Raw genomic sequence first — 72,089 nt, forward strand, 5'->3', positions numbered from 1 at the left:
AACAAACCAATAAATACATTTACTCAAAAAAAATGTATTTTTCTAATTATCTTTAAAACAAATGTGTTTATACTGTCCCATACAATAATCTGTACTCTTTATGTTGTCCCCGCCCCCCAAAAAAAAAAAAGTATTATATTTTTGCTGACCACACTGTACCGACTTTTAATAACACTGGTGTACAGTTTGAAAAGATATTGACATTTTTAAGCTCAAGATTGATGGGTAAACTGCCTGGTTTTACTTCCTGCTTTGCTCCTATGGGTACACTCGCAATGGTCGCCTGTACAACCATTATGCCATCATTGAATTGAATGGGGATGCCCATTCTAGTCATTCTATTTCTATGCAACAAACCACACCTCCAAAACAACTCTGGTTTGGCATCAGTCAAGGCCACTATCATTTTTTAATGGGCAATCTTAAAAATGAGGCCAAATCAAAAAGTGCAGTCGCCCTTTAAGCCCTTAGCTCCTACAAGGAGCGTAGGCCATTGACAAATGTCCTCCATCTCACTCAGTTCGAGGGTAAGTTTTTCCAGGTCTTACCAGTTAAAGCCGCTCGCAGTCATTTCTGCCTGGACTTTTCTCCTCCAAGTGTTTTGGGTCTCTAGAAATTAGAAGGGAAAGGCCAAATCACAGAGGAGGCGAAGGTGGACATGGTTCTAAACTATAGGCTTGACATTCCACTGGTTACAATGACTGAGAAGAACCAGAGGAGGGCCCTCTCCCTCTGTCTGTCATCAGTTTGGAAACGGTCTCCATGGCAATCCAAACCAGTTGGGTCACTGAGAGCAACACCACTGTGTTATTGTCTAATGGAAATTATCAAATTTCTCTAGAACTTCGTCATGGACATGTTACTTTTTGCCTTTGTATTTTGACTGTGATATTTTGCTCATAATGAGGTAATCTGTGAAGTACAAGTATGTCTGCCCTCTGTAAAGTGCATTATCAAGTGTTTTGTTGAAAGTACAAATATCTTTATGATTCTCTTGCAACAACTGCCTTTAACAAATTGTTGATATAAATTGATCACCGCAAATGAAATTGTATTTGTCACATGCACCGAATACAACAGGTGTAGACTTTATTGTGAAGTGCTTACTTACGAGCCCTTTCCCAACAATTTAGAGTTAAAAAGTATGACAGATTTGATTAATAAAAAAATAACATAATAACACAATAAAATAACAGTAACGAGGCTATATACACAGAGTACCAGTACCGATTCAATGTGCAGGGGTACGAGGTAGTTGAGGTAATATGTACATTTAGGTAGGGGTAAAAGTGACTAGGCAATCAGGATAGATAATAAACAGAATAAAGCAGTGTATGTGAAGAGTTTGAAAATGTGTCTATGTGTGTGTGTGTGTGTGTGTGTGTGTGTGTGTGTGTGTGTGTGTGTGTGTATCAATATGCATGTGTGCGTGTGTGTTTTGTGTGTGCGAGCGAGTGTACAGTCGTGGCCAAAAGTTGAGAACGACACAAAAATTAATTTTCACAAAGTTTGCTGCTTCAGTGTCTTTAGATATTTTTGTCAGATGTTAGTATGGAATACTGAAGTACAATTAAAAGCATTTTATAAGTGTCAAAGGCTTTTATTGACAATTACATGAAGTTAATGCGGAGTCGATATTTGCTTTGTTGACCCTTCTTTTTCAAGACCTCTGCAATCCGCCCTGGCATACTGTTAATTAACTTCTGGGCCACATCCTGACTGATGGCAGCCCATTCTTGCATAATCAATGCTTGGAGTTTGTAGGTTTTTGTTTGTCCACCTGCCTCTTGAGGATTGACCACAAGTTCCCAATGGGATTAAGGTCTGGGAAGTTTCCTGGCCATGGACCCAAAATGTTGATGTTTTGTTCCCCGAGCCACTTAGTTATCACTTTTGCCTTATGGCAAGGTGCTCCATCATGCTGGAAAAGGCATTGTTCATCACCAAACTGTTCCTGGATGGTTGGGAGAAGTTGCTCTAAGAGGATGTGTTTTAACCATTATTTATTCATGGCTGTGTTCTTAGGCAAAATTGTGAGTGAGTCCACTTCCTTGGCTGAGAAGCAACCCCACACATTAATGGTCTCATGATGCTTTACTGTTGGCATGACACAGGATTGATGGTAGCACTCACCTCGTCTTCTCCGGACAAGATTTTTTCCAGATGCCCCAAACAATCAGAAAGGGGATTCATCAGAGAAAATGACTTTACCCCAGTCCTCAGCAGTCCAATCCCTGTACCTGGTGGTGCCCCGATCCCACAACTGAATGAACTTTAGGAGACGGTCCTGGCGTTTGTTGGACTTTCTTGGGCGCCCTGAAGCCTTCTTCACAACAATTAAACCGCTCTCCTTGAAGTTCTTGATGATCCGATAGTTGATTTAGGTGCATTCTTACTGGCAGCAATATCCTTGCCTGTTAAGCCCTTTTTGTGCAAAGCAATGATGACGGCACGTGTTTCCTTGTAGTTAACCATGATTGACAGAGGAAGAACAATTATTCCAAGCACCACCCTCCTTTTGAAGCTTCCAGTCTGTTATTTAAACTCAATCAGCATGACAGAGTGATCTCCAGCCTTGTCCTCGTCAACACTCATACCTGTGTTAGCGAGAGAATCACTGACATGATGTCAGCTGGTCCTTTTGTGGCAGGGCTGAAATGCAGTGGAAAAGTTTTTTGGGATTCAGTTCATTTGCATAGCAAAGAGGGTCTTTGCAATTATTTGCAATTCATCTGATCACTCTTCATAACATTATGGAGTATATGCAAATTGCCATCATACAAACTGAGGCAGCAAACTTTGTGAAAATTAATATTTGTGTCATTCTCAAAACTTTTGGCCATGACTGTATGTGTGAATGTAGTATTTGTGAATGTGTGGGTAGAGTGCAGTTAATGTGCATAGAAACAGTGCAAGAGAGTAAGTGCAAAAACAAAAAAAGGGGCACAATACAAATTGTCCAAGTAGCCATTTGATTAACTGGTCAAGTCTTATGGTTGGGGGTAGAAGCTGTTCGAGAGCATTTTGGTCCCAGACGTTGTTTTATCCCAGGGAAGAAATGTGTATTTTAAAATCTATTTATATATATATATATACAGTGGGGCAAAAAAGTATTTAGTCAGCCACCAATTGTGCAAGTTCTCCCACTTAAGAAGATGAGAGAGGCCTGTAATTTTCATCATAGGTACACTTCAACTATGACAGACAAAATGAGAAAGAAAAAATACAGAAAATCACATTGTAGGATTTTTAATGAATTTATTAGCAAATTGTGGTGGAAAATAAGTATTTGGTCACCTACAAACAAGCAAGATTTCTGGCTCTCACAGACCTGTAACTTCTTCTTTCAGAGGCTCCTCTTGTCCTCCACTCGTTACCTGTATTAATGGCACCTGTTTGAACTTGTTATCAGTATAAAAGACACCTGTCCACAACCTCAAACAGTCACACTCCAAACTCCATTATGGCCAAGACCAAAGAGCTGTCAAAGGACACCAGAAACAAAATTGTAGACCTGCACCAGGCTGGGAAGACTGAATCTGCAATAGGTAAGCAGCTTGGTTTGAAGAAATCAACTGTGGGAGGAATTATTAGGAAATGGAAGACATACAAGACCACTGATAATCTCCCTCGATCTGGGGCTCCATGCAAGATCTCACCCTGTGGGGTCAAAATGATCACAAGAACGGTGAGCAAAAATCCCAGAACCATACATTCCCTACTTAGTGAATGACCTGCAGAGAGCTGGGACCAAAGTAACAAAGCCTACCATCAGTAACACACTACGCCGCCAGGGACTCAAATCCTGCAGTGCCAGACGTGTCACCCTGCTTAAGCCAGTACATGTCCAGGCCCGTCTGAAGTTTGCTAGAGAGCATTTGGATGATCCAGAAGAAGATTGGGAGAATGTCATATGGTCAGATGAAACCAAAATATAACTTTTTGGTAAAAACTCAACTCGTCATGTTTGGAGGACAAAGAATGCTGAGTTGCATCCAAAGAACACCATACCTACTGTGAAGCATGGGGGTGGAAACATCATGCTTTGGGGCTGTTTTTCTGCAAAGGGACCAGGACGACTGATCCGTGTAAAGGAAAGAATGAATGGGGCCATGTATCGTGAGATTTTGAGTGAAAACCTCATTCCATCAGCAAGGGCATTGAAGATGAAACGTGGCTGGGTCTTTCAGCATGACAATGATCCCAAACACACCGCCCGGGCAACGAAAGAGTGGCTTCGTAAGAAGCATTTCAAGGTCCTGGAGTGAGTTGAAAGTCCGTGTTGCCCAGCAACAGCCCCAAAACATCACTGCTCTAGAGGAGATCTGCATGGAGGAATGGGCCAAAATACCAGCAACAGTGTGTGAAAACCTTGTGAAGACTTACAGAAAATGTTTGACCTCTGTCATTGCCAACAAACGGTATATAACAAAGTATTGAGATAAACTTTTGTTATTGACCGAATACTTATTTTCCACCATAATTTGCAAATAAATTCATTAAAAATCCTACAATGTGATTTTCTGGATTTTTTTCCCTCATTTTGTCTGTCATAGTTGAAGTGTACCTATGATGAAAATTACAGGCCTCTCATCTTTTTAAGTGGGAGAACTTGCACAATTGGTGGCTGACTAAATACTTTTTTGCCCCACTGTGTATATATATATATATATATTATAAATAAATAATATATATATAATATATATATAAATAAATAAACATATATACACACGTATATATATATATATATATTTATTTATCTACTTTTTTTTAATCTACTATTCCCCATTATCCCATTTTTTTTTTTTTTTTTTTTGCATATATGTGAGAAAACCTCTGTTGCCCCCTAAGGCTGTGTTTACACAGGTATCCCAATTCTGGTCTTTTGCCCAATTATTGGCAAAATAGTTGATCTGATTGGTCGAAAGATCAATTAGTAAAATAATATCAGAATTGGGCTGCTTGTGTAAACACAACTTAATACCATCTGTCACTAACAGATTAAGTTATCCATGTTAGTTTGAACATCTAAAAAGCTGGACCAACCAAGCCTGGCCCGATGAAATATACATGACCTGTTAGAGAACACGGAGTCTGAGATGCCTGCAGTGATTTGCATCACATTCCCCCCCATTCCTCTCAGTGTGTGCCCGTCTCAGACACTCAGATCATTGGCTAAATCTTACTCAATCAAATTCCCTACAAAATGAATGTTTATGGAAATGGGAAATTGGAGTAGGCAAGTGTTTTCCATCAGTAGCTCTTTGTGGTAATAGCACTGTCTTGAAATCAGCCCGGTGCTGTCTGAAGTAGAACAGCTGATGGACTTTTTCTTCTGAAGGAGGCCATGCAGAATAGAGGAGCCCCCATTTTCTATTTAAAATGTGTTGCTATTGCAGCTATTATCCTGGTGAAACACGTTATTATTATAACCCACAGATGCATTTCCATTCAGAATACCATTCAGAATAGAGATGAGAAGCACTATTATAATCATGGTATACGTTAGTTTTTTGTTCTCTGAAGAATATTAATGCTAAATATGTTCAAAATATATAGGACAACGTTTCTCAAACCTGAATGAAAAAGGACCAAATCAATTCAAATATTAAAGGAAATATTGCAAAATGCCTGACCTAGCCCACAAACCAAAGTTGAGAGTGGGTGCTCAATTACTAGACAAAATAAGGAATCCTCACATTGTGGATGTCCTACGGATATCTATCCATTCATAGACGGTATATTCATACGGTCTATTCACGAAGGGAGCACTGAAGCTATGTTTAAACGCAAATACTCGCGGCAAGCGATACAGTTTTGGAAACATATCAGCCATAATACAATTTCAATAAAAACAACAGGCTAAATTACTACACACCTTTTAAAGGGTTACGGTTTCCACAATGCCATATTACCATGTTACAGCGCTTGTTTAAAGAAGACAGACAGAAGATAGAGGAGACTACCTGTGCTAATTAGCTATCTGCGTCTCTGAACAAGTGCGTGTAACGGAAGAAAAGATGCCACAAACGTGTTGTTACGGAAAAGTACTGTTGCCTGCAATTGTGTTAAAACCGGTTAAGACGGGGTATAGCAGTGGTGTAAAGTAACTAAGTAAAAATATTAAGTTGTTTTGGGGGGGTATCAGTACCTTACTTTACTGTTTATATTTTTGACAACTTTTACTCCACTATATTCCTAAAGACAATATGCACTTTTTACTCCCATACATTTTCCATGACATCCGAAAGTACTCATTACATTTTGAAATGCTCAGGCAGGACAGCAAGAGTACCACAGTATGAGTCATAATATCCATAAAACCTAGCCATCAAACATGGAAATGGTTTCAATCGTTTCCCTTTTATGTTTATAAAACTCGATTTAAATGGTTATCAAAACGTCACGGGAACCTTTCCCCATTATAATCTTTCCCCAATGGGAACCACAGGGGCATTGTCATGCTGAAACAGGAAAGAGCCTTCCCCAAACTGTTACCACAACTATGCGGTAGCATTAAGATTTCCATTCACTGGAACTAACGGGCCCGAACCATGAAAAACAGCCTCGGATTATTATTCCTCCTCCACCAAACTTTATAGTTGGCACTATGTATTCTGGCAGGTAGCGTTCTCCTGGCATCCGCCAAACCCAGATTCGCCCGTCAGACTGCCAGATGGTGAAGAGTCCAATGGTCGAATTGGACCGATTTGCAAGATTTCTCTGAAAAATGTAGTTCATTTAATCTGATTGTCATAAAGTTCCACGATTTAGTCCACACAGGGCAACTGAACACACAAAATACAAATTGATGATTTTCATCAAATTTTGGGTGTTTTATTTAACTTTTGTACACCTGTGGTGTTCTAGGTCAAAAATGACTGGTCATTAGAAATTAATGGGTGAGACTAAAATGAGTGTATAAAATTGAGTTAAGGCACATGCCCATTCATCAGATGGACACACTTCCTCTCCCAGACCCCCACATGCATGTATGTTTGAGCACACACCTCACTCCCCTTCATGGCTTCCATGGCAAGCCCCTCAGGAACCTTTCCCCAATATAATCTTTCCCCAATGGGAACCACACCTGTTGGCATTCTCACAAACAATCACAACATTGTTTCAATAATACATAGAACTTTTCTCACAGTTCTGGTATATAAAGCTTTTTTGAGGCCTTGCTCACAATTCATTCTGTGGCAGCACAATGACCAAATGATATAGTGTATGTGAGGCTCATGATCATATCTTTGATCATGACACTGATGAGGAGGAGATAGTCCTTGTTAAACTTTGACACAAAGTAGTCAGTGATAAATAGCACAATATGTTTCATCTGAGTATTTGTTATAGTCAAAATAATCCATACATTATGCTTTTTGTACTAAAAAAATAGTTGTATGAGCTCAGGTCAGTGAGGCCTACAGGCAATGAATAGCAAATAGAAGTTCAAAACTTGTAATGTTCACAATAACTTCAGTTGATAAAAAGATTTAACACAACATAAGATGAAAATATATGTATTATTATGGATTTATAATCAGCAACAATGGTGTGGTCATTTTGGAGCAGGAACACAGAATTAATAAACATGAAACAAACACAACAGGAGGGTTAAACAGCAATGCAGTTGTAAGAAAATCCCCCCCAAAAAGTAAGAGATTAGAATAACAAATAATAAAAGAGCAGCAGTAAATAACAATAGTGGGTCTGGTCTATATGTGGGTCAATGTCTCAATGTGCGGGGGACCGAGTTAATTATGTACATGTAGGTAGAGTTATGAAAGTGGCTATGCATAGATAATAACAGACAGTAGCAGCAGCGTGTGTGTGTGTGTGTGTGGGGGGGGTAGAAGGAGTTGTTCAGGAGTCCTATGGCTTGGGGGTAGAAGCTGTTTAGGAGCCTCTTGGACCTAGACTTGGCACTCCGATACCGCTTGCCGTACAGTAGCAGAGAGAACAGTCTATGACTAGGGTGGCTGGAGTCTTTGACAATTTTTAAGGCCTTACTCTGACACCGCCTGGTATAGAGGTCCTGGATGGCAGGAAGCTTGGCCCCGGTGATGTACTGGGCTGTACGCACTACCCTCTGTAGTGACTTGCGGTCGGAGGCCGAGCAGTTGCCGTACCAGGCGGTGATAAAACCCATCAGGGTGCTCTCAATGGTGGAGCTGTAAGACCTTTTGAGGATCTGAGGACCTATGCCACATCTTTTCAGTCTCCTGAGGGGGAATAGGTTGTGTCGTGCCCTCTTCATGACTGTCTTGTGAGTGCACTGGTCGGTAATCATTTAGGTAGGTTACCTTAGTGGTCTTTGGCATGGGGACTACGGTGGTCTGCTTGAAACATGTTGGTATTACAGACTCAGACAGGGAGAGATTGAAAATGTCAGTGAAAACACTTGCCAGAGCGCAAGCTCAAAGTACACATCCTGGTAATCCGTTTGGCCCAGCAACCTTGTGAATCCTGACCTGTTTAAATGTCTTACTCACATTGGCTGCGGAGAATGTGATCACACAGTCGTCCGGAACAGCTGATGCTCTCACGCATGTTTCAGTGTTACTTGCCTCGAACTGAGCATAGAAGTCATTTAGCTTATCTGGAAGGCTCGTGTCACTGGGCAGCTCTCAGCTGTGCTTCCCTTTGTAGTCTGTAATAGTTTGCAAACCCTGCCACATCCGAATTCCTCAATGCACTTATTGATAAAGTCAGTGACTGATGTGTGGTACTCCTCAATGTCATCAGAAGAATCCCAGAACATATTCCAGTCTGTGATAGCAAAACAGTCCTGTAGCTTAGCATCTGTTTCATCTGAACACTTTTCTATAGACCGAGTCACTGGTGCTTCCTGCTTTAATTTTTGCTTGTAAGCAGGAATCAGGAGGATAGAGTTATGGTCATATTTGCCAAATGGAGGGAAAGGGAGAGCTTTGTACGTGTCTCTGTGTGTGGAGCAAATGTGGTCTAGCATTCTTTTCCCTCTGGTTGCATATTTAAAATGCTGATTGAAATGAGGTAAAAACGGATTTCAGTTTCCCTGCATTAAAGTCCCAAGCCACTAGGAGCGCCGTCTCTGGATGAGCATTTTCCTGTTTGCTTATGGCGGAATACAGCTCATTGAGTGCGGTTTTAGTGCCAGATCGGTCTATGGTGTTATGTAGACAGCTACAAAAATACAGATGAAAACTCTCTCAGTAGATAATGTGGTCTACAGCTTATCATGAGATACTCTACATCAGGCGAACAAAACCCTGAGACTTTCTTAGATATCGTGCACCAGCTATTGTTTACAAATATACATAGGCCCCGCCCCGTGTTTTACCAGAGGCTGCTGTCCTGTAGATAGAAGAGTGTTTACCCCGCCAGCTGTATGTTCTTAATGTCGTCGTTCAGCCACGACTCAGTGAAACATAAGATATTCCAGTTTTTAATGTCCCATTGGTAGGATATACATGCTTTCAGTTCGTCCCATTTATTTTCAGCAATTGAACGTTAGCTAGCAGATCTGAACCTGGTCGGGTGTCCGTAGTATATCCCTCGCGTCTGACTCATTGAAGAAGAACTCCTCGTCGAATTTGAGGTGAGTAATCCCAGTTCTGATGTCCAAAAGATCTTTTTGGTTGTAAGAGACGGTAGCAGCAACATTATGTACAAAACAAGTTACAAACAACGCAAAAAAAACAGTATGGTTGGTTAAGAGCCGATAAGACGGCAGCCCTACCCTCCGGCACCATCTACTTCAAAAGTACTTGAACACAATCATGTCGGACTTCCCAGTTTCTTATTTCCTTTTCCCCAATTTTACCAAGACAAATGATTATTCAGGTTCTGAATCATTCAGTGGGGCCTCTCGCTAACATTTAATTAAGAGTATATGCAAAAAGTCAGATTTCGTAACCTAACACGGAACCCAAACCGGCTGCGCGCGTGCGCTATCGTGCATAAATGTATTTTGCCCCCCCCACACCAAACGCGATCACGACACACAGGTTAAAATATCAAAAGAAACTCTGAACCAATTACATTAATTTGGGGACAGGTCGAAAAGCATTAAACATGTATGGCAATTTAGCTAGTTAGCTGGCACTTGCTAGCTAACGTTAATTTGTCCTATTTAGCTAACTTGCTGTTGCTAGCTAATTTGTCATGGGATATAAACATTGAGTTGTTATTTTACCTGAAATGCACAAGGACCTCTACTCCGACAATTAATCCACACATAAAACGGCCAACCGAATCGTTTCTAGTCATCTCTCCTCCTTCCAGGCTTTTTAATCGTTTAACTTATATGGTGATCACATCTAAACTTTCATTGTATTACCACGACTACCGGCAACACAGTTCATCTTTCAATCACCCACATGGGTATAACCAATGAGGAGATGGCACGTGGGTACCTGCTTCTATAAACAAATGAGGAGATGGGAGAGGCAGGACTTGCAGTGCGATCTGCGTCAGAAATAGGAATGAGTTCTATTTTAGCCCTTGGTAACGCAGACGCTCGTTGGCGCGCGTGAGCAGTATGGGTGCAATAATTGAATAACATGGATTTCTACATTTATTTTGCGACGCTCGCACACGCGACGTGTCCGGTCTGCATGTAATACATCCGATAATAAGCACCGAGCAATGTTGACTGAGAGGTACAGCTTTCTCACCCACAACTTTTGAGAATTTTACATTTTGTGGTGGTCGTCTTCGAAGTTGTTTCTGTGGGTTGCAAAAATAAAAATTAGCATGACAAGAAGTGAATTCAATGTAAAAGGTTTTGTCTCAGTCCATATCTATCTTACCTCTATATTGTTTTCTGTCCAGCGGATTCGACAAGAGGGGTTCAATGGGAAAGTGAGCCTGTCAGGCAGCCTTCATTCTCACACAACATCCAGTTTAGCTGACCGGATGCTGCACAATTTTCATTATTTTTGACCACTTATTTTCTCTGGCCTCCATTGAAATAAAAATATATTTTAACACCCTAATTTTGGCCATCCTACAAGGATAAAAACAACGTTTGATCGAATTATAAGAGGCCTGAGGTTTGGAATATTGGTTCTTAGAGGTTATTTAAACAATTAGCATTGTTTGACCCATTGGTCAAAAAAAGTTTTTGATTTGACAAATACGTTTTTGACAATTACAACCAAACTATGGATAATCAAGCTAACTAAAATCTTATTGGTTGAATAATTGTTCTGACTTTAAAAGTACTTGACCACAATCGTGTTGGACTTACCACTCCCAGTTTCCCATTTCCCACGAGCATCTGAAGCCAGCATGATAGATGAGTTTACCACTAGTAATTACCAGTTGGAGGGTCATCCAAGTGGATATTTCCCAATAATATGTTGTAAATAAATACTACCTTCTCACTTGGTTATGATCGCAGAATTGGAATGTTTCAGAATTGAATACCTCATCGGCCTTCTCGTTGTTTGAATTCGCGATGGGGCGCTGTTCGACTCCTGTCCTGCACACAATTGCTCCCGGAAGATGAAAACAGCATAACCCGGATATCAACCGTTGCCATGAGCTTATTTGTTAACGCGTAGCTAGCAAAACGGCTATTTCTACAGTCGTTTTTTTTTAAACTAAATAATTTTAAATCCATATAATAATTTATAGCTGTGTGTAGCGTATTGTAAAACTACGGGAGATGGGAGTCCCCGCATTTTTTCGTTGGTTGAGTCGGAAATATTCTACAATTGTTGTCCATTGTACTGAGGAGAGGGTACGTGTTTGTAGGCAGCTAACGTTAGCTAGTGTGTTGCGTATTTAAGACCGTGTAATAATTGTGCCCTTTATTTCATAGTACATCTAGCATGTACTAACCTTATTGCACTTTAGATATTAAAATAGTTAGTTTTCATAATGTTCTCTTTTCAACGACATAGCTAGCAGAGCATATTATATCATTTGTCGATTGAATGAACAACAATGTATGGGATGCACGCAGTTAGATAGCCAACGTTAGCTATGCTATTTGCAGTGATTGACACAGAAACTCGTGTGCAGAGCCTTTCTGCCTGTGTTGCGCAAGTGTGGAGTTGGTATTCCATTGGTTTGCGAACAAGCAGATGCGAGACAGCCCGCCAATGTTTTGACTTGGTGTGTTACGGAATCTAATGCATAACCAAGTAACGTTAAATCTCGCTAACCACCTTATTTATATTAGTTGCGTCATTGCAACAGTACATAAACAGACATGCATTTGATAATAGGAATAATGTTTAATTATTTTTCCCTTTTACTCCTAGTCCAAGGAATGTAATGGGGTACGAATTCCTGTTGATACCAGCAAACCGAATCCAAATGAAGTGGAGTTTGACAATTTGTACTTGGACATGAATGGGATCATTCACCCCTGTACACATCCTGAAGACAAGTTAGTCTTACTAACATAATTAAATAGAATGTGACTTTGTCCCAAATGACACCCTATTCCCTTTATAGTGCATTACTTTTGACCAGGGCTCATGGTATTGGTGGTACTCTTGTATATTACCATGAATTGTGATGATAATGTAGTATAAACCCTCAAACTCTACTTCACTTTCACAGGGCTGCACCCAAAAATGAAGATGAAATGATGGTTGCCATCTTTGAATACATGGATCGGCTCTTCAATATTGTGCGACCCAGAAGGGTTCTCTACATGGCTATTGATGGAGTGGTAAATTCTGCTGCTTTCTTTTCATGAGAGAATAACATTTTCTATGAATCCCTATTTAGATTTTCTACAGTTCTGTACAAAGCAATTTGTTATACATATGTCCTTGTTTATCTCTGAACAGGCCCCTCGCGCCAAAATGAACCAGCAGCGCTCCAGGCGATTCCGTGCTTCTAAGGAAGGAGTGGAACTGGTTGAGGAGAAATCACGCATCCGAGAGGAGATCCTCGGGAAAGGTGCATATATTTTCAGAGGTTTTCTTACCCTTCCAATAGTCTTTAGATGGGAGTCTTTGTTAAACACTTATTTAATTACAAATATTTTCCATAACAGAATTGCATACTAAATATATACAACTTTTTTTCTACCCATCTTCACATTTTAGGAGGGTATCTTCCACCGGTTGAAATCAAGGAGAGATTTGACAGCAACTGTATCACCCCAGTAAGTATGAGGCTTTTTTTAAGGCTGTATTTCTGTCACCAATATCTTAAAGTAACTGTTCAGTGAAAGTCTTACTTTTAAAAATGTAATAATTTATTCACTCCTACTCAGATAATGTTGTTGAGTCACTTGTATTTGTGGCCAAAGCATAAATTACAGAAACACTTTTAAAAAAATGCTTGCTTTCCTCATGGGGTGGCAGGGTAGCCTAGTGGTTAGAGCGTTGGACTAGGAACCGGAAGGCTGCAAGTTCAAACCCCCGAGCTGACATGGTAAAAATCTGTCGTTCTGCCCCTGAACAGGCAGTTAACCCACTGTTCCTAGGTCGTCATTGAAAATAAGAATTTGTTCTTAACTGACTTAACTAGTTTTAAAAAAATATTTAGAAAATAGAGGATCTTGGTCTTCTTGCACGAATATACGGTACACGCCCACACCATTCAGTTGTGGTATGCCCTAGAGGTCAACCGATTATGGTTTTTCTAAATCGATACCGATTATTGGAGGACCAAAAAAAACAGTAATGTTATATAATAATTATAGGGCAAGGGCAAAGAACAACCACTCCAAGTCTCAGAGCGAGTGACGTTTGAAACGCTATTAGCACGCTATTAGCTAGCCATTTCACATCGGTTACACCAGCCTAATCTCGGGAATTGATAGGCTTGAAGTCATAAACAGCGCTGTGCTTGCGAAGAGCTGCTGGCAAAATGCACAAAAGTGTTGTTTGAATGAATGCTTACAAGCCTGCTGGTGCCTACCATCGCTCAGTCAGCCTGCTCTATCAAATCATAGACTTCATTATAACATAATAACACACAGAAATACGAGCCTTTGGTCATTAATATGGTTGAATCTGGAAACTATCATTTCAAGAACAAAACATTTATTATTTCAGTGAAATACGGAACCGTTCGGTATTTTATCTAACGGGTGGCATCCCTAAATCTAAATATTCCTGTTACATTGTACAACCTTCAATGTTATGTCATAATTATGTAAAATTCTGGCAAATTAGTTTGCAATGAGCCAGGCTGCCCAAACTGTTGCATATACCCTGACTCTGCGTGCAATGAACGCAAGCGAAGTGACACAATTTCACCTGGTTAATATTGCCTGCTAACCTGGATTTCTTTTAGCTAAATATGCAGGTTTAAAAATATATACTTCTGTGTGTTGATTTTAAGAAAGGTATTGGTGTTTATGGTTAGGTACAGTCGTGCAACGATTGTGCTTTTTTCGCGAATGCGCTTTTGTTAAATCATCCCCTTGCGTTGCATCGATTATATGCAACACAGGACACACTAGATGAACTAGTAATATCATCAACCATGTGTAGTTAACTAGTGATTATGATTGATTGATTTTTTTTTGAAAAGGTAAGTTTAATGCTAGCTAGCAACTTCCCTTGGCTTCTGCTGCATTCACGTAACAGGCAGGCTCCTCGTGGAGTGCAATGAGAGGCAGGTGGTTAGAGCGTTGGACTAGTTAACCGTAGGGTTGCAAGATTGAATCCCGGAGCTGACAAGGTAAAAATCTGTCGTTCTGCCCCTGAACAAGGCAGTTAACCCACCGTTCCTAGGCCATCATTGAAATTAAGAATGTGTTCTTAATTAACTGACTTGCCTAGTTAAATAAAGGTGTAAAAATATATATATATTTTTTAAATGGCCAAATCGGTGTCCAAAAATACCGATTTCCAATTGTTATGAAAACTTGAAATCGGCCCTAATTAATCGGTCGACCTCTAGCATGTCCAGACCATTGCAATGCAGAAAAGTTGCTTTTAACGTAATTATTTCGCATATACAGTGGGGTAAAAAAGTTTTGTCAGCTACCAATTGTGCAAGTTCTCCCACTTAAAAAGATGAGAGGCCTGTAATTTTCATCATATGTACACTTCAACTATGACAGACAAAATGAGAGAAAAAATCCAGAAAATCACATTGTAGGATTTTTTATGAATTTATTTATTAGCAAATTATGGTGGAAAATAAGTATTTGTATTAATGGCACCTGTTTGAACTTGTTATCAGTATAAAAGACACCTGTCCACAACCTCAAACAGTCACACTCCAAACTCCACTATGGCCAAGACCAAAGAGCTGTCAAAGGACACCAGAATTTGTAGACCTGCACCAGGCTGGGAAGACTGAATCTGCAATAGGTAAGCAGCTTGGTTTGAAGAAATCAACTGTGGGAGCAATTATTAGGAAATGGAAGACATACAAGACCACTGATAATCTCCCTCTATCTGGGGCTCCACGCAAGATCTCACCCCGTGGGGTCAAAATGATCACAAGAACGGTGAGCAAAAATCCCAGAACCACATGGGGGGACCTAGTGAATGACCTGCAGAGAGCTGGGACCAAAGTAACAAAGCCTACCATCAGTAACACACTAAGCCGCCAGGGAGTCAAATCCCCTGCTTAAGCCAGTACATGTCCAGGCCCGTCTGAAGTTTGCTAGAGAGCATTTTGATGATCCAGAAGAAGATTGGGAGAATGTCATATGGTCAGATGAAACCAAAATATAACTTTTTGTAAAAACTCAACTCGTCATGTTTGGAGGACAAAGAATGCTGAGTTGCATCCAAAGAACACCATACCTACTGTGAAGCATGGGGGTGGAAACATCATGCTTTGGGGCTGTTTTTCTGCAAAGGGACCAGGACGACTGATCCGTGTAAAGGAAAGAATGAATGGGGCCATGTATCGTGAGATTTTGAGTGAAAAGCAAGGGCATTGAAGATGAAACGTGGCTGGGTCTTTCAGCATGACAATGATCCCAAACACACCGCCCAGGCAACGTAGGAGTGGCTTCGTAAGAAGCATTTCAAGGTCCTGGAGTGGCCTAGCCAGTCTCCAGATCTCAACCCCATAGAAAATCTTTGGAGGGAGTTAAAAGTCTGTGTTGCCCAGCAACAGCCCCAAAACATCACTGCTCTCGAGGAGATCTGCATGGAGGAATGGGCCAAAATACCAGCAACAGTGTGTGAAAACCTTGTGAAGACTTACAGAAAACGTTAGACCTCTTGTCATTGCCAACAAAGGGTATATAACAAAGTTGGGGGGACAAGGGGACCCATTCACGGTGGGAACCACATGCAAAGATCATCCGTTCACCTACTCTGCTTCTCACGAAGACAAAGCGGTTGGAACAAAAATTCTCAAATTTGGATTCATCAGACCAAAGGATAGAGTTCCACCGGTCTAATGTCCATTGCTCATGTTTCTTGGTCCATGCAAGTCTCTTCTTCTTGTTGGTGTCCTTTAGTTGTGGTTTCTTTGCAGCAATTCGACCATGAAGGCCTGATTCACACAGTCTCCTCTGAACAGTTGATGTTGATGTGTCGTTACATGATCTCTGTGAAGCATTTATTTGGACTGCAATTTGAGGCTGGTAACTAATGAACGTATCCTCTGCAGCAGAGGTATCTTGGTCTTCCTTTCCTGTGGCGGGCCTCATGAGAGACAGTTTCATCATAGCGCTTGATCGTTTCTGCGACTGCACTGCATGTCTTAAAGTAATGATGGACTGTCGTTTCTCTTTGCTTATTTGAACTGTTCTTACCATAATATGGACTTGTTCTTCTCCCAAATAGGGCTATCTTCTGTATACCACCCTACCTTGTCACAGCACAACTGATTGGCTCAAACGCATTAAGAAGGAAAGAAATTCCACAAATAAATGTTTAACAAGGCACACCTGTTAGTCAAATGGAATACTTTCCAATTATCTCTTGAAGCTGGTTGAGAGAATGCCAAGTGTGCAAAGCCGTCATCAAGGCAAAGGGTGGCTACTTTGAAGAATCTCAAATATAAAATATATTTAGATTTGTTTAACGTTTATTTGGTTACTACATGATTCTGTATGTGTTATTTCACAGTTTTGATGTCTTCACTATTATTCTACGATATAGTAAAAAGTAAGAGAAACCCTTGAATGAGTAGGTGTGTCCTAACTTTTGACTGGTACTGTGTAAAATATATATCTAGCTAGCTAATGAATTACTAATATATATATATATACTGCTCAAAAAAATAAAGGGAACACTACAATAACACATGCTAGAACTGAATGAATGAAATATTCTTATTAAATAAAAATTTCTTTACATAGTTGAATGTGCTGACAACAAAATCACACAAATTATCAATGGAAATAAAATGTATCAACCCATGGAGGTCTGGATTTGGAGTCACACTCAAAATTAAAGTGGAAAACCACACTACAGGCTGATCCAACTTTGATGTAATGTCCTTAAAACAAGTCAAAATGAGGCTCAGTAGTGTTTGTGGCCACCACGTGCCTGTATGACCTCCCTACAACGCCTGGGCATGCTCCTGATGAGGTGGCGGATGGTCTCCTGAGGGATCTCCTCCCAGACCTGGACTAAAGCATCCGCCAACTCCTGGACAGTCTGTGGTGCAACGTGGCGTTGGTGGATGGAGCGAGACATGATGTCCCAGATGTGCTCAATTGGATTCAGGTCTGGGGAACGGGCGGGCCAGTCCATAGCATCAATGCCTTCCTCTTGCAGGAACTGCTGACACACTCCAGCCACATGAGGTCTAGCATTGTCTTGCATTAGGGGGAACCCAGGGCCAACCGCACCAGCATATGGTCTCACAAGGGGTCTGAGGATCTCATCTCGGTACCTAATGGCAGTCAGGCTACCTCTGGCGAGCACATGGAGGGCTGTATGGCCCCCCAAAGAAATGCCACCCCACACCATGACTGACCCACCGCTAAACCGGTCATGCTGGAGGATGTTGCAGGCAGCAGAACGTTCTCCTACGGCCTCCTCCACGTCTCCTGATGTACTGGCCCGTCTCCTGGTAGCGCCTCCATGCTCTGGACACTACGCTGACAGACACAGCAAACCTTCTTGCCACAGCTCGCATTGATGTGCCATCCTGGATGAGCTGCACTACCTGAGCCACTTGTGTGGGTTGTAGACTCCGTCTCATGCTACCACTAGAGTGAAAGCACCGCCAGCATTCAAAAGTGACCAAAACATCAGCCAGGAAGCATAGGAACTGAGAAGTGGTCTGTGGTTACCACCTGCAGAACCACTCCTTTATTGGGGGTGTCTTGCTAATTGCCTATAATTCCCACCTGTTGTCTATTCCATTTTCACAACAGCATGTGACATTTATTGTCAATCAGTGTTGCTTCCTAAGTGGACAGTTTGATTTCACAGAAGTGTGATTGACTTGGAGTTACATTGTGTTGTTTAAGTGTTCCCTTTATTTTTTTGAGCAGTGTGTGTGTATATATATATGTATATATATATGTATGTAAATATATGTGTATGTATGAATTATTTGACTATCAGTCGTATTTCCTAGAAATCTGCAAACACTGGACAGTTACTTTAACAGTGCAGAAGAACTTGCCCCTGGTACTTTTGGACCAGCTCTTTTTGTGAACCTGCAAAGTTGTGAAGACTGTCTGAAAATTAATTATTGTTAATCTCCAGGGCACAGAGTTCATGGACAACCTTGCAAAGTGTCTCCGTTACTACGTTGCAGACAGACTCAGTAATGACCCTGGATGGCGTAACATTACAGTAGGTGTTATTCCGAAAAGGTGATGGCATCTGTGGAAAAGGACACCAACAATTTCTAATGCATTGGTGCTCTTTAATTTTTACCATGTCAAAGCTTGCTTTTTTACGTGTTGGTCTGTTCTACTCAGTCAAGAAGTACATATTTTCTTGGAAATTAAACAAAGGTCATGTCTGACACTGTCATATGCATTCAATATTGCTCAAATGACAGCTTTTGTTGTTCATTCTAGGTAATCTTGTCTGATGCCAGTGTCCCTGGTGAGGGGGAGCATAAGATCATGGACTATATTAGACGGCAGAGAGGTAGGAGTCAAGATAGTTTTCAATATGAAATTGTTGACCATTTTGAAGGTCATTTGTGACATACTTGGCTGAAATCACAGACATGTTACAAAGTCACAAATGGCCTTCCATCTTAGTACAAGCTCTGCAATCGTGTGTAAGATAACTAACTATATGTAATGATGCGTTTATCTTTTTTTTTTTTTTTATGTATACAGCTCAACCCCACCATGACCCCAACACACACCACTGTCTTTGTGGAGCTGACGGTAAGCTTTGCACCACAATGGTCTCTGTAGTAAAGAGTAACCAACAAAATGGGAGAAAATTGAGCATCAATGGCAAGAACTCTTCCAAAAAGCTGTGCTTCGTGTATCCTTCATAGTATTGATGAATTATGAGAGTGCATGATAAATGCAGACATGATGCAAATTAGATCTCACATTTACTGTAGGAAAGACTTGTCAAACCAGCTAGAAGGCTTCTAAATGCACAAAGATACCTATTCAGGATTTGATAAATGGTTGTTAATAATTGTAGGGCACACAATATTACCTTATTGAACCAGATGGGCAAAAGACCTGTGGGTGACCGTGATAACGTATGTTTGTTTTTCTAAAACGACGGCAAAGGATTTAGTTATGCACTGTAACTGCAGGCGATGCTTTGCTAAATGGTTATCGATATAGTGAATATAAAAATGTTCTTGCACTTGTTTAAAAGTTTGGCAACATTAGTTGCAACTCTCCAACCTTGGATTTTGTTAGAGGATAGGGCTTCTCTGTTTTCTGCTGGCCTTATTGTCCTGCTATATTAATGGCCAGTTAGTTTTAAATGGGTGAAATTATGCAGGACATGATAGATAAAAGCTTCAGTCATTCAATGGTTCATGATGCCCTTGGTAGACAAAAGAGGGAAAATATTGCATGTAATTAGCTTGAAGAGGAGCCTGATGCATTCAGCCTGTCCCAAATAACTTCCTATTCCCTATATATAGTGCACTATTTTTGACCAGGGCACATAAGGCTCTGGTCAAAAGTAGTGCACTATGCTGGGAAAAGGGTGCCATTTTGGGTGAAGTTTCACTCCCCTCAAATGGATAAATCATGCTATTGTACGTGTATATTAATGACACATGTAGATAATAATGCATGCTTGGCTCATGTGGACTAGGTAATTGAATTAACATAAAGCCTTAGAAACCTGAGTTCATTGTTCCTGATGACAGTACATGTATAAAACGCAGTACTTCAGAGCTGTTTTCTGCCTTCCACTGTATTTCAAGATTTTCTGTTTCCACAAAAACCCTGATCAAGGTCTAGGGCTGAAAATCCATTGGTTTTACATTTGAACAACAAAAGCTTTTTCATCAACTACCACTGTCCAAACAGAGTTACTGAATTTCCTCTTCACTTCCAATTGTATTTTTTTTATTTGGATGGCATCTTCTGTTCATTTCCCTAGCTGACCTGATCATGCTGGGTCTTGCCACTCACGAGCCCAATTTCACCATCATCAGAGAAGAGTTCAAGCCCAACCAGCCTAGGCCCTGTGCTATGTGTGGACAGAAAGGCCATGAGATCAAGGATTGCCAGGGAGTGGCCAGGGAGAAACAGGGGGAGGTAAATTTACTTTATAGACATTTAGGTTGGGGTCAATTCCTCATTCAATTCTCTCTCCCTGTAAATTTTATTAAATTCAAATTCCAGGTCAGTCTTTGCATTCTGAGAATCCAATTCCTCTGAATTCCTATGTTGGATAAATTCCAATATTTACATTCTCAATTCAATATTATCCCTAACAATTACACAAATTGGAATTAATTTCCTTCGGTCTGAGCATGTTACACTAGCCTAGCTATGCTGGAAATATAGGAATGCAGGTTGAAATTATTCAAATCAAATCCTACAGTGAATATGTTATACCATGTGCATTCATACCATTAACTGGGAAATGTACAAATATTTAATTTAAATTCCAAGATTAAGATGTTTTTATAATTCAGATTTTTTTTTTAAATAAAAATTAAGAGGTCCCTTCCAATTCTGTAACTTTTCATTCTGTAAATTCTAATTTAATTCCACTTAAGTTCTCCACTTCATGGGGGAAATCAAGAATTTAATTGGATTTTCAAATTAAATTTGGAATTGACCCCATCTCAATGGAGAATCTACCACATACCCATAGACTTCCAGTCATTGCGCTAATGCTATTTAGAGGTAGTTTAGCAAGCCAATGCTAACTTCCTTCATACTGGACACGGACACAAATTGAATTATCACGAGTTCATCTGACTGAGGAAGTAGATAAAATCCTAAAGTATCCTTCTAAGGGCCATTTTCACAGGCAGACTAAGCCTAGTCTAGTCTTAAACTAAAAAGCATTTTCAATGGAGATTCTCCATTGAGTTTGGTTTACCGTTCAAGCCTACGCTTAATCTGTGCTCAGTAAACCGCCCCCCAAAAAGTGTACAATACATTTGTTCTCCGTTTTATGAGCAATTATGACTAATAATGTGTTCTTATTGCAGCATGATGAGTTTGCAGACACTATGCCGGCTTCTGAACAGGAGTTCATATTCATCAGGCTGTGCGTTTTGCGCGAGGTACGTTCTGTCTGACGTCTTAGAATTTCCAAAAAGCCTATTAATTATATTTATGGTCATGTAACTATACTGAACAAAAATATGAATGCAACAATTTCAAAGATTTTGTTGAGTTACAGTTCATATAAGGATATCAGTCTATTGAAATGAATTCATCAGGCCCTAATTTATGGATTTCACATGACTGGGCAGGGGTGCAGCAATAGGCCCACCCACTTGGCAGCCAGGCCCAGCCAATCAGAACGAGTTTTCTCCACAAAAGGGCGTTATTACTGACAGGCGGCTTATGGTAGAGAAATGAACATTACATTTCAGATCGAAATGAGACATATCTCTTTTTTTAGTTTTTTTTATCAGTTTATCAAGGCATGCTTCCTTTTCCTATAGTACCTGGAGCGAGAGCTGACAATGGCCAGTCTGCCCTTTCCCTTTGACTTTGAGAGGACCGTCGATGACTGGGTCTTCATGTGCTTCTTTGTTGGCAATGATTTCCTGCCTCACTTACCGTCCTTAGAGATTAGGTAAACCTGGCGGAACCGAGATTAAGTTTATCGTCTTGTAAACACCTTGACAAAAATACATTCTTGCTGTTTCCATACTTTTCAATTATTGATGGTATGTTCCATGTGTCCTTCAGAGAGGGTGCGATAGATCGACTGGTGGGCATCTACAAAGACGTCGTGCACAAGACTGGAGTAAGTGTTCTCTGTGTAGGCTTGGTTATGACTGTCTCACATGGTTTCTTAGGTGACGTTACTTAGAATCCCCCACCCCAGAAGCCGTTGGGTCAGTTTGCCAAACACAGATTAAGCCTAGTCCTGGATGAAAATACATGTTCTGTGTAATTTCTCTATTGGAATAGTTGTTTAGTCCAGGACTAGGCTTAATCTGTGTCTGGGAAACTGGCCCTTAAAGCTGTCCTGACTTTCTTCCTTGCCCAGGTATCTGTTCATAGCCTTAACATGGTCTTTCTCTGCTCACAGGGCTACATCACAGAGAATGGTTTTGTCAAATTGGAGAGTGTTGAGTTGATCATGCAGGCCATCGGCGTGGCTGAGGACAACATCTTCAAGAAGCGCAAAGAGGACGATGTAAGATGGAAGTTGGAAGCAGTAGCTTTCGGGGGGAATTATTCCTCTTCCATAGATCATTTTCTTCCTTTGTTAAACTGAGGGGTGGGAGATTTTCCATAGGATTTACATGAATCATGGCTTGGGTGTTTTATAAATTCTCTTTTCGAGCGTGTATTTATCAGACACTCAGCTGTCATTTTAAAATATTTTAGCTGATGCCAATTTTAGTTGCGGTTAATCACTGTTCTGTAACTTTTCCAGTTGACTGTTTGTGTAAATGAAGTTTGTCTTATAGGAGGGATTCAAGCGAAGGAATAAGGACAAAAAGAAGAGAATGAAGGTAAGTGAAGTGGATTGGGCTATTTTATTGTAGCTTGATTTTGAACTGTATGGTTGAATGCATTCTCATTTCCTTGACAATATGTTTTGGATGAACTTAACTTCTTACCTTCATGTTTTCTTAGAATTATGAGTATGCATGCAAGGCCATTTATTTCAATGGGCAATTAAACTATTTTTCATTTGTTCTGATTTATATTGTCAATGTGGTAGCGCTGTGTATTGTTCGAAACCTTCCCTTAATAGATGTTTTAAATCAGGGGTGCACAACTGTGGCCCTTGAGGTCTGCTGTATTGTATGCCAGTAGTCTTATTTGCTTTTTTGGACAATGACAGATTTTTAGATCTCGGAAACCAAACGTGTGTGTGCAAGATTTGTGAAACCAGTGACTTTATAGGCCAATTTCACAGACTCTTAAACCTGGGGCCAGCAGGTAGCCTGGGGGTAGGAGTGTTAAGCCAGTAACCAGTAAACGTTTGCTGGATTGAATCCCTGAACCGACACGGTAATAATCTTGTCATTCTGCCTCTGGGCAAGGCAGTTAATACCAGACAACAACTGCGCCAATGACGTGGATATCGATTAAGGCAACCCCCCCCACCTCTCTGAATCAGGGTTAAATGCGAATGACCCATTTCAGTTGTACAACTGACTAGCTATCGTTAAACTAAATGATAAGTTGTGTGTTTCCTAGGCTCAGCAGCAGGGCCCAGCCTACATGACCGCTGGTCAGTTCGCCCCCCAGGCCCTTGGCGGCAGAGGCAGACCTGGGGTTGTGCAGAACGCCAGACACCAAGCCTTCGACATGAGGATGCAAGGCAGGGACCAGCACAACAAGGTATGATGGGGGGGCTTATCAGGGGGATATTGCTTCTGGTCAACGGTGCAAGAAAAAAACACCTATTATCCACTAAAATCCAACGTTGCCATATGCACAGGATACAGTGTAGTGTACCCAGTACAATGAGATGCTTCCTCGCACGCTCTCCGCACAGTGAACATCTATACGAATGTTGAGGTGTTAGGGCGATATAGGACACTTATACAATTTATAGGTATTTAAAGATGTATTTTTATTTCAGGATGCTGCGCAATCCCTAAAAGCCATGATGAAGAATGGTGGCCAGGTATGCCTCCACTGAGAACCTTCTGTTTTATAGTGATTTGTAAACTGGTCTAGAATTTTACATGTCTTTTATTGATCAAATGTGGAGGACTTTTGTCCATGTTCAAGTGTGTACCTCAAGTGTGAGCGCAGTACACATTTCCATGTTTTTTTGATGCTGGTCTGGGCTAGTTTATATTTTGTATTAATGTATATTCTGAAGCTCTTAATGCCTCTATTCAATATGCCTTTGTTACTTAAATGTATGAGAAAAATTGTCTGAGATATTTGCACATGAATGAAGTGTGGCAAAGGTGAAGGTCTGCACACATTGACTGAATGTTTTATTTTCTTATAATTGGGCAAGTATGCTATTTATCGCAAGTTTTTGAGAAACACATAGGTAGAGCTGGAAATGCATTAAACTGTTTTTATTCAGTACATTAACTTAAGCGCCAAAGTAATTTATGCACAATAGTCTAATGGAAAGACCTCTGGAGGGACATGTACATATTTGTTCTATGTGGATTTTAGAATATTTGAATGAAAATCTGTCCCCAATTGGTAGAAACCGATCTGCTGCCAGATGGTTTAGGTATAATTATTTGTAAGGATGTGTGTTTTGTCCAGGCAGGAAACAGTGATGGGCAGGATGGCCGGGCTGTGAAGCGGAAAGCCGAGGACAGTGACAGCGAGCCAGAGCCTGAGGATAATGTCAGGTAAATGGCTACGCTACAGTCAGTCAACTAGGGAGTAAACCAACCAGGACAGTCTCATCCAAGTAGCCAGTCAGTCAACCAACCAGGCAGCCCTCTCAGCAAGGGTGTGATGGTCTGATTTATGCCTCTCCAGTTCAGCATGGTTCCCTTAGGAGCTCCTCTGTGGTTGGGAGCTCCTCCTGCCTGCAAGTTATTAATATGGAAAGGAGGCATATTCTCATAAATTCCTCGCGAAGGCTGTTGAATCCATTGGGCTAAATTGGTATTCATGGAGGCTTTGCTGTTACAAGGCTGCTCTCCCTGTGGGCCAGTGTGAAGGATTGGCTAGACAGATGCTGCTCATCTTTCATTATGTGTGCAGTGCATCGCCAATCCACTAATATGGCGAAACCTTTCAGCTGCTTCCTAAAGCAGTAAACTAGTTACTCTTCCATGTCTTCCATGGACTATTGTAAATTCCCAAATCCTGTATGGAAGATGAGGAAATGGTCTCTTACTGGCTATAATGCACTATATGACCGAAAGTATGCCTAGCCCAAACCATGAAAAACATCCCCAGACCATTATTCCTCCAACAAACTTTACAGTTGGTGCTATGCATTGGGGCAAGTAGTGTTCTCCTGGCATCCACCAAACTCAGATGTGTCCGTCGGACTGCCAGATGGTGAATCATCACGTCAGAGAACGTGTTTCCACTGCTCCAGAGTCAAATGTCGGTGAGCTTTACACCACTCCGGGCCAACACTTGGCATTGTGTATGGAGATCTTATGCTTGTGTGCTGCTGCTCGGCCATGAAAACCCATTTCGTGAAGCTCCAGACGAACAGTTATTGTGCTGACGTTTCTTTCCGAGGCAGTTTGGAACTCTAGTGAGTGTTGCAACCGAGGGCAGACTATGTTTACACGCTTCAGCATTCGGCGGTCCCATTCTGTGAGCTTGTGTGGCCTACCACTTCGTGGCTACGCTGTTGTTGCTCCTAGACATTTCCACTTTACAATAAAAGCACTTCCAATTGACTGGGGCAGCTCTAGCAGGGCAGAAATTTGAAGAACTGACTTGTTGGAAAGGTGGCATCCTGTGATGGTGCCATGTTGAAAGTCAGACTAATTCAGAATGGACCATTTTACAGCCAATGTTTGTCTATGGAGATTTTATTAAGTATTCAGATCCCTAGACTTTTTCCATGTTTTGTTATATTACAGCCTTGTTCTAAAATGTATTAAATAAAAAAGTCATCTATCTACACACAATACCCTATAATTACACATTTGAAAACAGGTTTTTAGAATTTGTTGCGAATGTATTACAGATTTTAAAAAGTGTATTTACATAAGTATTCAGACCCTCTACTACGAATCAAGCTTGGGTGCGTCCTGTTTCCATTGATCATCTTGGAGATGTTTCTACAATTGAAATGGAGTCCATCTTTGGTAAATTCAATTGATTGGACATGATTTGGAAAGACGTGAAGGTCTCACAGTTGACAGTGCATGTCACAGCAAAAACCAAGCCATGAGGTCGAAGGAATTGTCCGTAGAGCGTCGAGACCGGATTGTGTCGAGGCACATATCTGGGGAAGGGCACCAAAACATTTCTGTAGCATTGAAGGTCTCCAAGAGCACAGTGGCCTCCCATAATTCTTAAATGGAAGAAGTTTGGAACCACCAAGATTTCCTAGAGCTGTCCGCTCTGCCAAACTGAGCAATCGGGGGAGAAGTGCCTTGGTCAGGGAGGTGACAAAGAACCTGATGGTTACTCTGACAGACCTCCAGAGTATCTCTGTGGAGATGGTAGAACCTTCCAGAAGGACAACCATCTCTGCAGCACCACACCAAGCCTTTACGGTACAGTGGCCAGACAGATGCCACTCCTCAGTAAAAGGCACATGACAGCACACTTGGAGTTTGCCAAAAGGCACCTAAAGACTCTCAGACCATGAGAAACAAGATTCACTGTTCAGATGAAATCCGAGATTGAAATCTTTGGCCTGAATGCCAAGCGTCACGTCTGGCATAAACCTGACACCATCCCTACGGTGAAGCATGGTGGTGGCAGCATGCTGTGGAGATGTTTATCAGCGGCAGGGACTGGGAGACTATTCTGGATTGAGGGAAAGATTAATGGAAAAAAGTACAGAGAGATCCTTGATGAAAACCTGCTCCAGAGCACTCAGAACCTCAGACTGGGGTGAAGTTTCACCTTCCAACAAGACAACGACTCTAAGCATACAGCCAAGACGACGCAGGAGTGGCTTCGGGACAAGTCTCTGAATGTTCTTGAGTGGCCCAGACAGAGCCTGGACTTGAACCTGATCGAATATCTCTGGGGAGACCTGAAAATAGCTGTGCAGCAACACGCCCCATCAAATTTGACAGCTTGAGAGGAACTGCAGAGAAGAATGGGAGGAACTCTAAATACAGGTGTGCAGAGCTTGTATTGTTTATACCCAAGAATACTCGAGGCTGTGATTTCTGCCAAAGGTGCTTCAACAAAGTACTGAGTAAAGGGTCTAAATACTTACAGTTGAAGTCAGACGTTCACATACACCTTAGCCAAGTACATTTAAACTCAGTTTTTCACAATTCCGGACATTTAACCCTGAGCTGGTGTAACTGAATCAGGTTTGTAAGCATCCATGCTCGCACAAGTTTTTTCAGTTCTGCCCACAAATTTTCTATGGGATTAAGTTCAGGGCTTTGTGATGGCCACTTCAATACCTTGGCTTTTGGGATGGTGTTCTTTGGCTTGCAAGCCTCCCCCTTTTTCCTCCAAAAATAACGATGGTCATTATGACCAAACAGTTCTATTTTTGTTTCATCAGACCAGAGGACATTTCTCCAAAAAGTACGATATTATTCCCCATGTGCAGTTGCAACCGTTGTCTGGCTTTTTTTATGGCGGTTTTGGAGCAGTGGCTTCTTCCTTGCTGAGCGGCCTTTCAGGTTGTCGATATAGGACTTGTTTTACTGTGGATATAGGTACTTTTGTACTTGTTTCCTCCAGCATCTTCACAAGGCTGTTGTTCAGGGTTTGATTTGCACTTTTCTCACCAAAGTACGTTTATCTCTAGGAGACAGAACGCGTCTCCTTGCTGAGCGGTATGACTGCTGCATGGTTCAATGGTGTTTATTCTTGTATACTATTGTTTGTACAGATGAACGTGGTAACTTCAGGTGTTTAGACATTTTTCCCAAGGATGACCCAGACTTGTGAAGGTCTACAAAAAAAAAATCTGAGGTCTTGGCTGATTTTGTTTTGATTATCGCATGATGTCAAGCAGAGGCACTGAGTTTGAAGGTAGGCCTTGAAATACATCCATAGGTACACCTCCAATTGACTCAAATGATGTCAATTAGCCTATCAGAAGCTTCTAAATCCATTACATAATTTTCAGGAATTTTCCAAGCTGTTTAAAGGCACAGTCAGTGGTCCTTCTGTAGCTCAGTGTGGTCCTTCTGTAGCTCAGTTGGTAGAGCATGGCGCTTGTAACGCCAGGGTTGTGGGTTCGATTCCCGGGACCACCCATACGTAGAATGTATGCACACATGACTGTAAGTCGCTTTGGATAAAAGCGTCAGCTAAATGGCATATATTATTATATTATTATATATATTATATATTATAACTTAGTGTATGTAAACTTCTGACCGACTGGAATTGTGATACAGTGAATTATAAGTTAAATAATCTGTCTGTAAACAATGGTTGGAAAAATGACTTGTCATGCACAAAGTAGAGGTCCTAACCGACTTGCCAAAACTATAGTTTGTTAACAAGAAGTTTGTGGAGTGTTTGAAAAACGAGTTTTAATGACTCCAACCTAAGTGTATGTAAACTTCTGACTTCAACTGTATGTAAATGTGATATTTCAGTTTCTTTTTTTTTATACATTTGCAAATATTTCTAAACCTGTTTTTGCTTTTTTATTGTGGGTTGTTGTGTGTAGATGGAGGGGAAACAATTAATTTTTTTAATAAAGCTGTTACTTAAGTGGAGAAAGTCACGGTCTGAATACTTTCAGAATGCACTGCATATAGTAAATGTTACACGGAATTGTGATAGACATGCAAGACTGAGTATGGCCTTCTCACAGAGTTCTATTGATTAGGAGGCCCAAGTCTTTTGTCCTTGCTGGCTGTTTAGATGGCTTTGTCATCCCAACCTTACAATAGAACATGACTGTCCATGTGTGTTAGGTTGTGGGAGGACGGCTGGAAGCAAAGATACTACAAAACCAAGTTTGATGTTGACGCGACTGACGATGACTTCCGCAAAAAGGTGGTGAAGTCCTACGTGGAGGGTCTCTGCTGGGTACTCCGATACTACTACCAGGTATGACATTGATTCAAATCAACTTTTTTTATTTTTCAAATGCACAGGATACAATGTAGTGTACACAGTAAAATTAAATGCTTACTTGCAAGGTCTTATTTGAAAATGTTAACGAGCACAGTGGAGAATTAACATAATGGCCGCCACAAAATTGCCTTTAAAGGCCCAGTGCAGTAAAAAATAAATATTCCCACACTGAGGTTGGAATAATACTGTGAAATTGTGAAAATTATGATAATGCTCCTTTGGTGTAAGAGCTGTTTGAGTTGTTTAATCCTTTTTTGGTGGGATGGAGTTTGGACCTTCCATGGTGACATCACCATGCAGTAAATGTATTAATATACCAATAAGATTGAGTTATGAAAGCCCTGCTCTAAGAGAAGAGCATTCCATCCAGCCAACAGTCAACCATTGGTGTGACTTTGAAATTGTAAATCACTAGCCAAGGATAAGTGTTTCAAGCCTGGATTCTTTGGTGGAATTTTTTAAAGTAAAAAACCTGCCCCTGCACAAATATAATTTGAATATACACTGAACAAAAGTGTAAAGTGTGGGTCCCATGTTTCATGGGTTAAAATAAATGATCCACGAAAAGCACTACATCCCTGTTAGTTAGCATTTCTAATTCGCCAAGATAAGTATCCACCTGACAGGTGTGGCATATCAAGAAGCTGATTAAACAGCATGATCACTACACATGTACACCTTGTGCTGGGGACAAAAGGCCACTCTTAAATGTGCAGTTTTGTCACACAATGCCAGAAATGTCTCAAGTTTTGAGAATGTCCACCAGAGTTGTTGCCAGAGAATTTAATGTACATTTCTTTACCATAAGCCACCTTCGTTTTAGAGAATTTGGCAGTACGTCCAACTGGTCTCACAACTGCAGACCACGTGTAACCACCCCAGCCCAGGACCTCCACATCCGGCTTCTTCACCTGTGGGATCGTCTGATACCAGCCACCCAGACAGATAGTGAAACTGTGGGTTTGCACAACCGAAGAATTTCTGTGCAAACTGAAAGTCTCAGAGAAGCTTCTGAATGCTCGTCCTGCTCACCAGGGTCTTAACTTGACTGCAGTTTGGCATCGTAGCTGACTTCAGTGGGCAAATGCTCACCTTTGATGGCCACTGGCACACTAGAGAAGTGTGCTCTTCACGAATGAATCCCGGTTTCAATTGTACCGGGCAGCTGGCTGACAGGGTGTATGAAGTTGAGTGGCAAGAGGTTTTCTGACATGAACATTGTGGACAGAGTGCCCCGTGGTGGTGGGGTATGGTATGGGCAGACACAATTGCATTTTATCGATGGCAATTGGAATACAGAGAGAGCGTGACGTGATCCAGACACCCATTGTCATGCCATTCATCCACCGCCATCACCTGTTTCAGAATGATAATGCACAACCCCATATTGCAAGGATCTGTAAGCAATTCCTGGTAGCTGAAAATGTCCCAGTTCTTCCATGGCCTGCATACTCACCAGACATGTCACCCATTGAGCATGTGTGGGATGCCCTGTATTGACGTGTACGGCACTGTGTTCCAGTTTCCGCCAATATCTAGCAACTTTGCACAGCCATTGAAGAGGAGTGGGACAACTAGACACACTCAACAGCCTGATCAACTCTGGTATTGGAAAGTGTTTTGGGACATGTACGTTTGCCAGTTGGTGGACTTCCCAAACCCAATTCCAAGCCATTTGCACCATTCCTTCTAATGATTCAACTTTTATGGTTTAACGACCTCTACTTCACCTACCAGTTTTCCAAGTATGCAATCTTAAGATAATTAAATGTCAGTCACAGGCAAGTGTCACCTAGATTAGAGGTTCATATAAGCTCCCCATTTTCTCTCAAAATGAATTGAAATTGAGAAAATGTTTGGTGTTCACACGTGTATTTGTTTGATTTACAACGGCACAGGACCAAGAAGAAAACATCTAAACTGATATTGAGATTTTTTTTTAAACTTCAAATTCATAAATGGCCTGAACTCCACTATTCCAAATTTGAATGAATGTGGTTTGAGTCAAGTGTTTCTTTGCCCTCAATGCACTACATTGTAAATTGCAAGGGTGCAATATATTTGACCGCAGCTGCTGGCCTAGTCCAGGGGTATTTATTAATCCCTGGGCGTTCTTATTTAGTAGGCTATGTATTCAAAGGTTTCCTGTTGAATTGTCAGTTATTTACGCAAATAAATCAAAGTAATGATTTACTATTTTCTTGATGTTGAATTCAGTCATTTATGTCAATAAATGAAAAGTAAAGTCAAATCTGGAGTAAATGGACCCCTAGCTATCTAGTATTTTAATCACGCTTAGTGGAAATTCCGTTATTGGAGGATCATTTCTCCTGGTCCTCTCATTAACTGTCTGTTGATTGACAGGGGTGCGCGTCCTGGAAGTGGTACTTCCCGTTCCACTACGCCCCATTTGCCTCGGACTTCAAAGACATCAAAGGCATGTTCACCGACTTTGAGCTTGGGACCAAGCCGGTAAGAATGGAGGACGTCAGGCTTCTCTCTCTCCCATTGTTAGGCCTGTCTGTTTTGTGTGGTCTAATGTTCCTGCGTTTCAGTTCAAGCCCCTGGAACAGCTGATGGGTGTCTTCCCTGCCGCCAGTGGAAACTTCCTGCCCCAAACATGGCGGTCACTCATGAGCAACCCAGTAAGTTTCACTTAATTTTAAAATGTTAACTATTTCAGCATAGTCCGAGCATATGTAGCTAATCTATAAGGGGCAATAGATGTGGAACTGATAGATTTTCTATGTAGGGGACCATCCAAATAAAGTGTGACCAATGTTATGATCATAGAAGTTGATTTAACTGCATTTGTCACCCATGTTTTCCTAACCTGTCGCCTCGTCTCCAACAGGAATCCTCCATCATTGACTTTTACCCTGATGACTTTGCCATTGACTTGAATGGAAAGAAATATGCTTGGCAGGGTAAGTCAACAGAATAATAACTATTTAAACGGACACCTTGACGTGGCAGTGAATGCAGGTGGTTAGTTTGTATGCCCTGAATGATATACTCACTGCATTGCTTGCTCTTTGGGGTCCAGGCCTGGTAACTGTAAAGCATTACTGCTGATTTTAAAAAGGGCTTTATATAATACATTTGATTGAATGCGTTTTCCCCTCCGTGTGTAGGTGTTGCATTGCTTCCCTTTGTGGATGAGCGCAGGCTGAGGGCAGCCCTGGCTGAAGTCTACCCAAACCTTTCTCCAGAGGAAAGTGAGTAATGGGATTCTTCAACTCCTTCGGAATATTTTTTTATTTTTTTTATTTCACCTTTATTTAACCAGGTAGGCTAGTTGAGAACAGGTTCTCATTTGCAACTGCGACCTGGCCAAGATAAAGCATAGCAGTGTGAACAGACAACACAGAGTTACACATGGAGTAAACAATTAACAAGTCAATAACACAGAGAAAAAAGGGGAGTCTATATACAATGTGTGCAAAAGGCATGAGGAGGTAGGCGAATAATTACAATATTGCAGATTAACACTGGAGTGATAAATGATCAGATGATCATGTACAGGTAGAGATATTGGTGTGCAAAAGAGCAGAAAAGTAAATAAATAAAAACTGTGGGGATGAGGTAGGTGAAAATGGGTGTGCTATTTACCAATAGATTATGTACAGCTGCAGCGATCGGTTAGCTGCTCAGCTAGCTGATGTTTGAAGTTGGTGAGGGAGATAAAAGTCTCCAACTTCAGCGATTTTTGCAATTCGTTCCAGTCACAGGCAGCAGAGTACTGGAACGAAAGGCGGCCGAATGAGGTGTTGGCTTTAGGGATGATCAATGAGATACACCTGCTGGAGCGCGTGCTACGGATGGGTGTTGCCATCGTGACCAGTGAGCTGAGATAAGGCGGAGCTTTGCCTAGCATGGCCTTGTAGATGACCTGGAGCCAGTGGGTCTGGCGACGAATATGTAGCGAGGGCCAGCCGACTAGAGCATACAAGTCGCAGTGGTGGGTAGTATAAGGTGCTTTAGTGACAAAACGGATGGCACTGTGATAAACTGCATCCAGTTTGCTGAGAAGAGTGTCGGAAGCAATTTTGTAGATGACATCGCCGAAGTCGAGGATCGGTAGGATAGTCAGTTTTACTAGGGTAAGCTTGGCAGCGTGAGTGAAGGAGGCTTTGTTGCGGAATAGAAAGCCGGTTCTTGATTTGATTTTCGATTGGAGATGTTTGATATGGGTCTGGAAGGAGAGTTTGCAGTCTAGCCAGACACCTAGGTACTTATAGGTGTCCACATATTCCAGGTCTGAGCCATCCAGTGTGGTGATGCTAGTCGGGCATGCGGGTGCAAGCAGCGATCGGTTGAAAAGCATGCATTTGGTTTTACTAGCGTTTAAGAGCAGTTGGAGGCCACGGAAGGAGTGTTGTATGGCATTGAAGCTCGATTGGAGGTTAGATAGCACAGTGTCCAATGACGGGCCGAAAGTGTATACAATGGTGTCGTCTGCGTAGAGGTGGATCAAGGAATCGCCCGCAGCAAGAGCAACATCATTGATATACACAGAGAAAAGAGTCAGCCCGAGAATTGAACCCTGTGGCACCCCCATAGAAACTGCCAGAGGACCGGACAACATGCCCTCCGATTTGACACACTGAACTCTGTCTGCAAAGTAATTGGTGAACCAGGCAAGGCAGTCATCATCCATATGTATCACAGTAGTACAGTTACAGTACTTTATTAATTAAATATTTCAAGTGTGACGAACACACCTTTAGAAGATGAATGTACAGTGCATTTGGAAAGTATTCAGGCCCCTTGACTTTTTCCACATTTTGTTACGTTACAGCCTTATTCTAAAATTGAATAATTAATGTAATAATCCCTCATCAATCTACACACAATAACCCATAATGTCAAAGCGAAAACAGCTTTTTAGAAATTTGAGCTAATGTATTACAAATAAAATTATCACATTTACATAACTATTCAGACCTTTTACTCAGTACTTTGTTGAAGCACCTTTGGCAGCGATTACAGCCTCAAGTCTTCTTGGGTATGACGCTACAAGCTTGGCACACCTGTATTTGGGGAGTTTCTCCCATTCTTCTCTGCAGATTCAGGTTGGATAGGGAGCATCGCTGCACAGCAATTTTCAGGTCTCTCCAGAGATGTTCAATCGTGTTCAAGTCTTGGCTCTGGCTGGACCACTCAAGGACATTGAAACTTGTACCGAAGCCACTCCTGCTTTGTCTTGGCTGTGTGCTTAGGGTCGTTGTCCTTTTCAGTGAACTTTTGTCCCAGTCTGAGGTCCTGAGCACTCTGGAGCAGGTTTTCATCAAGGAGCTCCCGAGTGGCACAGAGGTCAGTGCTAGAGGCGCCACTGCAGACACCCTGGTTCGAATCCAGGCTGTATCACAACCGGCCGTAATTGGGAGTGCCATAGGGGGGTGCACAATTGGCCTAATGTTGTCCGGGTTTGGCTGGTGTAGGTCATCATTGTGAATAAGAATTTGTTCTTAACTGACTTGCCTAGTTAATATTTATTTATTTTTTAAGTACAATCTTTCCCTCGATCCAGACTAGTCTCCCAGTCCCTGCTGCTGAAAAATATCCCCACAGCATGCTGCCACCACCATGCTTCACTGTAGGGATGGTGCCAGGTTTCCTCCAGACGTGACACTTGGCATTCAGGCAAAACAGTTCAATCTTTTGATCAGACCAGAGCATCTTGTTTGTCATGGTCTGAGAGTCCTTTAGATGCCTTTTGGCAAACTCCAAGCGGGCTGTCATGTGCCTTTTTACTGAGGAGTGGCTTCCGTCTAGCCACTCTACCATAAAGGCCTGATTTGGTGGAGTACTGCAGAGATGGTTGTCCTTCTGGAGCTCCATCGGGTTCTTGGTCACCCCCCTGACCAAGGCCCTTCTCCCCCCGATTGCTCAGTTTGGTCAGGCAGACAGCTCTTGGAAGAGTGTAGGTGGTTCCAAATTTCTTCCATTTAAGAATGATGGGGGCCACTGTTTTGGGGAACTTCAATTTTTTCGGTACCCTTCCCCAGATCTGATCCTTGACACAATCCTGTTTCGGAGCTCTATGGGCAATTCCTTTAACCTCATGGCTTGTTTTTTGCACTGAAATGCACTGTCAACTGTGGGACCTTATATAGACAGGTGTGTGCCTTTCCAAATCATGTCCAATCAATTGAATTTACCACAGGTGGACCCCAATCAAGTTGTAGAAATATCTTAAGGATGCACCTGAGCTCAATTTCGAGTCTCATAGCAAAGGGTCTGAATGCTTATGTAAATAAGGTATTTCTGTTCTTTTTAATTTTCCTACTTTCTAAAAACCTGTTTTTGCTTTGTCATTATGTGTTATTGTGTGTAGATATTTTATTAATCCATCTGAGAATAAGGCTCGAACTGAACAAAATGTGGAGAAAAGGTCAACTACTTTCTGAATGACCTGTATAACATTACTTTATCACTGAAGTACTCCACCTGTGGAATTACTACTTGAACTCGCATAGCCATGTGTATCTTGAATGACCGTGGTGTTAGTGCTAATCAATAGGTTTATTGTGTAAAGAACTCCCTTTTAGAAATTGTTTTGATTATTGACTGTCTGTCACTCCAGCTGATGTTTTCTCTCTTTCTTTCAGACAAGAGGAACAGCCTTGGCAGTGATATGCTGTTTGTTGGGAAGTCTCATCCTTGCTGTGACTTCATCCAGGAACTGTACCGTGGAGAATCTCATGAGGTATGTAAAGCTATGTCCCTGCAGCCTGATCAACTAATAGTTTATTGTATAGTGTATTATAAACTGGGTGGTTAGAGTCCTGAATGCTGATTGGCTGACAGCCGTGGAATATCAGACCGTATACCATGGGTATGACAAAACATTTGCTTTTTACTGCTCTAATTACATTGTTAACCAGGTTATAATAGCAATAGCAATAAACCTTGGTTTGTGATATATGGCCAATATACCACGACTACGGGCTTGTGTCCAGGCACTCTGCATTGCGTCGTGCTTAAAAACAGCCCTTAGCCGTGGTATATTGGCCATATACCACACCTCCTTGGGCTTATTGCTTAAATATAGTATGATATTAACATTGCTGTGTGTGTTTTCCTTAGGGCACTGAGATGCCAGCAGAACTATGCCATGGAATTCAAGGTACATTAAATCTTGACGAAGACCCTATCCTACCAGATAAGTAAGGAATATCTATTTTATTATCATACATTTTAGAAGTTACCATTTATCTATCCTTCTGTGGAGAGAATCCCGGCTAACCTATGACTGTGAAACATCATTTGTTAGGCCAGTGCAGTCTCCCATCCCCATGCTGCGGGACATTGCACAGAACACTGCCATTGGGTAAGGATTCATATTTTACCCTCACCACCTCTGGCTCCCAGGGGGTATACGTAACCAAAATGGTGTTGTCTGGTCTGCTGCCCAATATTTGTTCTTCCATAGTCCCATTAACCAGGTTTCCATCCAACCTTTCTATGTGCGTTAAGTACATGTAGGATAAAAAAATGGCATGACCGGCTTGATGGAAACAAAACATTTTTATGTACATTTTCCAAATGCCAACAAAGTACATTTGGAGTCACGTGATGACATGTTGTGTGGTCCTCCCACTAGGGAAAGTATACAGTTTATTAGGCTACAAACTAAATAAATGATGAACTTCACAGGGTCGAGAAAGTGCAAGGTGATGAGCTTGATGCTCTTTTTCAATAAATATTGAGGGTCTTATTCTGCTGACATGTTCATCAACGCTTGGCTGCTGTTTTTGACAAATGTTCTTGGAAATAATTTTTCTGTTTTCACTTAGGCTAAATACAGGTTAAGTTCCAATATAAACTAACACATTAATAATTCATAAAATCAATTGTAGCAAATATTCTGTTTTATGAATGTGTAAATTGTTCCTTTTTATCTTGGCAGAGTGAAATATAAGGACCCACAGTACGGAGAGACCTTTGTGTTCAAGGCTGTCATTCTTCCTGGAGCTAAGTAAGTTAATAGTTTTTTATATATATATAAATATAGCTGTTTTAATACTTAGTTTTTATAATTAACATGTTCCCATTGCATCGGTGTTGTATATAATCTCACTGTGTGTATAACACCTGGTGTATATTCTCAGTGTTTTCCACAAACACATGTAGCCAGCCGGGCTCCCCCCACAGGTTGACATTTTTGCCAAACGAGCTCTATTCTATTTTGGTGGCCGTCTAGTACATTCTAATGCTAGATTGTGTTTTCAGCCGGGGGAAAAAATATGATAAATAAATAAAACTTTTAATCAGTCAAATGTATTTATAAAGCACTTTTTAGATCAGCAGAGGGCACAAAGTGCTATATAGAAACCCAGCCTAAAACCTCAATCAGCAAGCAACGCAAATGTGGAAACACAGTGGCTAGGGAAAACTCCCTAGGAAGGCAGGAACCTGGGAAGAAACCTAGAGAGGAACCAGGCTCTGAGGGGTTGCCAGTCCACTTCTGGCTGTGCCGGGTGGAGATTGAGAGTACATGGTCATTTAAGGACAGATTGTTCTTCAAGATGTTCAAACGTTCATAGATGACCAGCAGGGTCAAATAATAATCACAGTGGTTTTAGAGGGTACAACAGGTCAGTACATCAGGAGTAAATTTCAGTTGACTTTTCATAGCCGATCGTTCAAAGGTCGAGACAGCAGGTGTGGTAGGGAGAGAGAGTGGAAAACCGCAGGTCTGGGACAAGGTAGCACGTCTGGTGAACAGTTCAAGGTTCCTTAGCCGCAGGCAGAACTGGAGCAGCAGCACGACCAGTTGGACTGGGAGTCATCAGGCCAGGTAGTCCTGAGGCATGATCCTAGGGCTCAGGTCCTCCAGGAGGGGAGAGAGAGAATATAATTAAATTCACACCGGAGAATTACACGAGATATAACAGACTGACCCTAGCCCCCCGGCACATAGACTATTACAGCATAGATACTTGAGACTGGTTGGGTCGGGGGACTCTGTGGCCCCGTCCGACAATACCCCCGGACAGGGCAGGATATTAGCCCACCCACTTTGTCCAAGCACAGCCCCTACACCACTAGAGGGATATCAACAGACCAACTTACTACCCTGAAGATCTCCACTGCCCAAGGGGCGCAAACGTGTTTCATCAGCTGTTGTACAATATGATATAAAAAAAAATATTTTGACTGCATTGGGCCTTTAAAGAATCCTGTAGCAGTCTCCTGACTTCCACAGGCTTCAAGCTTCCTTTTGAGGCATTTTCTCAGCCATCTGCAATACAGGCATGAATGAAGCAGGCGCTTGACAGGGGCTTTGCTACACAGAAAGCAGCATTTGACTAGTCCGTTGTGAACACTTTGATTAAATCACTAGACTTATGTCAATATCGTTGAATATTCCATATAAGTATCGTTGGCTTAAAACAATTCAAGCTGTTTTCTTTTAGCCTCACTCTGGTGCAAAATATGATATCTCTCCACTAGCCTACCTATTGTCCTTGCGGTGAGAATGATTCACCATATTCATTGAATGTTTTCATAATTTATTTGTAGATAATTTCCAAAAAGTCTACCAGTAAGCATATAAGGGAGCTAAGTGAATGGCTGTCTTACCGATGCAATTTGGTAGGCTACTGACGAGACACTCACTTTAACGCCACTGTCAGATTGACCATTGGGTTCTTGATCACCTCCCTGACCAAGGCACTTCTCCCCCGATTGCACAGTTTGGCCGGGCAGCCAGCTCGAGGAAGAGTCTTGGTGGTTAGAAGTTTCTTCCATTCAAGAATGATGGAGGCCACTGTGTTCTTGGAGACCTTCAATGCTGCAGAAATGTTTTAGTACCCTTCCCCAGATCTGTGCCTCGACACAATCCTGTCTCAGAGCTCTATAGACTATTCATTCGACCTCATGGCTTGGTTTTTGCTGTAACATGCACTGTCTACTATGGGGCCTTATATAGACAGGTGTGTGCCTTTCCACACATGTCCAGTCAATTTAATTTACCACAGGTGAACCCCAAGTTGTAGAAACTTCTCAAGGATGATCAATGGAAACAGGATGCAACCAAGCTGGGGTTTTTGTTGTCTCGTAGCAAAGGGTCTGAATGCTTAAGTTATTTCTGTTTTGTTTTTTTAAAGTTAATGTGCCAACATTTCTAAACGTATTTTCACTTTGTCATTATGGGGTATTGTGTGTAGATTGAGGGGGGAAATTAATTTAATACATTTTAGAATAAGGCTGTAACGTAACAAATTGTAGAAAAGGGGAAGGGGTCTGAATACTTTCCGACTGCCCTGTATTTTCCCATGTGGGGTCTAAAATGTGTGTTGTCTTTATTTTTTGGTTTGATCATGGAGCTCTGACATTGTATGGTGTTGATTGTTTGTTACTGTTCATTTGTTTGAAAAATCTAAAAATTGTACTTACCACAATCTTTCCTCAGGATGCCTGAGAAGGTTCTGAAGCCTGGGGACTGGGAGAGAGGTAACCGTGGCAGGGGTAACTGGAGGCCCCAACTGGGTTTCAACTCCAACAGGCAGCAGGTCCACCTTGACCAGTCAGCCTTCAGGGCCCTGGGGTACGTGCACACCACTTCAAACTAGATAGCATTGACCAACCTTTATGATGTCCCTTCAACAGTCGCCATTAAATACCCACCTTTTGATTTATGCCATCTAAGCTCTTTTATTTTACTTAGTCAGATGTTCTCAGAAGGCTGAATTATCATTTAAATCTGCAGTCTAATTCAAACAATGCTCACCCCCACCATGCGTTTTTTGATGAACAGCTGAGGGATGTTTTAAACTACACAGTGTTTACTGTTCCATTTAACAAAGTACATAGTTAAACCAAGTTCAAAGTTCATGAAGTCTAAAAATGAATGTACTTGTCCCTGATTGCCCCTTTAAGGAACCTGGGCAATTGAACATCTGGCTGATTCTGAACTTGTGTGTGCACGCACATACACACATACCGTTCAAAAGTTTTGGGTCACTTAGAAATGTCCTTGTTTTTGAAATAACATCAAATTGATCAGAAATACAATGTAGACATTGTTAATGTTGTAATGGACTATTGTAGCTGGAAACGGCTGATTTTTCGTGGAATATCTACATAGAAGTACAGAGGCCCATTATCAGCAACCTTCACACCTGTGTTCCAATGGCACGTTGTGTTAGCTAATCCAAGTTTATAATTTTAAAAGGTTAATTGATCATTAGAAAACCCTTTTGAAATTGTTAGCACAGCTGAAAACTGTTGTGCTGATGAAAGAAGCAATAAACTGTCCTTCATTAGACAAGTTGAGTATCTGGAGCATCAGCATTTGTGGTTTCGATTACAGGCTCAAAATGGCTAGAAACAAAGAACTTTCTTCTGAAACTCGTCAGTCTGTCTAGCTGTGACAGGAAATGGTTAGTATTAGCAGTCATGTCTATAATATACTGCATCTCAGTAGGAATGTTTTATGAAATGTGTTCTGTATGTGTAGGATTTCTGCCGTTAGCTGATGTTTAATGCCTCAGACTTGGTGTGTTCCTGAATCTAAAGTAGCCACCGTATTGGGTGCGCTTGGCGTGGCATCCGGACCCAAATGTCTTCCTCAATTAAGTACCCGGCCACACGGGTTAGTAGTCAGCTATTTGGCTGGCAGCTGGCGCTTATAGAAGTGTATATGGAACAGCCGTTAACTGATGTTTAACGTCTGTGACTTACTCTGCGTGGTCTGTTGTTTTCAGTCACAGCATGAACAGACAGCAGCAGGGAGGTGGGCAGTACAGCAACGCTCCGCCCCCTGGCAACTACCACCAGGGGAACTACAACAGGCCCCCCCACAGCGGCAGTGGTGGTCACCTCCCAGCCTTCCAACGTAAGACCTACACCCACACAGGAAGGGCAGGCCTCAGACAAACACACCTTTACTGCATTTCTGATCAACTAAAATATAGCCTTTACATTGTGTCAAGTAGTAACTCTCTCTCCATCTAAAATGGGCAATAGAAAGGCTGTCAGACGGCCTGTAATCTCCGTTCCGATAAGGCCTTTTGTTTCATCATTCCTTACTTGCGGGAACATTTCGCTTCCTTTCTCCTTGGCTGAGATATCATAACTCTTCTGAAAAGACAAATAACTATATTATACAATTAAATGGCCCTTTGTTCAACACTGGGAAGTTAGAATGGTATAACCTACATATGGAGGGGGGACATTCTCTCTCTCTCTCTGTTTCCCTGCCCCTAATCAGAGGCTCCTGGTTGGGCCCTTGCCTCATGCTCCTCTGACAGCAGGTGTGTGTTACAAATAGCACCCTATTCCCTACATAGTGCACTACTTTTGACCTATATCGTGCCCGTAGAGCTCCAGTCAAAAGTAGTGCACTATATAGGGAATAGTTTGTCATTTGGGAAGCAGACTCGGTTCTCCAATTTGACTTTGATGTGCCAATTTGCAAATGGATGAATAATCTCATCTGTCTGCTGATAGCTTGTGGGGGAGTCGAGACTATTATGGTGGCACTTGATGCAAATAAGCCTTGGCTCCTTCGGATTGTGGCAGCCAGTACCTCCCCTGGCCTATGCTGTTTATTCCTGATGGTAAACTTGCCAATTAGCAGCGTAGGACCGAACTTCATCCTCTCTTTTTCTATATGAGCATTATTTTGATTAAGGCAATCAGGGTTAATACTCTGGCCCATCTGATTGTGGGCATGTTTCTCTTCAAATTGTCACTTTACGTGACGGTGGGATTTTTTTATTCTAGTCCTCCTGAAGAGATGTAATTATTCCTACACTTCTGGCGGCTTGATATTAACATTTAGTTGATGTGAATTGGAACTGCTTAATTTCACCAACTACTGTACCTTTGACACTTTCCTTGAATAACCAGATGGCCTACACATTAAGTCAGTAAGAGCAATTTACATGAAATAATTGTAGAAATAATTGTAGTATTTATTCCCATGCCTATCCGTAATAAGAGAATCTAGCCATTTTGGTCAACTCATTTATGTACAGGTTTCATGATTATGAATTGTTATATTTAATGAGATTAATAACCACATATCCCTATGGAAAGTCTACACCCCCTTGAACTTTTCACATTTTGTTGTTACAAAGTGGGATTTAAATAGATGTAATTGTCATTTTTTGGGGTCATTGATCTACACAAAATGTTTTTATTTATTTAAAAATTATTAGTATTCACCCCTTTTTGTTTAGGCAAAACTAAGCTTGTTCAGAAGTAAAAATCTGGCTTAACAAATCACAAGTTATGAATTCACTCTGTGTGAAATAATGGGGGTTGACATTATTTTTAATGACTACCCCTTCCTCTTTCCCCATACATCTGTAAGGTTCCCCAGTCAAGTATTGAATTTCAAGCACAGATTTGTCTACAAAGACCAGGGAGCTTTTCAAAAGCCTCATAAAGAAACTGCTGTGATTGGTAGATGGGTAACAATAAATCAGACATTGAATATGTCTTTAAGCATGAAAATGATGCTGTCGCTGATGTATTAAACTACCCAGACAAATCAAAGATGCAGCCGTCCATCTGAACTGAGCTGCAGGACAGGAAGGAAATTGCTTAGGGATGTCACCATGAAACCATTAGGGATTTTATGAAAACAGCTACAGAGTTCATTGACTGTGACGGTAGAAAACTGAGGCTGGATTAACAACATTGCAGTGACTCCACAGTAATGACTTCGATGAGCGTGTAGTGACTCCACAGTAATGACTTCAATGAGAGTGTAGTGACTCCACAGTAATGACTTCAATGAGAGTGTAGTGACTCCACAGTAATGACTTCAATGAGAGTGAAAAGAAGAGTGCAAATCTAAAGTAAATACTAAAGTAATACTGCCAAAAAACATAGCTAAGTAATACACTTTTGGGCATAAATGCAAACCTCATGTTGGGGGGTTCAAAGACATTACTGAGTAACTTAACTGCCTCATTTTCAAGCATGGTGGTGGCTGCATCATATTATGGGTATGCTTGACATCGGCAAAGACTGAGTTTTTCAGGATGAAAAGAAATGGAGCTAAGCACAGTCAAAATCCTAAAGTAAAACCTGCTTCAGTCTGTCTTACACCAGACACTGGGAGAGGAATTCACCTTTCAGCAGGACAATAACATACAACACAAAGCAAAATCTACGCTTGAGTTGCCTACCAGGAAGACAGTAAATGTTCCTGAGTGGCCAAGTTACGGTTTTGACTTAAATATGCTTAAATCTATGGCAAGACTTTAAAATTGCTGTCTAGCCATGATCACCAACATCTTGACAGAGCGTGAATAATTTTAAATGGAATAATTTAGCACAATACAGGTGAGACTTACCCAAGAAGATTCTGCCTAAGGTGTTTCTAACATGTATTGACTCTGGGGTGAATTCTTATCTAATGAAGATATATTAGTGTTATTTTTCATTAGTCTTTCAAATATAGTAGAATTGTTCTTCCACTTAGACAGAGTATGTTGTGTAGATCATTGACAAAATATACAATTAAATCCATTTTAATCCCACTTTCTAACACAAAATGTTAAGAAATTCAAGTGCGGTGTAGACTTTCTATGGGCACTGTATACATGCAGACTTGGCATTATCGGTCCCAACAGCACAATTAGCCTGACTAGTTATTGAGACCAGACTAGAAAACAACTCTAGGAAGGTAGTGTGCTCGGAGTTCAAAGACATGCTTTTGTTGCTGTTAACTGTCTCTCTCTGAGAGGATCCACTAGGTTGTCAGTAATCACCCTGGTCCGGCTGGGTTCTTTGTGTTGGGTTGGGGGGGCTCCTGTGTCCCTCCCGGTGTCCCCGTTTGCTGATTAGTGGTGCTAGCTGCTCTGGGAGACTGAGGGTGGTAATGAGATTGTCAAGTGCTTCTGGACACACTGGCCCTTCTGATAAAAGCATTCTGGGAGGATCCCATTTGATTGGATGTGTGGTAGACTAGGGAGGGTTGAAACCAAAGTTAACTTCCCCTTTGACTGCACCTCTACCCCCATGTGGTGATGTGTCAACGTGCTGTCTCTGAAACATGCTGTGGGGTTTTGTTGTGCCTATTGCTGCTGTGTAATGACCCACCGGGGAGACACCGCTGGTCGCCATTAGTCTTCTGACGTCCAGTCACATTGTGTTTTTGTCGCACCGTTTAAAAGTTGCAGTTTAACGGCCTTATCCCATGGAATTCTATTTCCAAAAGTATAAGTTCTAGACCTATAACTTCACCAACTGTTTTACTATAGTAATGGAAGAACATGTGTATTGAGGGACATGTGAGTTGGTTTGAGCTAGTTGTAATCCCTTGGGTTAATACAGTGACTGTATATTGTACCGGGGGATTTTAGGTGTAATCCTTCATTGTCTTTTGTATCACATGGCCCAGGGCTCTAAAGTTGTAGATCATTGTTAATTAAGGAGATTGACAGGTGTGTAATTGTAATGTCCGCCGTTAAGTGACTGCCTACTGGTCATCAGAGTAGGACAGAAGACACAGGCCAGAGTGGGTGGTCCTCAATAAGGTTGTGTTGGTCCAAGAGATTATTAACTGTCAAGATTTACTCATCTACAGATCCAACCTAATCACTTCGTCTGGACAAACAGTTATGCATTGTTGGTATGTTTTGGTTATACATAGAAAAAATAACTGTTTCTCAAGTGGCTGAAAATTATACATCTGAAAACCCTAGTTTGCTCAGTTATGTTGGCTTGTGGTCTACTTTACTCCACCGTAAGTCAGACTGACCAACCAGTCTATATTCTCTCTCGGTCATCTCAGACCATGTTAAACTCTCTACATGTCATAACACTGAGCACTAGGTATTGTACCACCAGGCCAAACGTGTTTATTTCCCAGGGATCCCATCGCCTCTTATCAAATTTCTTTTAACACCAGCCTCCAATCCAGGTTTGTAAATGACTGGCTTTTCTTTGCTGAAGTTCTTTTCATCACACCCTTCACCCCGCCCCCTCTCCTCCTGTCTCACCCACTCACCAGGCCTGCCCCTATAAACAAACAAGTCCCAGGCTTGCAGCTGGTCATTGCCTTGGCAACAGCGGATCTAGAAGAAGCGGCTCTCAAAGGGGCTCGCCGCGCTAGAACCAGGGGTACTTGAGCCATCCACAATGCTGCCCACTGAATGCTTATTTCATTTTCCTGAAGGAAGGAATGCAAATTAAGCATTTTTTCTCTTTTCCACCCACCTCAAATCTTATTGTGATTTAGTGCTTCAATGGGCTTCATTTTATCTTTGGAATTGTTTTATCTCTTGGATCAGTTTAAGATTGAAATTTATGGGTTTGATATTGAGGTTAAAGCTGAAATTAATTGGGTTAATTAACTTGTACATTTTGACATGCTGTTGCAGTGTTGTATACCAAATCTGAGTTTCCATATTGATTGGCAAACATTTCGTGCAGCACTTTTAACTTTCACTCAAAGGAATTGTCTTATTATTATTTTTCAAATTAAGTGGTGTCAATCTAACATTTACACTCTACTGAGACAAATCTCATAGCTGATTTTATCTGTGTGTGTGTGTGTAGAAATTACACTGATGGCAACTCATCAGAACAAAATTCTTAGATAAAGTATTGCTCTTTAAGAGTCGCGCTCGTTATGTTCACTTAGTAGTGTGTTGGCGCCCTTTTTTGAAAGTCTCTTGTCGCCCACAGATTCTAGGCAGCAGGGTCTTCTAGGGACACCTCCCCCATACAACCCTCCGCAACAATATCCAAGGTGAGTCTACGGCTTTGTCTGTTTTTTATACATAGGCATGTATTTACACGGTATTCCCTCTTCCTGGGCCTACTAAGTTCATGACTGATGTAGTACTATTTTTTTTTAAGGGTGCTCGCTGCAGCATATTAAGTTAACCTTGATACACATTTGTTTTTTTACTACACATGAGGTTTAGCGTAATATGTGGTTAGTACAAACTGTTCCAGTGCTTTAGTGGGGGACCACTGAGTCCCACTAAATGTACAGGTAGATGAAACATCTTGCTTTATTAGTTGAGACCACTGGGCTTCACCATGGGGGGGCTTAGAGATGAATTAAGAATTTGGGAGTGCTAAACAAATTTCTCTTGAGGAGGTTTGGCCAACTTAATGAGGCATCACTAATACTGCTCTGGCAGTATCATTTCGGCGCCACAGTGTCCGCACAGACCCGTCATTGATTCTTTCTCCAGACCACTTGAAGGACTAATCAGCTTCTTTGGTTCAACTTTTCAGGCCTTCCAGGTCCATTGTTGCTCTCTGTCACCTTAGGTCACTAGTTATTAGTGGTGAACTGAAAACTGTTTCTATAACTACTTATACCAGCTGGACTGAAATTACATGCATAAGGAACCTGTAGGAGGGATTACGGATTCCAGTGCAGGGCTAAGTCTGGCATTGGGGATGAATGTGACATGGTTCAATAATGAGGGATGGGCCCTTCTAGGACGGTTCCTTCTTCCTTCGACCATTGTAGTGAATAATATGAGACTTAATATGGTGGCTTGGCTTATGGATGGACACATTGCTGAGGCATTAGTCTTGGACTGGTGGTGTGGGCGTCACACACATGCAATGTGGCGTCCTCATTTTAGGGATGAGTGCAATTCATGATTCAAGTCACATGTAAATGTCTGGTTTATTAGATACTTTGGCATACATTTAATATTCTTATACTTTTATTAATGTGAAATGGGTGGCCATTTTTTTTCTTCTGAATTAAATCTCCAGGTCGATACTAATTAGCAGGGATGTTGCTAGGTCACCATGGTCAATTGAAAGCTGCATCAATAGAACTGGAAAAGGTTTGGGGGGTTTTTGCTCCTGATTAGGCGCTTTGACATATTTAGACTGAATAATGGGTAGGACTGGAGCAGGGAGGGCCTGAAGCCTAAATTGCCCAGCATGGCTAATGTGTTTGTAGCTGTCTATGAGACGCTAACATGCACACAAAACAATTGCGGGTAGTCAGATTAATATAATAGTTTGACTTAAACGTTTGCAATTTCCCTAATATTGTTCACAGGGACACATCTGAAATCAGGCTACGAGGGGACTATGATAAATGCAAAAAATCGCAAACAATTAGTTTTGTGAAGCATATTCAGAAATATTAAGTTTATATGAAAACTAAGTGCATACTTTGTTTTCCGATCTCACTTCACTCATGCATAAGAGGGAAGCTTGCACTACCGGTGATGTCACATGCGCAGATCAAATACACCACTAGAACTCCTAATTTGAAAGATTACTCAGAAACCAGGTGTTTTAATTGGCATTTGCTTACTATATGACCATGCGCACATTTAAAATAAGCAGATTAAGGCGTTAACATGACTTCCATACTCAACCTGCTGCCATCTATTTTAATATTGAGTATTACTGTGCATGTAAACGTACTGAAAGGCTAAAGCACATGCAGATGTCAGAATTTAGATATGAATCGGCACAATCTACTTATTCGGTTTGCTGGTGTCTTGGAGCTGAAATTTGGATCATGCCAGTACAGGGCGTCAGGTAGCCTAGCAGTTAAGAACGTTGGGTCAGTAACCGAAAGGTTGCTGGTTCGAAAAAGCTGTGCCCTTTACCAAGGCACTTAACCCTAATTGCTCCTGTAAGTCCCTCGGAATAAATGTAAACTGTGCTAATGCCAATTTTAAAAATACATCTAAGAAGAGCAATGTACAATACGGCAAATGATGAAACTATTTTTTATTGTATTATATTCTGTTATGATGACTTGAACGGTTCATTGGCTAGCTGTGTTAATTTCTGGTTTGTCTAATTTACTTTCTGATAACATCTAAATTATTGCAAGTTAGCGGTGATTTCATTTAGTCAGCTTCAATGACATGGCAGTTAAGAGTTTATTTGTGATGTAAACCCTACAGTCCAGAAATTAACAAATTAAATAAGGTATTAAAGTCCAAAACAACAATGTTTGTACCCACACAGGCAGCAGTATGGTGGTGGTGGGCATGGCTGGGACCGGTCGACTCAGAGAGGAGGCTACGGAGGGGGGCAGGGCCAGGGCAGCTACCATCAGCAGCGTGGTCAGGACGACCGCAGAGGAGACCGTGGAGGACAACCGGTAACTACATTATTCAGCTGACTTTATTTAGGACTAACATATGACATCAATAATGAGGAAGACGTGACCTCAACGTCAATATACCTGTGTTTAGGGCTGGGCGATATGACGATTTATATCGTATGACATCTAAAACATCTATCGTTTCCTATTATGCTCTATCGTTTATTTCGTTGTGTCGCAAATCGCACTCTTTACGGCAATATTTTTTGTCAATTGGACGACACTTTGCATTCTTCCACACATGTCGTGTGGAAGGACATTTGCACCACAAACAAACATGGAGGCTAGTGAACGTGGCACGGAGACAGGGAGCTCGTACCTAAAAGAGGGGTAACTTCGGTCGCATAGACGTGGTTTGGGTATCAAAAGTCTGACACGGACCAGAAAACCAACCTCCGCAAAATATGCCGCAGGCCGGTCCCGACAACAAACTCGAACACCACTAACCTATTTTACCACCTACGCAAGAATCATGTGAAACAGTACGGAGAGTCTATGGATGAGACCCAGAAAAGTACAGTCAAGTGCTCCAAACAAACTCCTGACTCAAGACTTTAAGAGGCTTTTGCCCGTGGCACACCATATGGCAAAGAATCACGAAGATGGAAGGAGATAACAGCTGCCGTTACAACTTACATCTGCAAAGACATGAAGACCCCAATTTACACAGTTGAGAAACGGGGGTTTCGTGAGTTGATACTAACACTTGACCCAAGGTACCAAATGCAAATAACTTTTTATTTGTTGAATATAATTCAAAATGTAATAAGAAATAGGCCTTTACATGTGGTAATTTTATATATACTATTTATTCATTGAATTTACAGGAAATGTGTATATCGTGAAATGTATCGTTATCTGGATATGAAATGACCTATTTCGGGATATGAGATTTTTTCCATATCGCCCAGCCCTACCTGTGTTCATTTGATCATGGAATAAAGCCTGCACCAAGTGCCTTTTGCCTGTTTGGGTGCACTAACTCCTGTTTACCATGAATTAGGCCCTTTGAAACTTTTTTGTCCATCTTACAAGGAGCACGCCTCCAGAGCATTAGGAGCACTTACCTATACCATGCACATGTTTGTGTATGGCTTTAAGTCAGAACATTGTTTATGTGGATAGTGATCAGTTATTTTGTATGCGTATGATAGTGGCTTCCTATTTTATTGCCTTAAAACCTGGAATTAAAATACTTTGTAGAGCCACCTTTTGCAGCAATTACAGCTGTCACAATTTGTCACTATAAGGTGGGGGGAATATAAGCTTGGCACATCTAGCCACTGGCCTACTCTTTGGCCTACTCTTCAAGGCAAAACTGCTCCAGCTCCTTCAAGTTGGATGGGTTCCGCTGGTGTACAATAATCTTTAGGTCATAACACAGATTCTCTTTTTTTTATTTTATTATTATTATTTTTTTTAGAAATGTACCCCTTTTTTCTACCCAATTTTGTGGTGTCCAATTGTTTAGTAGCTACTATCTTGTCTCATCGCTACAACTCCCATACGGGCTCAGGAGAGACGAAGGTTGAAAGTCATGCGTCCTCTGATACACAACCCAACCAGCCGTACTGCTTCTTAACACAGCGCGCATCCAACCCGGAAGCCAGCCGCACCAATGTGTCGGAGGGTACACCGTGCACCTGGCAACCTTGGTTAGCGCTCACGTCCGCCACAGGAGTCGCTGGTGCGCGATGAGACAAGGACATCCCTACCCGGACGACACTAGGCCAATTGTGTGTCGCCCCACGGACCTCCCGGTCGCGGCCGGTTACGCGAACCCAGGGACTCTGATGGCACAGCTGCCGCTGCAGTAGAGCGCCCTTAACCACTGCGCCACCTGGGAGGCCATAACACAATTGGATTGAGGTCTGGGCTTTGACTAGGCCATTCCAATACATTTAATGTTTCCCCTTAAAACACTCAAGTGTTGCTTTAGCAGTATGCATAGGTTCATTGACCTGCTGGAAGGTGAACCTCTGTCCGAGTCTCAAATCTCTGGAAGACAGAAACAGGTTTCCCTCAATAATTTCCCTGTATTTAGTGCCATCATCATCCCTTCAATTCTGACCAGTTACCCAGTCCCTGTCGGTAGAAAAACATCCCCACAGCATGATGCTGCCACCACCATGCTTCACTGTGGGGATGGTGTTCTCAGGATGATGAGAGGTGTTTTGTTTTGTGCCAGACATAGCATTTTCCTTGATGGCCTAAAAGCTCAATTTTAGTCTCATTTGACCAGAGTGCCTTCCATATGTTTGGGGAGTCTCCCACATGCCTTTTGGCAAACACCAAACGTGTTTGCTTATTTTTTTTTCTTTAAGCGATGGCTTTTTTCTGGCCCACTCTTCTGTAAAGCCCAGCTCTGTGGAGTGTACGACTTAGTGGTCCTATGGACAGATACTCCAATCTCCGCTGTAGAGCTTTGCAGCTCTTTGGTCTCTTTGTTGCCTCTCTGAATAATGCCCTCCTTGCCTGGTCTGTGAGTTTTGGTGGGTGGCCCTCTCTTGGCAGGTTTGTTGTGGTGCCATATTCTTTCCATTTTTTAATAATGGATTTAATAGTGCTCCGTGTGATGTTCTAAGTCTCTGGATGTTTTTTTTAGAACCCAACCCCGATCTGTACTTCTCCACAACTTTGTCCCTGACCTGTTTGGAGAGCTCCTTGGTCTTCATAGTGCTGCTTGCTTGGTGGTGCCCCTTGCTTAGTGGTGTTGCAAACTCTGGGGCTTTCCAGAACAGGACACTTAGATTGCACACAGGTGGACTTTATTTAACAAATTATGTGACTTCTGAAGGTAATTGTTTGCACCAGATCTTATTTAGGGGCTTCCTAGCGAAGGCGGTGAATACATATGCACAAACCACTTTTCTGTTGTTGTTTTTTTTATATTTTTTTTTAAACAAGTTTTTTTTTTTTTTCACTTCACCAATTTGTAAGTATTTTGTGTATGTCCATTAAATCCAAATAAAAATGTAACAAAATAGGAAAAATGCCAAGGGGGTGAATACTTTTGTAAGGCACTGTATATGGCAGGGAGACAGATGGTAACTACTAATTCAGCCTCTCAAAATATACATTAGAAGAAGACTAGTACGAAGCAAACTGTTGAAATGTCTGACATCTTTGATCTTCATACTCAAATTTCTGACTGATTTGGCCCTTGTTTTCTGTGTTTTACAGGGATACCACTCTGGACGGAATTACCACTTGCCACCCCCAGAAGGAAAATACAATTGGAGTTAAATTCAGACCTAATAGTGCCGAACGCGATTTTAATTTGTCATTTTTTCGCAATACATGTCTTTTTCAGGCTGTTGACTTGTAAGATGTTTTTGTTTTTAATTCTACCTAAAAAAAAAATATTTTATGTAATGCATTTTTAAGAATACCTGTAAAACTTGTAAAATACAAGTCAGTCAAGACAATTGTCATTGTCAGTTTATTTGGAAAGATTAGCTCCATATTTTAGTGTACAAGTTACTCTATTTTCTGAAATAAAACCAAATTCAACTTTTTGCATCACATCTTTGGTTTTTAGAATCACATTTCTGCTGATTTCTGTCAACCTCTAGCTTTTTTTTGTCAAGCATTCGTAGAAAAAATAATTCATTCGTTTGTAAACTTAAAATACCTAAATCATTAAGGAGTTAAACACTGTAGATAATGGGTTTATTTGGGTTTTTTATCAACTTAATTCTTTAGTCATTCATTTAGATCGGCAAACCTCGACGGCAGTTGCATCAGGCCTTTGTTTTTGAGGCGAAATAATGTCATTAACCAATAGCATCCTATTTTATATCCTGTCTTGTTTCATTAAATCGTCACGGTCCATTTTCATAGGTAGATGAATGGGTGAATGGTATTTTAGCGGGCAGGTAGCACAATGTACTTTTTCGGCTTGCTGGCGTCTTGGTGCTGGTCATGCAGTACAGGGCAGCGTGTAGTCTAGTGGTTAGAGCATTGGGCCAGTAACTGAAAAGGTCGCTTGTTTGAATCCCCGAGCTAACAAGGTGAAAAGAAATCTGTTATTAGCCGTTGAGCAAGGCACTTAATCCTAATCGCTCCTGGGTCGCCATTGATAATGGCAAACCCTGGCCTTCACCCCACTGTGAAGATGTCTCAGGGGGAGTTCGGATATGCAATTCACACATGCAATAATATACACTTGTACATGTGTGAAATAGGACAAATTTAAACACCCACCGAAATTATAATAATATTTTGTCTCAATTATGTCCCCATTCCTTTATTTAATTTGGGTCATATTATCAACTAGGCTAATTTAGCATCACATTAATTAGCATTTTTGCTAGCCTGTATTTCAAAGTCACAAAGAACCCAGGAATAACAAAAAATTATATTTATTGGAAATGACAATCTGAAACAATTGAGTGCAGTTACAGTTGCTTGGAAATTCTAACCTTTCATCACCTGATAATATACCTTTTTCGCCCAAACAGTAGCCTAACAGGTCCAATTTAATCTCCTGCAAGTAGTCTTGCGTTTTAGGACTTTATCATGCTGTATAGACTAGGTGCTTAAATGTTTATCTCCACTTAACCATGATGGCTTGTAATGGCATAAAATATTGGAATTTACATTTATTGAATCTGTTTTCTTTCAATAATTGTGTAAGAAATAAAAAACACAAATTGTAACATTGCTATAATGTAAAGTACAATATCATTTGAATAATTAAATTACATTAGATCTGTTTGAAATCATTGCGCTATACCTGTGAAATTCGATGCATTCCAGTCAATGTGCCTCATAATTATTCCATCAACATAAATAAGCAGTAATGCTTACATGCCAAGCGATATTTTGTTAAAGTTTAACAGGAATGTGATTTGTATATATTTACGCTATGCAGCAGCAATCACATTTTGCAATTTACCAAAACATTTTTTTAACAAATATTTCGTTTAAAAACAAAAATCATAGTCACATGAAATATTTTTGTTAGCTATATACAGTTTAGGTTCATTCATCGGACTGATACCCTCGTGTCCTTAAAGAATTGAATCGCAACAAATAACTTCACTCCCTTTTACACCCGAATAATACCGTTACGGAGTGCTTGGGAGTCTCATTTTTATCAAATACTCTTGATCAAAAGTATACACGCACGGCCGACTGTTAATAATAGGTGCACCATGCACCTCCAAAATGTCAAGAAATTCTGGTGCTTCTGTTGTCCTCAATGTCATCAACGACCAATGTCTTTCCGGCTTAAAATCCACTTGACGTTATTGTCTCCCGAATTCAAATGTACATTTCTTCCTTCTACCAAGTTCTGCCATAAAGCAGGTTTGAACTGACCATGTTATTGGTGTACTCGAGGAGAGCCGCTTCTGTCTGAGCCATGTTAATCTGGCTGTGTAAAATAGGGGGACTGGGGGACATTTCCTCCAGTTCTTCAGCAGTGGATAATGGATGATGCACCAGCTGATTTTGATGGTGATTGACCACCGCACTGCCCGAAGCTGTCATCGCTCCACTGGAGACGTTCTGCTGCTGCACCTGCTGATGCCCAGACGTCGGCGTGCTGGATCCGTTCTGACTGGGCTTGCCATCCTTCACGAGAACCGGGACTGCCACACGCCTCGGTGACTGCTGTGGGCACACATTGCCATTCTCCTGTTGAATCTGCAGTGTGGCTTTGTCCTTCGCCTGGCGTTTCATTTTGTACCGGTGGTTCTGGAACCAAATCTTGACCTGTGTCGGTGACAGGTGGATCATGCTCGCTAGGTGTTCCCTCTCGGGTGCTGACAGGTATTTCTGCTGCTTAAACCGCCTCTCCAGCTCGTACACCTGGGCCTGAGAGAAGAGCACCCTTCGTTTTCTCCTGGGCGCTGAGTGTAGGGTCACCATGGACTTGGTGGCGTCCATCCCAGCAAGCGTCCCCATCCCGGTCATGTTCATCCCATTGGAAGCCCCCATGAATCTAGAAACTGCAATAGCGCACAGATATAGGCTGTTAAATAAATTCATATTAGATGCAGTCTAAATTAGGTGCTGTGCATCATGCACCATTACAATGTAGTTTCCATTCATTTTTATTGAAAACGAATTGTCTTTGGCATTTATTTGAAAAGAAACCAGACTGAGTTTTTTTCAACTTACTTGTTGGATAGCGGGGTTCGGTGTTTGCGCTATACCATGCAGTTGCTGCTGCGCCGTTCCTCATGGTGTCTTGGTACGACGGGAGGTCTCCCATATTACCGATGCTGCCGTTGCAGTATCCACCCATGGCGCTGGAAAATTGGGAGACGCTGTGTGGCATGTGATAAGCGCTCGCCACCCCGGTGTTATGGCCCATGGAGTGCTGCTGCAGTCCCGGTTGAGACACCGAAGTCTGTCGATATGCTCCCAGCGGAGACGCGAGGCTCCCTGTACAGTCCATTCCTCCAAACTTTCTGTAGGTCTCCTCGATCGGGCTTAAAATATCTGTCACTGAGAAAGGAGTTGAGTGCTTTGGGCTCAAGGACATGGTTTAGCCCGCAGGTGAATATGGCTGAACGCGGAACAAGCCCGACTGTGGTGCTGTTGTCCCCTCACTGCTCACAGGACACCTACGTAATAGAGTACTTGTGGGTCCGTCTGAGATATCCAATTGATCGCCTTGGAGAAGGAGGGGAGCCTTGGACGCTCTTATCTTGTGTTTACTCTAGCCAGGCGCCAGGTTTACGACAAACACAAGGGGCGGAGCAACGAGCCAAACGATCCAACAATGGCCATTGACATTTTACCGGGGTAATTGAGGAAAATGCTACTTTTCAGTTCATATCAGCAAGATGCAGTCTAGATGGTTTGAACTTTAAACGTCAACGTCACAAATACCTCGGATATGGACTTGATTTGAAACGTATTTTAAAAGTGTATTTGGTCTCAAGCTATAGTGTTGTTGAAGTTAGGTAAAACTGTTGCCATAGCCTAATGAAATGGCAACCTTTTTATTAACTCGAGAGCTCTTGGAGCAGACACGAGACGGAGAATCGGGCACAAAAATGAAGACACTTTAGTTCATCATCCAACCGGCCACATTCTGATGATTTTGCAATTTTATGTGTGCGATTTCTCATGTTGACAAATGGGTGCATTAGACCATATCATTTTTATGAGCTGTTATGTATTTTTGCTTATTCTTTACTACATTTCATTCAGACAATACAGTGGATTAATATGTTTAAATATGTAGATGTGAAGAAATAAAAACAGCCTACCTATGTTTTCCAGTGACATTGTGTTCACTGCGGTTAACGAGTCATTCATTGGAAGACGGACAAATTCCACTTGTTGACTTGTATTCCAGTCATCCTTGTACTTTTATATTTTGCAATTGGCCTACATTTAATTTTGGACAGCTCACGGATAGGATATCATTTATAGCACAATATCCTCATAGAACGCAAAAAATGCCAGCGATTCAATGCCAATCCAGTCTTGATGTGAACAAGATTCGTCTAAGACAATTAATTGCGTATTAAGGCCTTATATTTTCTAAAACAAAAATGATGGATCACCAGTAGCATGCTAATGTTGTTAATAACTCATTGTCATTTAGACTTTGATCTATAATGGTAATTTTATCTCAGGTAGACGATTTTGAGTTCACCTGCTTTAACTCATCGAATGCTTCAGAGGTAGGCTATGCGAGTCGGCTAATCTGAACATTTGAAAAGGGTCAAATGTAATGGTGATTTCGTGACTTTCAAGTCACTCACTATAAAACTGCCTAATTCTTTTTTTTTTTACCAGGAATGTCTTTGGTGCAGGCTATTGACTTAATAACAGGTGAATTTAGTTCAGTTAAATACAATGTCTGTTATCTTCACCTAATGTTCTCTTTTGTCAATCTTTATAAAAGTGAAGTAAAACTTCATAGATCATTTCTAAATTCTGTGCACATAGCGGTGAAGTCCCTGTAGCAGAAAGAGATTGCAAGGCCGTATAATGGTTAAGTGCTGAAGAACAGTCACGTTTGCTAGATACTGACTGGCCTATTGAAACATTCTCTTGTTTACTCTTTACTCATGGTTTCAGTTTTGTTAATTTTCCAATTAAAAAACGTTTTTAAATGTCCTCTTCTCTGTCTTGTCGAATGCAGACCTATTCTGTATAGCATATTGTTCTATGCTTGTTCCCTTGTTGGCTATAAGCCCAGAGTATTTAATTTCGATAACATTGTTCCTAATTTTGCTCAGACCTGCGTCAAGGTTTGCCTCGCACAATTGTAGCATACATTTCATTAAAATGTACAGATTGGATAAATTATTCTACTTTTCATGTGTAGGCTATGCACCCGTTGTATCATAGTTAATAATAAACCAATTGTGCTGTGATGGCTACCAGAAGTAGCCTTATTACCGCAGATACTCATCGCCGCGCAGAGTGTTTCTGTATGCAAATAACCAAACCTCTCAACCTCGTGGACCTTTCAGGCAGAGGGTATGGCTAGGGACCCCCGCACTACTAATTTTGCTCACTACTTTCATTCCAATGTACGCGCTCCTATTATCATGGCTCCATAGACAACGAAAAAAACGAATGACTTCGGTATTTACATTAAAACGTGCATTGATAGCTATCAATACATGTGCCTATTCACACAATATTATTCGAATAGACTATCGCATGTGCTGGCTTACAGCAGGGGAAACATGATATTTTCAGCTCGGGTCCATTGCATTGCAGGTAAATTGTTTTTGTCTTAATCATGTTTCTATTGACTGGTAACTTTTTATCATGAATACCTGATCAATATGAATGAAGCCGGTCAAATTAGACTGCAATTATTATGATAGATTGGTGTTCCGTAACATAATCGTTTGTGTAGCAATTATTAATAGAAATATAACATTGAGCTGATTATGGTGTAGCAAATTGGCTATATTCTTGACATAATGTAATAGCATCCTATGAAGCAAAACGCTTAAACCCAAAATAGGTCGATTGTATAGAAAGGTATTATTACATAATCGTTGACAACAATATAGCCCATAGACTACCTATGGCCGATATAGGCCTATTACTTTCCTAGACATTTCAAATGATTAAACAATCCAAAAACTGTTTTAGGTAATTGTGTAAATACTAGCAATAGGCCAAACCAGTCAACTCAGTTTCACTTTTGATTAGATGCAGCGACACTGGATGTAAATAGTCTGTTTCATCATAACTAATATAGCACAAAATACAACAGACATTTTGATTGGGAAAGAAAGTAAGAGACACTTAGCACTAAGCAGAACAATGCCCCCCCCCCCCCCTCCAAAAAAAGAGAAAATCATAGGCCTTTATTTTTTTACATCATATCTGCTTCCCGTCAATGACAGATTATTTTGAGGTGACAGAAATGGACCAAATTGCGAATTATTGTGAATTCTAAATGGTATTTGAGTTGTGTTCAAATATTGTTATGCTATATATTACCTCTATATAATAATTGTGCATCACCTATCCCCCATAAAAGTACACCCTACACATTTATGGGGTTATACATGCATATCAAATATTTTAGGATCATACACAAAAACCGCATGCAATTCGTTTGAGGTTATATTTGAAAATACCCCTATGTCTTGCAGTAGAGGGATGGCATATTTGCCATCAATGGGGCACTTGATGCATTTCGGCATCACTGGCTCAATAACATGAGAGATTTGGAGAGGTCAGTAAAGGGTTTGTGCGCTTAGAGTGAAGGCCGGGTCCTGAACCGTTCCTGCTAATACACCGGAGATGTAAGTGAAGCAAATGAGCTTGTGCGGAGTCCGTGCTTGTTATCTAACCCAATTCAACTAAACGAAAAGCTATGATCTCAACTTTCATGTCACGTCGAGGTCAACAAGAAATAAACAGGATGGATAGAAATGATTTACCGAAGTATATTTTGTAACCTACACGGTTCGACGGTTTCAGAATGTTGCTGGACAGTTGGCGCCTATTCGTTTTCCTGCAGAAGAGACATTTACAGAAATGGGAGTCCTGTTTGCAAGACAACGGGCAGCTATATTAAGTTATACAGCTGTGCTACAAACTACTAATCTTATCGAATCGTGTTGGGACGTGATTCCTTGTGCACGAGACGAACCTGTATGTCTGCTCTCTTTGTTTAGTCAATCCCTTATGAACGATTAGTTCATTTGAATTACACCAAACCCCCTGGGTATTTGCTCAACGGAGGGCCTAGAGGCTATGTTTGCCGACTACACTGTCTGACAATTTTGCAAATAATGACAATATGTTTCACAAGAGGAGAGGTCAGATTTAAATATTAGGTTCCACTGCATGCACACGGTGGCTTCTCTTGTAGGTAGGTAGTCTATGCCCTATAAAAATTGCTTTTGGGGGCATGCACGAGCAAAATCTCGTTGGTGGTCTAAAGAGCATAGTAGCCTAAATGCATAAATCAACAATTGGAATAGGAATTTACTTGAAACAGTTGTGAAATTAGTAAAGTCTACTGAACTAATCTTAATTTTGACATTCAGGAGAAATATCATGGCACGATGAGATGTCAGGCCTAGTCATTTATGCTTTGCAATCAAATGTAACTTGACCTGTCGCCAAAGACCACCTCTTTACCTGAGAAAACAAGTTAGAATTACTTACAGCAGTGCACCAAAATCACAAGAAGATAGACCTATAATTGACATTCAATTTAGTTATGTATAATAGAGTATTGTTTCAACATGATAACAGGCTATTTAATAAGATACCACACAAATATTTTGTAATATGTTTACTTGATTTAATGGAAGCACTTGGGTATCGTGTAAAATATCATTTTAAGAAAAAGTTGTATTCTAGACATAATCGATTACTATGTGCTATCCGGAAATTCAAGCGGCATCTATATGTAGCATATACGTACTACTTTAAAGCGAATTTAAAGCCAAATATGGACATATTGGTATAAGTATAATAGCAGCTTATTCTCAAGCTTCCTGCTCACGGAGGGCTTTAATTTATTGCTTTACTGTATTTTGATTTTCCCAATGTGTATTTTATGGATTGACCCTTTTATTAACTGCTGATTGTTTTGGCAGATTAGTGCACCAAACTGTTACATTTTTCGCATGCAGTCGTCTAGGTACGTGGGTCTGCATTGTACATATTTCCAAGTGATAAAAGTGTGAGCCTACTCAAGACCCTGTCATCTGCTCCAGTATTCTTTGTCTTTCAGTTCATGTTTCTTAGGGAATGAAATGCTAATACGTTGGGGACGGTGGCTTTAGCTTTGGACTCCGCAGTAGGCTATATTGTTCAAGTGTGGACAACTGTATTGATTAAAGTGCAATCCAAGGATATCAGCAGCCGATATCAAATAAATGATCGTATATAATAATTTAGAATTGAATGGTGTTTCTGTAGGCTAGTAGTAGCAGGAATATAAATTGATACACCTACACCAAGAAATACGTGCATTATCGACACATCTGAAACTTTCAGGTTCTATTTTTATAGCGCATTTTATAGCAAATTAAGCAAAATAATCCATTTCGAAGCGAAATTGGTCAAATGCCATAGTAAGCTGTTAGACTAGTAGACATACCAATGATGAGGATAATAATGATTATAGGCCTATAGCCTAGTATACGCCTATACTGTATGTAGCGAGCCTATCTCAAGGTCATCTTTCTAAGGTGTTTCTATGACACACCTAACAATATCAGGTCCAATCATCTCAAGGGCACACACATCAATTTGACGTTATTCTATTGGCAGGCTAGCATGGTAACTCCAAAAGGAGATAAAGATCTATTTCCAGTTCCATGGTATTTCTACATGTACGGTGTCCCAAATTTGGGGAGCAATATATCGCAGCACAACAGCTCTTTTTATAGCCTATGTTTAGTATTTTTTTTTAATACCATGAGGCAAAGCATCAAGACTGATATGATAGGGAATGGGGTCTTTACATCATTTCCATATCACCTTCTTCAATGTCTTTATTGAACCATTTAATGGCTTAAATGATTAATTATATGAATGTAAATGTTTATATATGTATATATAACCATGTCCTATTGTGATTCTGTCCCCTATTGCTGAAATTAATTGTGAGATATAGTCATGAAATATTTGTTATCAATTATTGGCATGAAAACATCTGTACAAAACAAAGATCCAAAGAATATGAATCTGCTCTCTATAATTAAAGGGTCACTTGAAAATAGATGAATATGCAAAGACATCCACCAAGAACAAGGAAGATTTTATATTCTGTGAAGAAGACTACTTCGCTGGACATGCCTGATCCTTGGCCTGGTGTATTGTGCATGCACTTGAAATGAACTGTGATGGTTCCTTTGATGTGAGCCATTGTATCATGCTAGCCAATTTAGTTTGCAGATGCCATGTGTAATATGACGGCCGTTCACTTCAGCCTCACACAGCTGGGCCATAGCATACTGTGTAAGGAGCATTACAGGAATAGATTGTAAGATTGACTACTGTTCTATTGTAATGAAATGTAGGCTATATCCATTGATTCTTGAAGAATGTACCTTATGAGCTTAGTACAATATGCTGAGGATGTGAAAAAAATCTGCTATTTTGTATATGACTGTGTAATGTGATAGATATTATCACTATTTCAATCAGGTTATTCACGTGTAATATGATTTTATGCTACTGTCTAGTACACCGTAATGAAAAGCACAGCCACAAAGTGCCCAACAGCGAGTATAAAGATAAGTGGCACTTTGCAGTTTAGGTATCGCAATTAAATTGATTTTCTCCCGCCTATTCTTTGCAGCGCACGTCACAATTCATTTAGCAAACCACATAAACACTCAGGAGAGTGATTGCATTTTCATCGAAATCACCCACATCTCTGTCCCAGCTAACTGAAGAAGATTGCCCTCTGCGGATGAGGAAAAATGCAATATTTGAAACGACGTATTGATATTGGGATATTACGAGACTAATCATGTTGTGGGTTCTCTTTTGTGTTAAGGAGAACACTACACAGTCATTATAATGTGAAAAAACAGTTAACGTGGATTTACACCCACCTGGCAGAACATCACCCACAGTTTATCCCTCGTGTTGGAGAATGATCATTAACACTCCCGATGTAAGCTTTATTGATTTTGTGTCGGTCTTATACGGGGGAGTGGTCTCCTGACATGCACCCTTGCTGAATAAACTCTGACTTCTATTTTGTTAATTGCATCCGGAGCTCTTCTCGTTAGGGCCATTCTCTGTGTTATCCCTACCTACCTTGTGTGACTCCCCACGTAATAGCATTAGAGTTTCTAGAAATAAAGCTGTAGGAAAAATATAATTTCTTACTTCCATTTTGTCCAGGTTTTTGAGGTTAACTTCCTCGCGCTAAACTAACATTGCATGAACCTTGACAGAAGGTGGTAGAGCCGCATGCCACGTATACACAGGGAATGTAGTTCAAAATTCAGATTTAGACAAGAACACCTTGAATTGAAGATGCTGTTTTGTGAAACCCTATATTCTCACAACCCTGGTTCATGTCTGTATGCAGTATGACATAGGCCTACTATGTTTGCTAGAAAAATCTCGATTTACCCTCCCTTTTTTCCATCTCCCGTTTTTCAATTTCTACCTATTACTCTGTCTCTGTCCCTCATTCTCTCTCTTCTCCATTTAATCCCCTGCTCTTGTGAAGAGCAATGGGACAAGCAGCTGTGTTCCGGGGCTCTTGGAAAGGCAGCCACTCAAGCCACTCACAGGAGGGATCCAGACCACCTGGCTCCTGCCCTGGCCAGCCCAGCAACCAACTCCCAGCCAGAGGAAGAGGGGGGAGGGGGAGGGGAGGGGGAGGGTAATCGTTGACCTCTTACCCACTAATCTATGAAATCTATGGACAAAATACATTTAGAAGATGCTCTTATCCACAGTGACTGACAGTTAGTGCATTCACCTTACGATAGCTAGGTGAAACAACCACATATCACCGTCATAGTAAGTACATTTTTCCTCAATAAAGCTGTTGTCAGTGCAAAAAGAAAAGAGAAGTGCTTATTTGGGATACTATTTTGAGTGATAGGGTTTCAAACATTTTATAGGAATTGTTCAGTTAGTGATTTAAATAGTTCACCTTACATGCAAGTTACAGCACTGACATCTTTATGGTGAACAAGAGGCGAAAATTCTCCTACATCGCTACCTAGGTATATTCAGTCCAAAATAAAAGCCTGGGGCTGTTGTGTTGTTTTTAATTTACTGAAACCTTTATTTAACTAGGTAAATCAGTTAAGAACAAATTCTTATTTACAATGACAGCCTAACCCGGAAGACGCTGTGCCAATTGTGCACAACCCTATGGGACTCCCAATCACAGCCGGATGTGAGGCAGCCTGGATTTGAACCAGGGACTTCAGTGATGCTTCTTGCACTGAGATGCAGTGCCTTAGACCGCTGCGTCAATCAGGAGCCCCTGAGTGTTGTGTCGTGTTGTGTTTTGTTGTGCCGTGTTTTGTTGTGAGACATGCGTTCTATCCAGGCAACATCCCAAATGGTACCCTATTCCCTATTTAGTGTGCTCAACTTTTTACCAGGGCCAATAGGGCTCTTGTCAAAAGTAGTGCACTATGTAGGGAATAGGGTGCCATTCGGGACATATCCGTTTGCCTGTATAGACTGTGGCATCGGTCAGATTCCTCGTGAAGAGCTCTTGAGAGGGAGTGGACGACCAGCAGCCAGGCAGCCAGGCAAGGCCACGCTTAGACGAGTAGACAAGATTTCCAGAGTGCCACTGTGCCATGGGATTAACATCTGTGCCACTGGCTGCAGGGAATGAAACTCTTGTACGTCCCAAATGGCACCTTATTCCCTATATAGTGCACTACTTTTGACCAGGGCCATAGGGCTCTGGTCAAAAGTAGTGCTTGGTCAAAAGTAGTGCACTAATGTAGGGAATAGGGTGCCATTTGGGATGCAGACCATGTGCTGCTCCAGGCTCACAGAGCATGTCTGTCTGTGGGTATGAAAGAGGTGGAGAGTGCACTGAGGAAACAAGGGATACTAGCCATTGTCCAGGGGAGGATGGATGACGGTTCACAATGCTCCTTCCTGAGGATCTGAGGTTGAAGGAGGCTACTGGAGTCTGCAGGCAGCATTCTTTTACTGGGATACAATGGTCCTTCAGCTCAGGGTTGTCAAATCAACCATTGTATATCACTGTATAACAATTCTATAGGATAAGGCAGCACTATTATCCTTATGAGGAAAGTCATTATCTAGCGTATATGTTATTTATTCTTCCTGCGAAGGATGAGCATAACCCAAAGGACATAGTATGGTTTCAGTGTGGTTATCATTCTGGATCATATATCAGACGTATAGTAGGTGTTTCACTTCTTCATCCCCCCACTGTGTAGGGGAAAAAATGAACACAAAAACATGTGCTTTGTCTTTGATGAAGAAGGGAAAACCACACTTGAAATGGTTATGGTTTAAATCAATAAGTAAAGAATGCTGAATATGTGGAAGAGTTACAGTCAGGACTGAATATCCTACAGATGTAGGATCTTAAATTGAGACAGTTTGCTACAGTAGGAAAATAATCCTGAATCGGCAGGAAATAGGAATTATTATGTGGATTATAATTAATGGAATTAGTTTTGTAGGGGTTGATACATTTTTCGTGAGGGCAAATCAAGTCTGAAATTACAAAATCTTAAAAGTATTTTTAAACCTTGAATACACTACAAGTTCTCAGCAACAGAAGACAGATTAAATTAATATCCTACATCTGTAGTTTTGTCAGGAGGTACAGTGCCTTCAGAAGGTATTCACATCCCTTGACGTTTTCCTCCAAAAATGCATTACAGAGATGTATCACTGGCCTACACACAATAACCAATAATGTCAAAGTGGAATTATGTTTGAAAAAATGTTTACAAATTAATAAAAAATGAAACGCTAAAATGTCTTGAGTCGATAAGTATTCAACTCTTTTGTTATGTTAAGCTTAAATAAATTCAGAAGGTGGCTTCCCAAGTGGCGCAGCTGTCTAAGGCACTGCATCACAGTGCTAGAGGTGTCACTAGAGCCCTGAGTTTGATCCCAGGCTGTGTCACAGTTGGCTGTGACCGGGAGACATATGAGGCGGTGCACAATTGGCCCTGCGTCGTCCGGGTTAGGGAAGGGTTTGGCCCGCCGGGATTTCCTTGTCCTATTGTGCTCTAGCGACTCCTTGTGGAGGGCTGAGTGCCTGCAAGCTGACATCAGTTGCCAGCTGTATGGTGTTTCTTAGCTTCTGGGATAAGCGAGCAGTGTGTCAAGCAGCAGTACGGCTTGCTCTCCATCTTTGCTTCTCCTGAGTCCGTACGGGAGTTGCAGCGATGGGACAAGACTGTAACTACCAATTGGTCAAATAAAAGTTCAGAAGTAAAAATGCACATGCGAAGTTGCATGGACTCACTATATGTGCAATAATCGTGTTCAACATGATAGTGTTTAACCTCATCTCTGTACCCCACACATACAATTATCTGTAAGGTCCCTCAGTCGAGCAAAGAATTTCAACCACAAAGACCAGGAAGGTTTCCAATGCTTTGCAAAGAAGGGCACCTATTGGTGGATGGATTTTAAAAAGCAGACATTGAATATCCCTTTGAGCACGGTGAAGTTATTAATTACACTTTGGATGGTGTATCAATACACCCAGTCACAACAAAGATACATGTGTCCTTCCTAACTAAGTTGAAGGAGAGGATGGAACCCACTAAGGAATTTCACCATGAGGCCAATGGTGACTTTAAAACAGTTCCAGTTTAATGACTGTGATAGGAGAGAACTGAGGATCGATCAACAACATTGTAGTTATTCCACAATACTAACCTAAATGACAGTGAAAAGAAGGAAGCCTGTACAGAATACAAATATTCCAAAACATGCATCCTGTTTGTAATGAGGTACTAAAGTAAAAATGCATAAATATGGCAAAGAAATGATCTTTATGTCATGAACACAAAGCGTTATGTTTGGGGCAAATCCAACACAACACATCACTGAGTACCACTCTACATATTTTTTATCATAGAGAGGGCTGCATCATGTTATGGGTATACTTGTCATCACCAAGGACTAGGAAGTTTTTTAGGATAAAAATAAATGAAATAGAGCTAAGCACAGGCAAAATCCTTGAGGAAAATAATCTGGTTCAGTCTACTTTCCAACAGACACTGGGAGTCAAATTCACCTTTTAGCAGAACAATAACCTAAGCACAAGGCCAATACACTTGAGTTGCTTACCAAGATGACATTTCATTTTCCTGAGTGACCTAGTTACAGTTTTTACTTAAATCGTCTTGAGAATCTATGGCAAGACTTGACAATGGCTATCAAGCAATGCTCAAAAACCAACTTGACAGAGCTTGAAGAATGTTTTTAAGAACCCCTGAAAAATAAACAAATAGTCGTACAGATGTTGTCACTGCAGGTCACCCCCCCACACACACACACCATTCCACCTCCATTAATGCATGTAGGTTCAAATATCACTAGTAAATGAGAACATTCTTGTGTATTCATCCAAGGTACTTTGCCCAACTGCTCCCCTCTGTGGACAAACCACTCCCCTAACAGCTCTCCCATGTGCCCCTGCTGCCTGTTCTAAACTGAATGAGGTGAATGTTGAGCAAAACAAGATTTTTAGACACTCTCGTTTAACTGTTATTTGTCTGTTAAACTAGTCAATGGATATTCAAACTCTTAACCTCTAAACATGATTAGATTTAAATAGAAATGATCAAAATACATTTTGAAAAAAAGATCTCATTAATTAAAGACCTACACCTTCCTGTAACAACAACTGAGGGGAAAAAAACATTTGTCTAAAATGCTCAATGCAAATAAATTAGATTACAATTATTAACTGCTCAAATGACAAAGTCGGTGTAATATTGGTTCTGGGAGCAGGTAAGGGATATCCAGTATAGCCAGTGGTTATAATACAAATCCCCTGTGAAGACTGTAGGCATCTTTATCCTTTTTCATTAAGGCATATACTGCCATCTTGTGGCGAAAAATACTACATAGTTGTTTGATGCTCAGCTGCTGGTGGACTTATTAGAGCCCCACATTGGAGGTGTCATTTGTTCATTTAAAGAAATATTGCCAAATGGTTAATTACTTCATTTAGCTAACATTAGATGGTTAATCCAGAGATTCTTACCTTTGCCTCAATTCATCAGTCTCGTCCCGATCATGGCATTTGTAATTTTTTATGAGACTCACATTAGCAGCTAATTAACATTTAATTTTTGGGGGTAAATACAGGTGAATATATTGATAAAAGACACCTTGTCCTAATGAGATTTACACAGTTATCAAAACTTCACGCCAGGGTAAGCCTACACTAAACACAGCCCCTATTGGAAGTGTTTCTAAAATCCCCTGTGGGAAAAATGTATGGTGGAAAAACAATTGGAAGCATTTCCCTGTTTGACCCCTGGGTTTTATGGGCATTGTGACTCATACTGGGGTACTCTTTAAGGAATGCAAGTAACATTATAGCTTTTAAACCTATTATGTATTATTTATCACTTCAAAGTTGTGCTTGAAGTGCATGATGTGGTCCTTCTGTAGCTCAGTTGGTAGAGCATGGCGCTTGTAACGCCAGGGTAGTTAGTGGGTTCGATTCCCGGGACCACCCATACGTAGAATGTATGCACAAATGACTGTAAGTCGCTTTGGATAAAAGTGTCTGCTAAATGGCATATATTATTATTATTATATATTATTATCCACTGACTACAAAATGTGTTTTAGAAAACTAGTGAGTACAGATATTTTATGTGCGAAGTATCTGAAAAACTGGTTACAAATATTTAGAGATAGAGAGTAAGAGAGAGAGGGAGAGATGGAAAGAGTGGGGTTGCACAGAGGAACCTTAGGATAAGGACCCCCCTCTGAAAAGATGCTGCATGAATTTGTAATTATTTTCCCCCTTGGGAGGTAACAATGGGATGTTTGAAAGCAGACACAAGTTGGGTTTTATTAGGGGTCCCTCCCCATCCCCTCCACGAGGCCAGCTGCCCACACGGAATACAACGTGTCCAACAAGGGTCACAAAAGAGCCAAGTGACAGCCTTTACAAAACCTCAGATACTTATTCCTTATCCTTACTGAGAGATGTGCTGACCAAACCTCCACAGCTGAAATAGGAACAAAAACCTCCACAGCTCTCCATCCACCACTGCCACAACATCCCCTCTCTTTTCCATGCTGTGCAGCTAAACATGCACAGATGCACTCTATTCTATCTTTGTGAATTGAAAAGCAATGCAGTTCTGTGAGAAACTGAGTGAGAAATAATGTAGTTTCAATTGTGTTTATATTGACTATAATGAATTTGTTGCAACAGGAAACATTATTCATAGGAATAGAGAATGTCAAATGGGTCTTTTATATAATTACAACGTAGGATGCTTCGTATTGTCTATCTTCAGAATGTATTAATATCCATACATATACAATCCTATAAACCATACACAGGATTGGGTAGGTTACCTTCTAAATGTAATCTGTTACAATTACTAGTTACCTGTCCAAAATTGTAATCAGTAACATAACTTTTGGATTACTGAAACTCAGTAACGTAATCTGATTACATTCAGTTACTATTAGATTACTTTCCCCTTAAGACGCATTAGAAGAAGAGCAACATGTATGTTACCAATTGAACGACTTCTATTGCAGGATAAAAATGTAAAAGTTTACATTGCTGGCCGTACATGGATGTTACATTTTACTTTATGGATTGGTTATATAGGCTTCTTCTAAACCATCGCTTTCTACTACATACATACATTACTACTACATAAAATTAAATTATATCTTTACATTAATATATATAATTTATAAGTCCAAAAACTGTAGCAACTACAGATTTTAAGTATATCAAAAGAGTGCGAAATTGAGCATTTGTCCATTAGGCCTATGGATGTATTTCTTTCCAGCATGAATTAGACTGAGTAATAGAAGCCAGACTTTTTTTCCACTGGCTATGCAGCTGCTGCAAGAGCGCATTTTCACTGGCTGTCCACTGGTTTCAAAAACAGTGATTAATAGGCAGGTTAAACTTCTTGAATTTAACCATTATTGGGTTCAAATATGCATTTAGATTTGTGAACAGCCATCCACAACAACGACAATCCGTAAAGCGCAAATAGCTAAATGAGAGAGCAGCAGTGTGATTTACATCAATGCGCTATGTAGATATCAACAATAAGTGATTTCTCTATCGCCGTAGACTACACCACTGCAGTCATCCTTAACTCCTAGCGTTTATTCAAGTTGGATAGTCGCACCATTGGAAGACATAGCTTGGACTGTAGCCTACAAAAGTCAATTCCTGCTCTTTTCCCGCGATCCATCAAACACATTTGGTGTGTCGTCATAGGGGTCTCTGGCCTCTGGTCACACTCGCTCAGGTGGAACAAACTTAAACTTGTATCTTTTTTCAATGCTGATTTAAATGTCATTGAGAAAACAGAGAAGTGTCAAAGATTTTTTTCACAAACTTCCTTTCTGAATTTAAAAGTAATCCTGGAAGTAATCATCGAGTATTCTAGTTTTTCAGAAGTATCTGTAATCTGATTACAATATATGTTCTTGTAATGTAACAAATTTGTAATCCCTTACATGTAACGGATTACAGCCTGGCCATACATCCTTTTTCAAACTGGAAACGCAAGGAAAATATAGCAAAATAGTCCTATTTGTTGTAGGCACGTGCATAGGGCGTTTTAACTTCTGAGAAGAAGTTTGCAATAGAGATTCACTTCAGGGTTGTTTCTATTTTTCCTCTGTGATTCAATAGCAAATCTGCCCGGAATTAGATACAGGAAAACATAAAACATGTTTTGCACGATCTGCTACTTTAAAAAAGGGAACTCGTATTCATCTAGTTTTGTGCGTAACTGCATCTATACGCATATAACAATTTTAACAAATAATAAACAAGTTACCCTAAATTAAGAGTCTATTCGATTCCCCTTATTGGACCTGTATAAAAGTAATTGAATGTAGTTTAATAAATGAATAATAACCACATCAAACTGACAAAGGTTTATTCACGGCCATAAATATATAAGTTAAATAAACAGTACACCAAAAAACATAAATTAATTCATAATATGAGCACTTTACAACAGACAACATTTATTTATAACATTCATTTAGCAAACATTATAAAACTAACGGAGGCGTAACATCGTCCAGACCTCATGGGCCACCCCATTATCAACTTTGATGTGAGTAAAATAGAGAGAATCATTTCAATCCAAATCAGGAAAAGTTGTATTTATATTTTTCGAATCAAAGTTATTTGAAGTAGGCCTATCCATCTTCTACCAAGTCCATTGGTACATTTGCGCCAAGTGATGCAGACTGGGCAGTTGTGACAATGCGTCGGGGCTGTAGTGAGAGCGCATATGCAAGTGATGGAGAGAATAGGCGCTATACGCCGAGAGAGGTATTCCAGCCCTGAACGAGGCCTCAAGTTCCTGAGTTTTGCTTGTGTCACACGGTTTTCCATCCCGAATCAAAACCGGAATTGCCACCCGTCTTGGGGACACGAGATGAACCATTTCCATACCCTTCTCAGCGCGTGCTCTCTTCATTTTATACCGGTGATTCTGGAACCAGATCTTCACCTGGGTCTGTGTCAGTCGTAGTGCGTTGGCAAGGTGCTCCCTCTCAGGCGCAGAGAGATATCTCTGTTGTCGAAATCGTCGCTCTAGTTCATATGTTTGCGCTTTGGAAAACAGCACCCTCCTTTTCCTCTTCTTTCCAGAGACGCTGCTGTCAACTGCGGTGTCTTTGTCGATATCTTGGGATTCGTCAGCGGAGAGCTCTGGAGATTTTGGTTCGTTTCGAGAATCAACTGACAAACCTGTTTAAAAAGAAAAATCGTCGGTTTGATTATTATAAAAGATGGACAATAAATACAGTGAAAATATATTTAATATTCCATCATAGCCCATAGTTAATCTGAGCAAAGAATGGAATATATTGAAGAGATTACCTATATAATCTAAAACAATGGCCTATTGGTGACAAGGGCTAAACTATGACGATTACGCGTGGATAATTACGCAAGGAGACTTGCATTAAGCACGTATAATATTACACATTCTGATTACGCATGAATAAACTACTTTAAGAGTAGACTAATAAGTTAAACCCATAAGATATATGCCCAATTAAAATATGAAATTGTGAAAACGTTAATGCAAAGGTTTTTGTTTTCATTAATGGATTATTTGATAACTAATTGAAAGGATGATATGACTAGGAAGTGGACAAATCTATTATATACCTAGATGATTATGAAACTTTTTTAAAGAGCTACTCACGTGAATATTGGATGCGGTTGGAGGAGGCAAGCCATTTTGAGTAGGAATTACCACCACCATCACACAAAAGGCTTTTATAGGGCACATTTCCAGCGTTTTCTAAAGATGGATTTTGCGTCATAATCTCACTAGTTTCCTCGTCGTTCTCATCCTCGGTCTCCTCCGTTCCAGAACCTCCATTGGTGTCAGGAAGATCCAGAAGGTCCTTTACAGAGAAGCCCATCTTTGTGTTGTTGAACGACATGGTGTGAGAAAGTCTGTGGTGCGCGCTGTAAACAGGAGTTCGTATTTATCCCTGCTGCTATGCTGAACCAGTAAAACTGAACAAGAGGACACTATTTCAAAATGAGGTTAAGATGATATTCAGGCCGTGTCGTTTGGGTTAATTCAAGCCAAACGAAGAATGAATCCTGGCATGCAGTATGCTAGTTGTTCACCGCTGGCTCGTCGAGAGTGTTCCAATGTGTTGGTCATGGAGGAGCGCAGGAGTTTATGGAGAGGAGAGGCTCATGGATGCTGCACGACTAGAAGCACTTGCATAAAGGAAGCCATCGCCAGTCGGATTGGTCTATATAAGGTTAGTTAAAACACTGAACCTGCAATGGAAAATGAATCGGAATAAGCCAGGGAAAGACGGAACGCGTGTAGGAGGTCCTTGGAGTCAAGTGGATGAAGAATATTTGTGGGTGTGAAATGCTACGGTTTGGGGACATCCAAATCTCTGTCATTGGTGCTTCGGAAATGTGATGACTGGTATTATGGGACAGATAATTACTGAGATGGGGAGGGGCGTTTGTGCATGTCATTTACACAAACCACTATACTGCATTGCTTCGAACTATTATAATGTATCGCTTCAAAGCAAATACATATCTATTTAGGAGCAAAAAAACTTTTAAAGATGTATGTTATTAGTCTACGTATCGAAGTTTGAATTGTGGGTGTTTAATATGGATAACTCATGAAGACCTTTTAGGTCAATATGTTGGTGCAGGCTTAAGTCAAGTATCCTAGGGCCTATCATGAATGAAACATAGCCTGGCTCAGAATGTTGTTTGACATCTCTACAGGGCGTTTATTGTAAATAGGCTAACTACGTTTGGATAAATACGTTCTAAGAGGAGAAGAATCAATTCCGTGCATACGGAACTTGCAGTAGGCTGAAATTATTCATGCTTGTCATTTTCTCCTTTATTACTATCATCATTATTACCATATTATTACCATATTATATCTTTATTCTGATCACTATAATTATTTGTCTCTGTCATAAATAGCTAACTACAGCATGCATCCATCCATGCATTGGCTAAACTATCAATAGCTACACAATGTAATACAAGTAGCTACACAATGTAATACAAGTAGCTACACAATGTACTACAAGTAGGTTATTTCCCTTTGGAATGTTAGTCAACATTTCTTCATAATAATAACACTTATTTTATTGCAGCAATTTATTTAAAATTCACGGGAAATCGAA

General features: G+C 40.8%; 3 protein-coding genes across 5 annotated transcripts; 1 reads left to right on the forward strand and 2 right to left on the reverse strand.

Moving 5' to 3' along the window:
• The first annotated feature begins 11,514 nt into the window (after window positions 1–11,514).
• LOC118398792 (5'-3' exoribonuclease 2-like) lies at window positions 11,515–51,778 on the forward strand. 3 transcript variants are annotated; one of them, XM_035794503.2, is made up of 31 exons: window positions 11,515–11,731; window positions 12,258–12,385; window positions 12,562–12,673; window positions 12,795–12,906; window positions 13,056–13,114; window positions 18,600–18,689; window positions 18,920–18,992; window positions 19,190–19,240; window positions 20,436–20,593; window positions 21,502–21,576; window positions 21,964–22,097; window positions 22,214–22,271; window positions 22,560–22,667; window positions 22,945–22,989; window positions 23,684–23,827; window positions 24,072–24,116; window positions 24,725–24,813; window positions 29,011–29,146; window positions 31,538–31,645; window positions 31,729–31,818; window positions 32,028–32,100; window positions 32,308–32,391; window positions 35,788–35,885; window positions 36,266–36,345; window positions 36,453–36,509; window positions 37,089–37,157; window positions 39,597–39,731; window positions 40,891–41,021; window positions 45,833–45,896; window positions 48,113–48,248; window positions 51,435–51,778. In XM_035794503.2, the coding sequence occupies exons 1-31, from the start codon at window positions 11,657–11,659 to the stop codon at window positions 51,495–51,497; spliced, it is 2,880 nt and encodes a 959-aa protein (XP_035650396.1). In that variant the 5' UTR covers window positions 11,515–11,656; the 3' UTR covers window positions 51,498–51,778. The 3 variants fall into 3 exon arrangements, with proteins under 3 accessions (XP_035650396.1, XP_035650395.1, XP_035650394.1); XM_035794501.2 differs by lacking the exon at window positions 11,515–11,731 and adding an exon at window positions 11,828–12,108; XM_035794502.2 differs by lacking the exons at window positions 11,515–11,731; window positions 24,072–24,116 and adding an exon at window positions 11,824–12,108.
• Window positions 51,779–52,389: 611 nt separating this feature from the next.
• LOC118398793 (homeobox protein Nkx-2.4-like) lies at window positions 52,390–55,534 on the reverse strand. Its single transcript, XM_035794504.2, has 2 exons — window positions 54,381–55,534; window positions 52,390–54,208 (listed from the first exon to the last, which is right to left on the reverse strand). The coding sequence occupies exons 1-2, from the start codon at window positions 54,745–54,747 to the stop codon at window positions 53,541–53,543; spliced, it is 1,035 nt and encodes a 344-aa protein (XP_035650397.1). The 5' UTR covers window positions 54,748–55,534; the 3' UTR covers window positions 52,390–53,540.
• Window positions 55,535–69,385: 13,851 nt separating this feature from the next.
• LOC118397826 (homeobox protein Nkx-2.2a-like) lies at window positions 69,386–71,251 on the reverse strand. Its single transcript, XM_035792702.1, has 2 exons — window positions 70,607–71,251; window positions 69,386–70,143 (listed from the first exon to the last, which is right to left on the reverse strand). The coding sequence occupies exons 1-2, from the start codon at window positions 70,848–70,850 to the stop codon at window positions 69,599–69,601; spliced, it is 789 nt and encodes a 262-aa protein (XP_035648595.1). The 5' UTR covers window positions 70,851–71,251; the 3' UTR covers window positions 69,386–69,598.
• Between the last annotated feature and the right edge of the window lie 838 nt (window positions 71,252–72,089).

The sequence above is a fragment of the Oncorhynchus keta genome, chromosome 19 (genome assembly GCF_023373465.1).
Source record: "Oncorhynchus keta strain PuntledgeMale-10-30-2019 chromosome 19, Oket_V2, whole genome shotgun sequence".
NCBI classification, from domain to species: domain Eukaryota; kingdom Metazoa; phylum Chordata; class Actinopteri; order Salmoniformes; family Salmonidae; genus Oncorhynchus; species Oncorhynchus keta.

Coding starts and splice junctions, on each gene's coding strand:
- LOC118398792 (XM_035794501.2), top strand. CDS start 11,977: ATGCTATTTGCAGTGATTGACACAGAAACTCGTGTGCAGAGCCTTTCT. Junction 13,115..18,599: donor ACAGCAACTGTATCACCCCA/GTAAGTATGAGG, acceptor GTTAATCTCCAG/GGCACAGAGTTCATGGACAA. Junction 24,814..29,010: donor GAGCCTGAGGATAATGTCAG/GTAAATGGCTAC, acceptor CATGTGTGTTAG/GTTGTGGGAGGACGGCTGGA.
- LOC118398793 (XM_035794504.2), bottom strand. CDS start 54,747: ATGTCCTTGAGCCCAAAGCACTCAACTCCTTTCTCAGTGACAGATATT. Junction 54,209..54,380: donor CGAACCCCGCTATCCAACAA/GTAAGTTGAAAA, acceptor GCGCTATTGCAG/TTTCTAGATTCATGGGGGCT.
- LOC118397826 (XM_035792702.1), bottom strand. CDS start 70,850: ATGTCGTTCAACAACACAAAGATGGGCTTCTCTGTAAAGGACCTTCTG. Junction 70,144..70,606: donor CAACCGCATCCAATATTCAC/GTGAGTAGCTCT, acceptor CTTTTTAAACAG/GTTTGTCAGTTGATTCTCGA.